Source organism: Oryza sativa, chromosome 6, assembly GCF_034140825.1.
Source record: "Oryza sativa Japonica Group chromosome 6, ASM3414082v1".
Classification (NCBI taxonomy): Eukaryota; Viridiplantae; Streptophyta; class Magnoliopsida; order Poales; family Poaceae; genus Oryza; species Oryza sativa.
In genome coordinates this window covers 17,865,149-17,925,034 of record NC_089040.1, presented here as the reverse complement: position 1 = coordinate 17,925,034, position 59,886 = coordinate 17,865,149, and the positions used below count along the sequence as shown (strand labels likewise).

Here is a 59,886-nt window from a genome sequence, read left to right as displayed (position 1 = left end):
CACCCTGGCGCCGTGCCAGGACAACTATGCGGAGCCATCGAGCACACACCAGGCCGCGTCCGTGCCGAGCTGCCGAGCCAAGGCCACCGCGCCAGCACCCTCGCGACGGACGGAACAGCTAGCCACTCATGCACCTTCTGCTGCGCCGAACTCCCCGCCGACCATTCGCCATTCATGATTCATGGCAGGCAGCATTATCAGGGAAGAGAAGAAAAGAAAAGGGAAGAGGAAGCAGAAGAAATGAGAGATAAAAAGAACAAAAAGAAGAAAAGCAAAGAAAAAACGAAATAATTAGTGATTTCTCGATACGGTCCCTAGACTTTCTATAAATTATGTACATGTCCCTTAGAATGGAGATATTGCACACACTGAACCCTAGACTTTTCGGGAATCCTTTGCGTCAGTCGACCAATGAAAAAAAAAACAATCAAGAACTCCCCCAGCCATTCGTTCTCGACTCCTTATATCTGTCTCCCTCTGTATCCATATCCATTTTCCTCCTTCCTTTTGCGCGCTCTCTCTCCCTCTCTCTTCATCCTTTCTCCTCTCTTTCTTCTCGCCTCTCCTATGAATAGCAGAGGCATGGGGAGAGGACCTAGTGGTCAAAGACCCTAGAGGCGAGGTTGGTGCTATGGAATAAGGTCGCCATCACCAGGTCAAAGGCAGCATCGCACGGGCGGAGGAAACGTCCCTTCTGTGGATGGGGGAGCTCACAGCGTGGCGGAGGAGAGAGAAATTTGGTTGGATTGTCTTGTGCTTTTGTGTGGCCTTGTGTGCTGAAATTTTTGGGGAAGGGAGGCAAGGAAGGAGGAGGAAACCAGATGAGCCCACCGTAGAGGAGTAAGAGATACTTTTTATGAGTTTTTGATGTTTCAGCCAATGTACCAGGTTGTTTCTTGGGGTTGGGTTGTAATGCTGCACTTGATACTTTTAGGATGTTTCATATTTTTTTGTTTACGACTCTTGTAATTTGTTGATGTTTCATCTGTTGAAGTTTGATGTTTCATCTGTGAGAATAATATGATTCAATCATGACTAAACTGTGTTTCACCATTTAATAGTCTAAAACATTTTTGATTTAGTAGTGATACATTTTTCGAGTAGCGATGAAATATCGTTCGATTTTCGGGGGAAAAATCATGCACCCAATTTATAGTCGCCCCGTAGACCTTTCACAGAATAGGTAGCTAACCCGTCCGCATAGGAAAATGTCAATTTCTAAGATCGGCAATAAAATTAATAGGGTGCACAGAGATCGTGACACAGACGTTTATACTAGTCTGGGTCCTCGATGTGAGGTAATACCCTAGTCCAATTATTTGTGGATTAGATCTTTGTCCAGTGTAAAGTGGAGAATGGCACTAGTGGTGGCCATCCTGCCGTTCTCGGAACCACTACCCCCTCTTATATAGGATAAGGAGGGAGGGTTACAAGGAAAGTATCTAGTTGATTGCAACTAGATCATCTCCATATTCTATCTATAAAATATATCCATGACCCCCGAGATTTATATCTTATCCCGAGAATCTCTCTTTCTTTATTTACAAGATAGCTGCGTAGACCTAGGGCTCTTGGCCCACCCTATGCCGCACGACCCAAAGGCCTTCCATGGACTACCTTGGTACCGTAACATCTACAGTAGCCCTCGAGTACTGAGCTTTATGAAGACTCTGAGGTTGATGATATCTCTCAGAAGAGGTAAGACTGGCTAAGTACTCAGTCCCAAGATTACCGAGTGGAAACATCATGTAACCGAGTGTTTATTCTGCTGATCAAGCCATAGTTGCACCCATCGAAGGGACGCAAACCCTCAATCAGTGGCGGTGAAGTAGCCGTCGTGCATGGGGGGAAGTCACCCGGCAATGGCGTAAGCAGCTGGCTCGAAGGTGTAAGCCCCTAGTCGGCGGCAATGAAGGTGGCCAGCTCGGAGGTGTAAGGTCCCTGTCGGCGGCAAAGTGGCCGTCTTGCACGGGGACAATGTAACTCGGCGACAGTGTAGGTAGCCAGCTCGGAGGTGTAAGCCCCCAGTCAGTGACGAGGTAGCCGTCCTGTACACGGAGCATGTCACCCAACGGCGGAGTAGGCGGCCGGCCTAGAGGTGCAAGCCCCTAGTAGGCGAAGAGTTAGCCGTCCTGCTCGGGGAGCATGTCACCCGGCGGCGGCGTAGGTGACCGGCTCGGAGGTGTAAGCCCCCAGTCGGCGACAAGGTAGCCGTCCTGCACGGGGAACGTGTCACTCGGAAGCGGCGTAGGCAGCCAGCCTGGAGCTGTAAGCCCTGGCACATCCTGATTTTCGTTTTAGAATTTATAAATTATTTAGTAAATTATTATTAGAATGTTCATTAATTTACAAGTGAAGTTAAATGTGGGAAATAAAATTTTCTAAATATAAAGCATGGCTGGGTTTAATTTTTATTAAACTCTCTGGAATTTCCTCAGATTTTTCGGAGCTCAATTACTAATTTGAATAATACAAGGAGCATTTAAGTAATTATTCACATATTAAATTAATCATTAAATGAACTGTATATAATTGTTTTTAAATACTTTGAGTGTCCAAGTATTTTTCAGGATTTTTCTTGAAATTATTTGAGCAATGGAAGTATTTTTAACAATTCAACGATCATTTCCGCGATTATTTTAAATTGGAAATGTAATTAAAAGTGCTCTTTTCCTTTTCTGGCCGAATTAGGAAAAGTCTTCTCTTTCTCCGCCCATTCTTTCTTTCCTTCCGGCCCTTTTCCTCTCCGAAGTCCAGCTTGCCTTCTCCTTCAATCGGGCCTAGTAAAGGAAACCACAGAGAAAGTCTACTTTAACTCGCTCTCGCAACAGTATCATCTTCAACCTCCAGACAGCCTGTTTGACCCGATACCGCCGCCTTCCCCTCAAAATCCGCTGCATCCCGTGCCCCATTTCCAAAATTTGTTGAGGGGAAATATTATCTTATCTTCCTCTTCCGTTTCCCCTAAGGAATCAGATTTTATCCCTTTGACTATCAAAATGCCATGCTTCGCTACGGTGTTTTAAAACTAAAATTATTTATTTTAACCAAAGTTATTTTTACACTGCTTTGTTATTTTTTTCGCTAGAAAAAGTCTTATATGATTGAGAGAAATATAATAGCTCATAATAAATTATTATTCAATAATGTGTTGCAACGGAAAAAACTAATGTTGTCAACTTAGTAAAGTAATAGAAAAAGAAATATCCACGTTAGCTCTTATGGTTAGAAATTCTCGTATTAATTAGAATTGGAGTAAAATATAAAAAAATAAGGAGTACTCATTGTAGATAATGACTCTTTCCTTTAGTTTTCTTTTAAAAAAAATCACGTTGTCCAATCGGATATATGCATAAAACGAATCTTCTGCCAAAAAAATACTTGAACTGGATAGATTAATCTATCTATATAAATAATACAGTCTAATATAAAGTTAAATTATAAAATAAATAATATTGGATGAGGAGTGTAGAATATTCTCCAAAAGTGCCTAGAGTGCATATAGGAATGCAATTTAGAAAAATAATCAAAATTCAAAATAAAAAATATTGAAATAAGATTTATAGTCCATATAGAAAACAAATTAGAACAATAAAAAAAATAAGAATATTGGAAGAAGAATAGAGTGCATATAGAATTAAAAAATAATTAATATTATTTAATTTTAGTCTAAATTTAAATTCTACATCATGACAAATAAATAATTACATTTTTAGTCGAAAAATAAATCCATATCATGACAAAAATCTAGCCAAATTTTTAGTTTATTCAATTTAGTTGGAACTAAATTAATATGCAGTCATAAACAATTAAAATGGTATTAATGGTATATCTGAAAATAGAAATATGCTTAAAATTACTGAGAGAGAAAACATTGATTTTAATTTGTCTATGTTTAATACTCCAAATTAGTGTCTAAATATCCGATGTGACAGGGACTAAAGTTTAATTCCTGGATTCAAACAACATCTTACTTCCCAGTTTGTTACTATAAGCCTATTTTGATCCCCTGGTAAACCCTGTCATATCAAATATTTGGACACATGCATTAAGTATTAAATATAAATAAAAAAATAACTAATTATATAGATTACTTGTAAATTGCGAGACGAATCTTTAAGCCAAATTGCTACATGATTTGGCAATGTGGTTACTCGTTAAAATATAAGAGAGAGAGAGGAGCGAGGGACAGACGGAAACAGTACTCGCGTTCGACGTCCGTCCCTAAGCATTTTCGCAAAATAACAGCTATCATTTGTTCATGTTTTGCATTTCAAAATTTGATATTATTAGTTATATATCGTCATCTGTGAACTAGCAGTGGTAGATTAACACAAACTATATGTTTTGGGTAGCGCGAGGCCAGAAATTTTGAAACCTCGACAAATATTCTTCATTTTCACTATTTATTTCTTATTTGTTATTAGTCACCTAGCTAAAAACTCTTACAATCGCATAGCCTAAACTTACACATTATGACTCCTAGGTTTTTATACACAGTATTAAGAAGGATCCTTTGGTGATTAGTCGTACAAATTAGCCTAACAACGGATCTGCTGGTTTTAAAAAGCGACTGACGACAAGAAACAGTCACTTGATGAGGACAAATGTACAGGGCCCTGATATTTCTTTTTAATGGGATGATTGTCGTATTGCACTCACCATTACTTTCATTAAATATGTTATTTAAATTTTGGGCCCACGATATATTCGGATTAGTTTCTTACTGAGTCCAAGTCTTTTTCTATTAGGTGTTTTCGTATTATCTGCTATATATATACTTTTGTAAATAGTATGGAAAAAGGTGATGTTTCTATTGTTATTCTCATAAGTAACTCCTCTATAGTGATCATAGCTGATCGGTGCCCGTATTTTTTCCCGCAAAAGTTTCCACGTAAAATTTATGTCTTTACTGTGCATCTATTTCGGTGACAACTTTAATCACACTCTGTCCTGTGCATGTGTGTTTCAATCACAAAAGTAAAGTAAAGGATATGAGTGGAAGACAGAGATATGGGATAGACGCTGGAAATTCTGCTAGTGCTTGACTGCTAATTTGGACGACCAGGCAGGGCCCATCAAAGCTTGACTATCCATTGAAAAAGTGTGCCATTTTGCAAATTGTAATGGGTGTGCAGTGTGCTATTAATTGTAGCAACTTAATTTAATTCTTAGCAACAAGCAGGGATCATCGTCACAATGAGACAAGGACTCGTGAACGCTATCCATATACTCCATTCGTTCCATAATATAAGCATTTTAGATCCTTGACCAGCAATATCTATAAAAATAAGATGTTTTAAATAAAAAGAGTTGCATAGTATGATAGTTTCTTTAATTTATTAAATCTAGTAACATTAATTTTACATGATTAATCTTTTTTTATTTTTTCTATTAATAGTTAAAGTTAAAAATATTTAATTTGTTACTTATATAAAAAATATTTATATTTTAGAACGTAAGAGTATATGTTAGGACATCAACAACCATATGGTCACTAATCATTAAGTCCGATGAAATACCTGTGGACTTGTCACAGTGTATTTCCTAATATAATTGATAATGAGCCTTAGATTTCTTTCATATCTACCATAAAAATATAATTTGGTCGCTAGGGAGAGAAGTAGAACATTAATAGACATCTAGTTGTATTTTTTTACTGAATGACGATCATATGAATTTATTTATGCATATGATCAATATATGCGAAAAGGACTGTTCTTTGTTCAGTCCTTGTTTGTGTCCATTATAGCTAGGGGTGTAAACCATTTCCATTATTAAAAAACCATATATCAAGTAATTCGGGTGTAATTTGGTATTTATTATCATCTATTTAAGGACATTTAATCTTAGTAGGTGCACACATTTGTGTGCGTGGACATGAGTGTGGTGTGTGTTCTACTTGTAGTTAGAAACAAACTATAGGATAGTTAAAACCACAAGTTTTAAATTATCCCCGACCACATAGCACTAGAAGCATCTTTATTAGGTTGACCAAAAACCACAAGTTTTAAATTATCCCCAACCACATAGCACTGCTAGAGAAACCATCTTTACTGGGTTGGCTAAAGATGATTTTTTTTTCCGTTTAAAACTCTATCGGCCCTAGATGATCTTCATCTTTAGTCCCAGTTCATTTTCTGTTCGAGGCTGTCAGGGGGTTGGGGATTTTTAGTCCCAGTTGGTGTAACCAACCGGGAATAAAAATTAATCCCGGTTGGTAGCACCAGCGGAACTAAAAATCCATATACAGTATATAATCCCTGGGACTTATCCTCCCAAACTCCTCATCTTCCTATTCCTCCTCTCCTTCATCCTTTTCTTCTCCTCTCCCTTACCATTTTCAAGCCAAACAGATCCTCTCCTTCTTTCTAGTTCCTATCGGCGAGAGCAGAGCGAGAGCGAGCGAGCGAGGCCGGCGCCGCGAGGGCAGGCGGCCGGGCGGGGGTGGGGGCGGCCGGGCGTGGCGGGCGGCGGTGTGGCTGCACGAAGGGCGACAGCTGGCCACGCGTAAGGCGGCGGCCAGTGCGGCAGCGACCTACGTGGCGTGGCAGCACGGTGGCCGGCGCAGAGGGCCTTGAGGCAGGCAGCAGCCGATCTATGATGTTTTTTTTTGAGAATTTTGTGATTTTGTATCTGAGATATATTTGATTTGTGTGTAATGTGAATATGTGATGTATTTCTGATGATTTTTTAGAACTTGTGATGTAATTTTTTTAGAATTTGTGATTTATTTGGAGATGATCGATTTAAGAATTTGGACATATTCTTTTATTTTGTGATCTATGATGATCGATTTGGGTTTTCATGATTTGAGAATGATTTGGGGATGGAGTGAAATCAATATTCAATGTTAAAAACAATAAAAAAAATAGCAATCGTACCTGGCCTGGCTCCATTTTTAGTCTCGGATGGTGTTACCAACCGGGACTAAAGATAAATTTTTAATCCCGGTTATTTCATCCGGAACTAAAGATGGACATTTTTAATCCCGGATTCGTGGTCCCGGTTGCGTAACCGGGACTAATGCCCCTTTCTCCAGCAGTGTAGATACTAATATTATTATGGCAGAATTATCCAATAAAAAACAATTTCTCAATTTTCTTTTCTTTCATTATAGAGCCCATAGTAGAACAAGTTCTTTTTTTCTTTCAAGCGAAAGAACGGAAAAAAAAAGCATGTGTGCTCAAGTGGATGCCTTTCTTTTGCTATAAATACCACACGCATCTCAAGTAGTACATATATCAAGCATACACAAGAAGGATTTATTGAAGGCCAACCATGGCGTCTCTTAGAGCCACCACACTCCTTGTGTTGATGCAAATTATTATGGTGTTTTACACCGTCATCTTAAGCTGCTCGTTTTCTGATGCCCGAACTTTCCCAGGTGAGTGTGTCAATTTTTAGCCTTTTTTTCCTTGAGCAATATATATTAGTTCCACCGTTCTATACTCACCCCACCACGGCATAAAACTTACAAGGTTGGGTTAAAATAGAAGGGCGTGGAATTTCTACATTTTTAACAAAAGAATATATATATATATATATATATATATATATATATATATATATATATATATATATATATGTAGGTTAGATATAATTGTGAGATAACCATCAACTGTTATGGGCATATATATATCCATAAATTGTTATGTTGACATATTTGCACTTCAGTAGTAACACCTCAGCTACTGTGTTTACGTACAGTGAAATTCTAGTTCTTGAACTTTCTAATGCAAAATAATTTAACTACTTTAAAATAAAGTAAACCTTCCGTAAGTATTAGCAAGGCCAGACTATCTCTATTGGCAAGGCTAAGGGTGCCTTTTTTTTTAATTATGATTTTGGTTGTTTAGCTATACGTAGAACGTGAAACATGATTATTATATGATTAGTTGAGTATTAATTATTAAAACTTACAAAATATATTTATTTAATTTTTAAAACATTTTCTATATATAGAGTTTTTCACACAACGAGACAAGGATTTAACTATGCTGTCCATAGTGTTGTGGCAAGCCACCATCGTCAATGTCGTCGTGCCATGAGCAGAGTAGTACTGTATAGTAACTTGCCACACCACCGAAATATTTATATTTAAAAATATGTTTTTATGTGGTACTCCCTCTATTTCAGGTTATAAGATATTTAAGTTTTTTTTACCAAATTTATAGAAAAAAATAGTAATATTTTCGACCCAAGATAAATTTATTATAAAAATAAATTTAATTACTAATTTAATAAAACTAATTTAGTAATGTAAATATTACAATATTTATCTATAAATTTAATTAAACTTAAAGCAGTTTAACTTTAGCTAAAGTCAAAACATCTTATAATCTGAAATGGATGGAATATATTTTAAAAACTACACGAAAAAGGTTAAGAAAAATTTACATCACCTTGGGTCCATATATAGATATCTCGCATGCTAACTGTTTGGAAAAAAAAACCCTGAAATATATATAGGCCTGGTAAATATAATGGCAAATAACGTGTTGCTAGTTCGTCTAATATAATGGCAAATAACCAATGTACAGGCGGAGAAGGTGGGTTAGACCCAAATCATCCAGTATGCGTTGGCGGCGCGTGTCCAACACCAGGTCTACCATACACTAATCCACGTGATCCTTGCATATACCGTAACAGGTGCAATCCACCAGGACGGATGGGTGATCCATAAGTAATTTTCATCATCAATATTTATCGTTGTGATCCAGTATACGTCCACATCGTCCACATGACAATAGTGTGTGTTTGTGTATGTTATACTAGTATTCACTAGCTGCTCACACTGCATGAGAGCTAGTTAATTAAGAGAATGTCTATGTATGACAAATAATGTACTGTGGTACTATATATGTATCCCCCTGTCTCGGCAATATATGGATTAATAAGACATGTGTACTCTGGATCTGATTAGTGTAATAGTGTTCATGTTTGCAAGCCAATTGCATCCACATTCGCTGAACCACAATCAATTACAGAGGGGTTCACAAAAGAAGAACAATACTCCCAACTATATGATCTGAAAATGAACAGGGAGTTTGACGAGCAGCCTGTTCAAATCGATCCTCTGTTCCAAACAGACAAGATCTTAAGAAGCACTGGTACTACTGAATACTACACTAGTTCATGTGAGCTTCATGTCGATTCTATAAATCGGCAATAATAAAAAAGATAAACGCACAAGATCTAAAGTGAATGAGCAAGGGGATAAAAGTTTAGACGAGCTCATGCCTTCTCGATTAGAAGCTCTCAAAAAAAATACTTGTTGCTCATGCAACCATGTATGAGGATATCTGTTAATTACTGTCATATAGCCCCTGGATAAAAGCACAAGTCTTCCAACACGGATCATATAAAATTTAGTGATTACAGTGACAATGCTAGTGAGAAGCTCTTCTGCCAGCACATCTAATTACTTTAATTTACTTGATCTTAGGTGAATATCTGTAATGGAAGGTACCAGCTGCATTAGTAAAATTTATAGAAAACATTAGTGGCATGTTATTGCAGAAACTATGAATATAATGCCAGTCATAAACTAATTGTTCCGGATTCATGCATTTCTACTTCTAGATCCACAAGAAGCAAAACATCCATAAAAGCTCGAAGATGCAGCACTAGGGAGCATACTATTTTGCTAAGAAAAGTTATAAGAAAAGGCAGATAAAAAATGGCACAAACTTTATAGAGCTAACTCTTCAGCTTCAGATTAAAAAAATGACAGCACCAATTGGTTGTCTAATTTCATTACAGTGGGCATAGTTGGCTAACACAAAATTGTTATATCACATGGAATTTAGCTGATGCCATGTAGTACAGACGAAAATCTACATGCATATGTAATACTATATACTGCCACAATAAGTGGTTAATATTGTCAAATTTCATCCACAAGCATATATAGTACATGACAACAATTAGCCACCTTCTTAAAACAAAGTAAGATTGTCATATCCAAAGCGTATCAGCATTCAGCAATGGACAGTTTCAGCAATATCTTTTGTAAGTTTTAAAGCTACAAACAAGGGGTTGATAATCATGAGGTGTGAGACCTGAAGAAGATTCAGACTTAAAGTTCAGAGTTAAGAGATAGCTGGAATAGATTCAACGGTCGAGATTGCGAGATACCGATTCGCGAGAAAGTTATGAAGATCGTGTGGCCCAGTTTCGCCGCGACGAGCTACAGAGGGGAAGAATTGCCGTACTGTGGACGTCATCGTCGTTGTCGTTTAGCTATGGGCGTACTCAATATAAGCCCGAGCTTTTGGCTGTAACTCTTTATCGAACTTGAACCCTAATCTAATTTCCCCTCTTGTTCTTGCGGCGCACACAAATATCTCTTTCAATTCTAGTAAATTTCAGCATTCCATTTTTCATTTCTGCTGTGTTAGGATTCCCATTAGTTAGCTACTAGCCATATTTGAATTTTCCCCAAATTTGTCTGAACCAAAATCGTTGGATCCTGACAAAAGGTATCAGAGCTCAGATCTGATGGGAGTACTCCGGATCTGATAGTCCAGGCTAGTGAGGGTTGGGAAATTCATTTTCCTGGTAAAATTCCTAAGCGAGGCCGAGGAATCAGGTCGGAGGAGCACAAATTCGGCAGAGCAGTGAGGGTTTGGGGACTAACTAGTCGTTCCCCTGTAAAATTCCCAGATCTGTGTTTGCAACCATGCCTAGAGGGCCCCGAGTGGAGGATCCAGTACTGGAGGAGGTACAGCCATGGGAGACAGCGGTGGATGAGCTTAGGCTAAGCATGATGGATTTGCAAAGGAAGGTGGAAGAAGACCACAAGCTGGTCCAGGAGCAGCTTCAGAACCAGGCGGTTCAGGCTCAGGTATACAAGGATGAGGTTATGCAAAACTTGTTGTCAATTCAACAGATGTTAGGTGGGACAACTAGTTGCATGGGGCAGGAAATCAAGGGCACACCGAAAACACCTGGCTTTGCACAATCTGTCGTAGGAGGGGGAAAAGCAGTGGACACTAATGCAGCAAGTACCAGCAGACATCCTCTTTTCGATTATAGAAACCTTAGTTGCCCAATGACCACCCAAGCCATAGAAACCACAGACCTACCACCAACTGTTTTTACTCCCAAACCTGTCTCCACCCCTCCATCTGAATGGAATACCTCGGTTTACTTCACTACACCAACAGTTCCACCACCAATTCCACCAGTACCACCACCTCCACCTAACCAAAACAATTTACCTCAAAACCAAAATTACAATCCTTACAATATGAACTACCAGTATACACCATTCTATTACCCTCCCTACCCTCCCTATAACACACCTTGGAACCTTCCACAGTACAACTACCCACCACCATCCCATACACCACCTAACCAACCGTTTCTTCCCCAAAATTGGGATCGTCGATTTGGGCCCTACCACGATCCTAATGGCCGAGAAAGAACCCAGTATGCTGAGAATGCTCATAGACGATCAAAGCATGTTGATTTCCCCATTTTCGATGGTGAATGCCCTGAATCTTGGATAAGGAAGGCTGAAAAGTATTTTGCTTTGAATCAAACTCCTGAAGAAGAAAAAGTCCTAGTGGCTGAAATCTATATCACAGGTCGTGCTGATCAGTGGATCTCGAGTTCTGATGTTCTCACTGAACAACTAACTTGGCCTGAATTTAAGTCCATGATTTGCCAACGCTTTGCTGCTAAGTCCAACATTGAAGTCATTGATACTTTTCGAAATCTGAAACAGTATGGTTCTGTTGATGTTTATATCGACAAATTTGAAGAAGTTATGGCTCTAGTGAAACGAAATAGGCCCAACCTAACTGAGCAGTACTTTTTGGATTACTTTATCTCTGGCCTTAAGGATCATATCAAAAGACCACTGAAATCTTTACACATTCAGTCCTTGGTTGATGCTTATGAACATGCAAGAAATTATGATGTGCCTCCTCGAAGCAGTCCCACTGTGGCAGTATCTCAGAGTAAGGAGATGCCTAAATTACCGGTTAAACCGGCATTGAAGGATGACAAGCCATCACCTTTTACAGCACCAAAGTCGTTTGGCAGATGCTTCAAGTGCCAAGAGCCTTGGGTACCTGGACATGGTCGAGTTTGTAAGGCCACTAAACAAATTTATTTGGTAACCTTAGATGATGATGGAGAAGAAATGCCTGATAATGCTGCGGCCCAGTTTACTACACCACCAGGTAGTCCTGCTCATGAGGCTACTACCCATACAGACTTGTCTTTGCATGCTCTCGAGGGAACCAATTCTGTTGCTACAACTTTTACTATCCATGTGTGCATTGGGAAGATGTCTGCTACTGCTTTGATTGATAGTGGCAGCACCTCAACTTTCATTTCTCCCAAATTTGTCAGTAAGGCTGGCTTGGAGATTGTTAACAATGACCCTATTCCTGTTAAGGTAGCAAATGGAGGCACTTTATATACTGGTGCTAGGTGTGTTGATGTACCTTATATGATTCAGCAGCACCAATTCATATCTACATTCAGACTTCTTAATCTGAAAGGCTATGATATCGTCCTTGGGTGCGATTGGATTTATCACCATAGTCCATTGACACTCAACCTGAAGACCAGGGAATTAACCATTCATAAAGATGGACTGCTGGAATTGACATTACCTGACATCAGTGTGTCACCATCTAATTTTATGATTTCTGCCCCTACAATGGAGAAACTCCTAACTCAAGATGTGGTGGGAGCTGTCTTGTACTGTCACTCCATTCATTGCTCTGCCTTGACTGAGATACCCACCCCTCCTCTGTTGGCTCCAGTTTTAGCATAGTTTGCTGATGTTTTTGCAGAACCAGTGGCACTCCCTCCTCAACGTGACTGTGATCACACAATTCCCTTGATACCAGGAGCTAAACCAGTAAATGTCCGACCTTATAGACTGCCATATCAGAAGAAAAATGCTCTTGAGGAGTTGGTTCAGCAGTTGCTTACCTCCCAAACCATTCAGCCCAGCATGAGTCCATATTCTTCTCCAGCTATATTGGTTAAAAAGAAAGATGGCACATGGCGTTTGTGTGTTGACTATAGACAACTTAATGCTTCCACAATTAAGAACAAATACCCCATTCCTGTCATTGAGGATCTCTTGGATGAGTTGCAGGGAGCTCAAATTTTTTCCAAAATCGATCTCAGGTCTGGGTACCACCAAATTCGCATGCATGCAGCTGATGTTCATAAAACAGCTTTTAGCACTCATTTGGGCCATTTTGAATACTTGGTGATGCCTTTTGGATTAACTAATGCGCCAGCCACATTTCAAGCACTCATGAACAAGATATTAGCACCCTATCTCCGCAAATTCGTGTTAGTTTTCTTTGATGATATTCTCATATATAGCAAGTCAGCCACCGAACATGCGCAGCATTTGAGCCTAGTACTACAGTTACTGAGACATCACCAGTTATTCGCCAAACCAAGTAAATGTGTCTTTGGGCAAGATCAAGTGGAATATTTGGGGTATATTATTAGCTCCTCAGGAGTTGCTACTGACCCTGTTAAGGTGCAAGCAGTTCAAAACTGGCCTACTCCTACTTCTATCACTGAACTAAGGGGTTTTCTAGGTTTAGCTGGCTACTACCGAAGATTCATTAAAAACTTTGGTATCATCTGCCGGCCTATGTTTGATGCTCTGAAAAAGAACAACTTCCATTGGCAAGAAGTTCAGCAACAAGCCTTCGATGCCATTAAGCTTCAGTTAGCTCAAGCACCTGTTTTGGCCATGCCAGATTTCTCCCTTCCATTTATTTTGGAAGCCGATGCTAGTGGACATGGGATCGGAGCAGTTTTAATGCAAAATGGTCGACCACTTGCTTATCTCAGCAAAGCAATAGGACCCAAAGCTGCTGCCCTCTCCACCTATGATAAGGAAGCCCTAGCTATCTTGGAAGCTCTAAAGAAATGGAAACATTACTTTTTAGGCACTTCTCTCATTATCAGAACAGATCAAGCTAGCTTGAAATACATTAATGAGCAGCGAATCACTGAAGGTGTCCAGCACAAATTACTTATCAAGTTGTTAAGCTATGACTATAAAATTGAATACAAAAAGGGCCAAGAGAACAAAGCTGCAGATGCGCTGTCCAGAATGCAGCAGCTTAATGCTTTAACTACTACTGTCATTGTTCCCCAGTGGATAACTGAAGTGGCTGCTAGTTACAGTACTGACCCAAAATGCCACGAATTGGAATCTCACCTGCACATTGCACCGCAATCTCACCCTCCTTATACTTTGAAAGGAGGCATTCTCAGATACAAAGATCATATTGTAGTTGGGGCCGGCAACACACTACGAGAGCAATTATTAGTTTCTTTTCATGACTCAGCTCTAGGAGGTCATTCTGGTGAAAGAGCAACTTATCAGAGGATGAAACAACTGTTCTATTGGCCTGGTATGAAACTTGCTGTCACTCAATTTGTCAAAGCTTGCCCTGTCTGCCAAAAGAACAAGACTGAACATAACATGCCAGCTGGGTTACTTCAACCTCTCCCTCTTCCTGAAATGGCTTGGTCTCACATTACAATGGATTTTGTCGAAGGCTTACCCAAGTCTGAAGGCAAGGATGTGATCTGGGTTATTGTTGATAGGTTCACCAAATATGCACACTTCATTCCTCTTAGCCATCCTTTCACTGCCGACCAAATTCTTACTCAATTCTTGGAGCACTTTTACAAATTACATGGCTTGCCGACAGTGATTGTGAGTGACAGAGATCGCATCTTCACTAGTTCCACCTGGAAAGAAGTTTTTGAAAAGGCTGGCGTCAAACTCCACTTCAGCAGCGCTTATCACCCGCAAACTGATGGTCAATCGGAGCGAGTTAATCAATGCTTGGAAAATTATCTTCGCTGCATGACATCGTCCAAACCCAGGAAATGGAAAGCTCTTCTACCTCATGCTGAATGGTGGTACAATACAACCTTCCATACATCTCTGGGCATGTCACCATATCAGGCCCTACATGGCATTAAACCACCCCTGTTGGCTGAATTACTCCTACCTGGTTCCTTATTGGAAGGTGAACGTAACAAACAGGAAGCCAAAGCTGCTCTGTTGGAGACAATAAAATCTCATCTTGTCAAGGCTCAAGCCCGTATGAAATACTTTGCCGATCAACATCGCCAAGAACGCACACTTGAAGTTGGCGATATGGTCTACCTTAAAATGCAACCATATCGACATAATTCACTGGGTCTTCATTCTTCCTTGAAACTTCACTCCAGGTACTATGGGCCATTCAGAGTTCTGGAGCGCATTGGTTCAGTTGCTTACAAGCTTTTGCTACCTGTTACTAGCCAAATACATCATGTCTTCCATGTCAGCCAGTTAAAGAAACATCTGGGCTCTCGTGCTGTCCCTGAACAAGGTCTTCCTTTGATTGATGCTGAGGGCAGGATTCTCTCTACCCCATTGGCAGTGCTCGATCGTCGCCTTATACCTAGAAACAATGAACCAGTGGTGCAGTGGAAAATTCATTGGGCTAACCTACCAGAATCAGCTGCAACCTGGGAGGATGCTGCGTTTATTACCAAAGTATTTCCTTCTTTCACTCCATGAGGACATGGATCTTAAGGGGGGAGAATTGTGAGACCTGAAGAAGATTCAGACTTAAAGTTCAGAGTTAAGAGATAGCTGGAATAGATTCAACGGTCGAGATTGCGAGATACCGATTCGCGAGAAAGTTATGAAGATCGTGTGGCCCAGTTTCACCGCGACGAGCTACAGAGGGGAAGAATTGCCGTACTGTGGACGTCATCGTCGTTGTCGTTTAGCTATGGGCGTACTCAATATAAGCCCGAGCTTTTGGCTGTAACTCTTTATCGAACTTGAACCCTAATCTAATTTCCCCTCTTGTTCTTGCGGCGCACACAAATATCTCTTTCAATTCTAGTAAATTTCAGCATTCCATTTTTCATTTCTGCTGTGTTAGGATTCCCATTAGTTAGCTACTAGCCATATTTGAATTTTCCCCAAATTTGTCTGAACCAAAATCGTTGGATCCTGACATGAGGTCATGGAAACACACAAGCATAGCTTCTGTTTGCACTACTGCTAAAGAACCAGCAAGTTCCAAACTTATTTCAGATATAATGAAGTAAAAGACTTAAACATAAATATCTACCGGATTATCCTTGTCATCAGCTTGTCACTGTAAACTACATGAAGCTAATCAAGCTCTTTCAAGCAAGATAAGATGACAGAGCCACCAGTCTACCACTGATCCTACATGCATATTACCACATAGGGCAAGTCTGATGGAAAGATGAAGCTGCTCCTATAGGTCTAGGGGGATCATGGACCGACTGCCATTGGAATCAATGGCCATCTTCACCTGGTGTGCATGTGTGCAACCAAAAGATGTCACACTACTTATACTGAATTTACATTGTATACACCGAGATCATAAACTCACCCTCTGAATCCCAAGGAAGCATGATGACTGAAGACAACAAAACATAACATGGGAATAAATTTCCAAGTGATTTCATAACAGTTTAATTTTAACAATATATGAACTAAAAATGTAATTGATGAACATTATTGTAAATGTTTCTTCACTAATTGATGCTACTTGTTCATAATGGGATAGAGATGAGCAAGATGTTGCTTCAATCAGGACTCGTTCAAGCAATGGCAAACTAACATGGATTCATCTGCACTTGGTTCATTCCACATTGGCCAACATCGCATTGTTGCGGTAAAAAATAAGACAATTCTACTGAAGCAGAACAGGGAAGCATACCTAGTGAAGTGTGCAGGGCGACCGTCAAGATTAAGGTGGAACATGTACATTTGGCAGCCCTAATGTGCATACTTAACAACTTGTGTTCCAAAAAAGTTGGGGATGGAACTGCACCCCGTGCATCTACGGTGGACCTGCCACTGTACTATATCGAAATTTTACATATATCATTCCCAATACGGTGATATGTATATGGAAGGGACATTAAAGACCATCCAGTCTTCTTCCACCCCTTTATCAATGTCTTCTCTCTTACCACACACACTAGATCATTTCGGTTATCAATATGTAATTCTTATACCTCACATTATTATTGAAAACATGAAGGAAATACATATAATTGCACTGCAGCTTAAGTGATCCATTGTTCCGTTATAAAAAAAAATAGTACAGCTTTCACAATAATACATCCCAAAAATATTTCAAAAACATCACATGACCACCTTCAGACAAGCAGCAACATCTATACTAATTTGATTTCACTTGATATCTATATCTGGTAGCAACATCATGGGCATTATGGAGACGTATCATTAATGCAAGTAATCAAGAAAATCTGATTGGTTTTTAGTTTGTTCCCTGCACTGTCATGTACATAGCCATGGTGTGGTTGTGCGGTAGTTTAGCTCGAGGACGACTTTGTGTTCATGTTGGAGTCGGTCTCACTGACACGAGTGGCATGGAAACAAGCAAGCGGCTGTGGAAGTGTTCATGGTCATGATGCGAACAACATGCACGATGGACATATCCATGTCCACTTGATCTATAAATATAAGGGTAAGAAAGCAGGAAATGCCGTATCACAAAGCCACCAAATCGCCTGAAGTCCTAGGAAGTAAAATGGAAGGACTTCAACTGCTATTGTACATATCTATTTCATCGCAGGAAGGACTTCCAGTACATGTGTATTGAACATATATATTTCATAGCAAATGGGATTTTCCAGTTACCACAAGTCAAGTGCAGCATGTTTGTGATGAATAGTGTAGCATTAGTGCAGAACTACAAGACAATGCATATGATGCTCATATGATTATCATTCATTCATTCACAAACAACAACTGAAAAAAGCTAACTGCAAATATCTGTTCATCTATTCTCAGCAGACCCTATGCCATTAATTCAAGAATAGTTTCATGACTGTAAAATTGCTAGTGTTGGGAAGAATCTGAATATGCAAAAATCAAAAGCAGAATGGAATGATTATATCATAGATATGTGACCATACAATCAACTTCAAGACTTCCAGCAATCTAGATTAGCACTTTGTTTAGCATCATAACATTGTTTTATACTCCCTCCATTCCAAATTGATCTACATATAGTTTTTTTGAGGTTATTCCTAAATGATCTACATATTTGTGTTCATTTATTAAGTCTATTCGTTATTTGTGCATTAGAGTAAATGGATATTGATGCATGCATCCATGCACACAAGTATTTATAACCCACATGCAATATCTTGATTTGCTATTGGCTAGGAAATAGTGGGGATGGTGTATGCATCTAATTTGTTGCTAGAGTAAATATAGTATGAGAGAGATATTAGCTTTTCTTGGTCTTGGTGTACCTATAAAATATGTAGATCAATTTAGAATGGAGGGAGTATAAAGCCATGTATATTGAACACCATAAGGAACAGTATAGTGTGAAAAAATAAAAAGGATACATATAATTGTACCAACATGACAATGAAAAATATAATCTGGTTGTCTAAATAATTGATGATGTGTCCTAACCTGGGCTGCTGTTCCTGTGGCATTTCATTCATCCATACTTTTTTTTCATATGAAAAACAATGGCTAAGCTATTTATGAGAATTGTGCATAGTTCTTTTAAGTGTAGAAAGAATCTTATAGAAGTTCAAGTCAAGCAGCCTAGCACTGAGTTCAAAATCTAACATTTTGAGCACTCATATTTTGGTTGACATTAAGGAGCTCAGTACAAGCTCGATCCACTACAGTACCCATTTTCTGAAAAGGATTACTAATGTTCCAACCCACCTTGTGCGACACAGCTTATTTCTTCTTCAGACAAAGCAATGCATGTGACCTCTGTTTTCAAGAGTGTGTATACCCTCTGTTTACTTATATATATGTATCTTCTAAACCAAAATGCCAGCACCATGCAAACATATACTACAACAAAAAGGACACATGGCAAACATATATTACCACGAAAAATGGTGCATTTGCCTGAAACATAATAAGCCTATCAAGTAAGATCATGTTTATCAAAGCAAGAATGAATTATGTACAATTAGCATCCTAAGCATCATGGTAATGAAAGGCAGGTTAATCAACATAGCTTCTAAAATTGCACAATAAAATGGATAGGGAGCAGGGAGAAAAGAACATGCCAGTTATGCCTACGCTGGCAAATTGATCCAAGCAAGAAACAATGAATTATAGAAAATTAATTTGTCACCAATAAAATGTGATGATAGATGGACCAATTAATCTCAAGGAACATTCTTAATGAAATTAGTAGTAATACAAAAGCAAGTGAAATATTAACATTACCAGGTGCATACTCATCTAGAAGTAGTTTAGGCTTTAGATAATTGCATGATAAATAACACAGCTAAATATCTTCAAAACATAAAAGTCACTCAGGCTGGCAAGTAGAGCTCTTCCCAATCCACAAAAAGTGCATAGCCAACAACCTAGTAGAGTAGTGGTACCTTGCTTGTAGATGCTGCAACAGAAAACTAATCAGCTCGGCATGAGGCGCCATCCTTGAAGCATTTTGAAACATCGAAAGGGTCCTTTGACATGTTGAATGCCCCCTGGAAGCACCATGCTGTAGCATCTATAGGAAATGGACTCTCATAGACAATCAGCTTACAGTCTTCATTGGCCAATCTTGTAGAAGCCATGAAAGTGCTCAGACTGGCACGCAGCCGATCAGCTGAAGATGAACAGGTATGTGTCAGCACAACGACAACCTTCTCCAGCACCTGCCCACGCCCGGCAATGAACTTGAGAAAATCAAGCTCGCTTCTTTGCATTCTGAATTCACGCATGATAACCTTCTTGATGTGCTTCTGGAGGCACTCAATTGGGGAGGTCTCCTGCAACAACTTGGGATTGAGCTTGCCGGTGGTGTTGCCACTAAGAGTGGTCTCTGACTGCAAATTAAATCGATTCAGAGTCAGGGCACATATATTGTCAAGCTAGCTCTGGTACTCGATCATGCAGCAACAGTGTATTCAGCTGAATTCCTGGCGAACGGATTTACCTGAATGTAGAGTGTCTCGACATTGGGAAAGCATCTGAGGAAGCTCGGCAACATCCTGACTTGATTGTTGTCAAAGAGTTTGAGCTGAATTCCCAGCATCTGAACACTCGGGACCATAGTTCTTCGGGTCGGCTTGGTCCCAGCCTGCATGAGATGACATTGTGCAATTTAATCAAAATGAGACAACTAGGATCAATCAAGATTGACGCATTGGGAGACAAGGAAACAAAGACGTTGCCACCCACCCTGATGTCGGTGTTGCCGATGCTCAGCTCGTGCATTACAGGCACCAAGAATCCCAATACGCGCAGGTTGGGTGCATGACCAATCTTGACTCTCGTGCGCATGTCGATGATGCCGCCGACGTTGTCGATGACACCGCCGGTTCCACAAGTTTCCCAGAACATGAGCCTCTCGAGGCGCGCGGCGTGCTCCACGGTGATCTCTTCCACGATGGACATGCACACCTCGACGCACCGCAGGCTGTGGCTGGCGACACGGAGGCGCAGGAGCTCGCGGTGGCAGACGATCTCGAAATTCTCCAGGACGGGGCATCTGTCGAGCAGGAAGGCGAGCTCCCGCTGACCCATGATAAGGGAGCAGAGGCCGAGCTCCCGGAGGTGGGGGAAGGAGGCAGCGCGCGGGACGGTGGCGACGGCCGGGAACCTCAAGAAGCCGATGTAGAGGCGGGTGAGGGAGCTGCACCTGAAGAGCGTGGCAGGGAAGGGCACATCGGTGTCGAACTTGGAGGCGCGGTTGACGAAGACGAGTTCCTGGACGCCCCTGGCAGCGAGGAGCTGGAGCCAGAGCGCGAGCTCGCTCCGGTGCGCGTCCATGGGGGTGCACGTGATGTGGACGCTGCGGAAGGGGCCCGGGTGCGCGGCGAGGGCGCTCGACACCATGCGCGCGACGTCGCGCATGCCGTCCATGGCGCGGAGCAGGAGGCCGCCAGTGCGGTCCAGCTCGTCGGGCCCGGGAGCGCGCCCGGTGTGCTTGAGGTGGGCGTCGGCGAGGACGAGCGGCGCCGAGCGCCAGAGGCGGCGCCAGCGCGTGGAGAGCGCGGAGGTGCGCGCGGCGTCCCTGGCGGGGAGGCGGGAGAGGATGTCGCGGAGGATGTCGACGGGGAGGGCGCTGATGCGATCGACGCCGTCGCGCGGGGGCCACGCCGCGGCGGCGAAGGCGAGGGGCGCGTGGAGGGAGACGGGCGGGTCGGGGAGCGAGGAGTAGACGTTCTTGGTGACCATCCGCATGTTGTCGTCCAGCCCCAGCACCTGCAGCGCGTTGGTCTCCATCGACTCCATGGCGGCTTCTGCGGCGGCGGCGATGTGCCGGATCGGCAGCGGCGAGGGTTTTGGTGGGTGGAGGAGAGGCGGCGCTTGTGGTTGTGGGAGACGGAGTGAGTGAGAGAAGATCAGCGAAAGGGTTTCGCTTGTGTTTTTTTGTCTGTTTCTGTCGCTGGGCCAAATGTCGGAAGCAGGTTTGTCACGGGCCCAGTAAGCAGTTGAGTTTATCTGTTTCTATATGATACCAGTATCAAGCATTTGGTTAATTTAATCATGGATTGATAGTTGATACTTATAGTCGTACTATACTACTACGATAATGCTGGTTGTAGGTAGAGGTGTCCAAACGGGCGGCACGGCCCGGCCCGGCACGGGCACGGGTCCGGCACGGCCCGTTTCGGCACGGCCCGTTAGGCACGGCTGATGAAACGGGCCGTGCCGTGCCGGCCCACGTGCCGAGCCGCCGGCCCAAGCACGGCCCGTGGATGGCCGGGCCGTGCCCGTGCCGGCACGGCACGCCTGCGGCCCACGGGCCGTTCGGGGCGAAATTTGAGATTTTTTGGAATTTTTTCGAAATTTTTATGAATTTTTTAGCCTCCCAACGGTTATTTTCAAATTTGAACGGTCAAATAGCCGTTAGTGTGCCACGTGGCGCCTTCCCATTCGACCGCCGCCCGCCCACGTGGCGCTTTCGGCCTGACGGGCCGCCGGCGAAACGGGCCGTGCCGTGCCGGGCCGTGCCGCTACAGTAGCCGTGCCGTGCCGTGCCGGCCCGCGGGCTCGGCCAGCGGCCCAAGCACGGCACGGCTACTCGGGCCGTGCCGGCACGGCCCGTTACTGTAGCAGGCCGTGCCGGGCCGTGCCTGCTACAGGTTCGGCCGTGCCCCGGGCCGCCCGTTTGGCCCGGCCCGTTTGGCCACCTCTAGTTGTAGGGCGTCCGATGGCAAGTGAGAAAAATCAGACGGTGCATAGCCTGCTATTGCATGTAAAAAAATCTTTTTTCACATGCTCACATTTCTCATTTCTTCAAATGATTTTTTCTCATAAACTATTTATCTAATCCATGATTTGATTGCACCACTAAATTCGTTACAATTAAATCTTTCCAATAAGACCACACATAATTATATTTTGATAAAAGAAATATTTTAGTTTTTTATTGATTTTTTTAATGTTGCATATGGTCTCTTTTGATGTTTCAACCAGTAGTTTCACAATGTTTCAGCTAGTGTACTTATGATGTTTAACTATGTACGGATTAAATGTTGCAGTGGATTTTGATATTATAGAACGCACCGTTGCAACAAATTACCCACATATTTTTGAAACTCTCTATTAAGAGACTTTGGTTTATTTTCTATTCCACCAAAAATGTTTCACCTAGTGTACTCATAATGTTTCATTATGTATGGATCTAATGTTGCAGTGAGCTAAAACATTCTTTTGCAATAAATCACCCACATATTTTGGAAACCCTTATTAAGGGAATTTGGTTTATTTTTTGTTCCACCGAAAAATGTTTCACCTAGTGTACTCACAATGTTTCACTATGTATAGATCAAATATTGCAGTGAACAGAAACATTTTTTCGCTATTTAATGAAACATTGTTTTTATATAAGGTGAAACAACGCCTGATTTAAATGATTGAAACATTTTCGATCTACTTAGTGAAACAATTCCGATATACCTGGTGGAACATCGTACAACATTTAAAAATAATTCAATAATAAGCTAAATTTTTTTTCATCGGAATATATTCATGTGTGGTCTTGTTTTGAAGATTTAATTGCAACAAATTTAATGGTGTAATCAGATCATGATTTGGATAAGTAATTTAAGAGAAAAATCAGTTTAAAGTAGTTTTGCACGTAAATCGAGCACTGACATCAACGCCCGATTTTAACCTCCTCCCGTCGGGCGGCCGAGCGGGAGTCACGTCCATACTAGTAGGGTATTGACTGAATTAATGTTTAGTAGTATCTGTACAGTCCCATCTCTCTTTTTTTTTCGTTGGACACATCGGATTGTTTCTATATTTCCAGGCATCTTACTATTTAGCTATACTTTTATAAATTTTATAACCTTAAATATACCAATATTTTAAAGTTTGGGTGATTTTTAAAAAAAAATTACATTGTTTGATTATATTTTAGGCTTATGACTTTTTATATCAAAAATCTGTTTAATTAGGATTGCTTTCAAATTTGGTTATGATTTTTTTATAGACCCTTCACGGCGCATAAACTCTAAAACAACCACTCAAAAAAATTATATATAGGAATGATTGTTGCAGCGTGCAACAATAGAACGGAATTCTTTCTTAATAAAAAAAATGGAATTCTTTTTCGTGACATTAATTTATTTTAGCTAATAATTAATTAATTAAATACTAATGAGTCACCTCATTTTATTTGCGTGGAGTAAGGTTTCCAACATCCACTCTCAAATGCAGGGCTATCCTTCTCTTAACGCTTCTCACAAATTTGGAAAAAGTTTGGACATCACAGTAGATCACAGTGACAACGGTCTGAATTGTGCGAGTTAGGGAATCATAAAAAAGAAGTGATGTGCTTCTGTGCTCCTCAACCAAAATAACGCACGGAGATTCAAGCACGTCACCGGCTCAGATTAAAAGTTGATTAAGATTTATCGAGGGGTATTTCTGTCCATGGGGAAGTGAATGAGAGTATCACCAACAGTTCACCTATTTGATTTCCAAAACTGATTTTGGGAGATTTTAGTAAAAAAAAAACAGCTCCAACAAATCCCCTACTCTCCTGCAAATTTTGGAGTTCCCTTCTTCCGATTCCTCGCTCGGTTTATATCGGGGTGTCGCAAATGCCGCTCCCAATCCCGCAATAGATGTGGCGCCTCCTTCCCGTGGCAGAGGTGGCGCGATCTCTCTAGGAGAGAGCTATAAATCAGGCGTCCGATGGCAGACGGTCAAATATTTCAGTTGACCGTTGGTGCAACATTATGTTATACATGCTAAAACAAAAAAAAAATCAGCCTCTGAAACATACATAGATTTTGTGAAACACAATTAGAACACATGGTGAAACATATTGCTATCACATATGAAACATTAAGCTTTTATTGTTTGAAATATATGTTTTTCTTTCATCAGAATATAGTCACGTGATATCTTATCGTAAAGATTTAATTATAACAAATTCAACGGTATGATCAAATCGCTCATCGGATAAATAGTTTAGAAGAAAAAGTATTTTTAAGATCACTAAATACATGCATGCATGGCGTGGGGAGAAAACCAATCGAATGACAGGAGAGATTAGTGACGTAAACATCTCATACTTTTCCTCAGTCATTTATGAAACATTAGGTTATATATGGTGAAACAAAAAATTCAGTTATCGAAATATTTAATTTTTTTATGAAACATAATGAAAACATGTGTTGAAACTTATTGCTACTGTGTCTGAAACATTAAATTTTAACGGATTAAAACATATGTTTTTCTTTCATCGGAATGTAATGATGTGATATCTTGTTGTAAAGATTTAATTATAACAAATATAATGGTGTGATCATATCATCGATTGGATAAGTAGTTTAGGAGAAAAAATATTTTAAAGATCATTATATTATATCATGTAATGGATGTATGAAGTAGATAGGGAGTACAAAGCGTTTCGGGATCTCTCTCGCAAGTTTTGCCGCGTGCGAGAAGTGGCGTGGAAAAAAAAATCACGTGAGAGGAGGTGGATAACTGATTTTTTAGTTGGTAGCTTTCTATGGGCCCACTTTTCTGTTTTAGGGAGTAAATTTTACAGAATCTCTTGAAAGGAGGACTTTTCTGACTTAACAAATTTAATTTAGGATTCGCAAATTCAGATTACTGGGGTTTGAATTTACATGTTCGGTTGGTGATGCTAGTGTGGTGTCATTAGCGAACTACTGGCACGAGTTTCGGACTCCCGGTGTTCATCAGCGGAGGAAGGAGCGAGCTCCGGTGTTCGTTAGCAGAGGAAGGTGGCATCGCCGCGGACAAAGGAAGAGGAGACAAGCGGCATTGCGTATCGAGGTTGGGCACGCGGTAGCGGCGAGACGGAACCGAGTGGCCGAGTGGGCCTGAGGAATCGGCGGCAGAGTGGCTAGCACTAGGAAGGGGCAGCGCTGCGCTGCTTGACGGAGGAAGGCATCGGCAGCCAAACTGCCTTCGCAAATCAATCATCGTCGACAGCTAGATGAGGCAGCTCCATAAGATGTTTGTCCACTCCATAGAATTTTTTGAAGTAATGAATAGGATTCAACGCTTTGCTGCAAAGGCCCTCGTATGAATTTTTCGTATATAATTGAAATCCTTCAAATTTCCTATATTTTCAATATAAACCAAATGGTCTCTTGCCTTCTTATGAAAAATATATATTACTAGGTGCCTATAAAATAGAAGGACTTGGTCCATTGGGTTGGCACAATAAATATGTATTTCATCCCAAATGGGATTTACTATAAGTACAGTACAATGTTGAGTAGTAGCAAAAGAGAGAGACTTCAGCCTTGGGCTCTCGCATCGCTCTCCCCTAGGGCGGCTCAGGAGGGGACGACCAGTCCGCCCTCTCTCCCACCTCCCCCCTCCGCCTCGCTGCCGCTCCTATTTTGGAAAAAGATAGCAAGAGCTTCAACCTATTAGACAATTTCTTTTTAAGTCTCTCTCATCCGATTCCTACGTTTTTCGAGCGAGCTAATAAAATGGTTATTATGGTATTTTGCAATCCTCTGTTTTGCAATTGTATGCATATGAAAATCCTATCTTTTTTCCATTCTACTTTTTTTTAGCTCTGCGTTTCAATGGAGATTTAAGTGTGGTAGAAATGTGACACTACAATAGATACAACGTTCACAGTGAAGCTTAACCAGCAAAGAAGCAATTAAATATTTGTTATATGAACGACGTGTTGCCCATCCTCACACATAGGGCGTGAAGAAAAACCAAAACACACTCGCTTGGCTCACGTCTGGTTCGGCTTGATTTGATTAGATGTGTTATTGAGCTAAGCTGATGTCTTAGTTCGTTAGATATAATGAGGCGCCACGAGGTGAGCAGCTTGTGAGCCAAATGAGCTCAAAGAAAAAGCCCATATGTCCATCTTTAAGAGACTTAACCCTAAAACCTGGTGCAGGCATGTGATAGTCGGTATAGTACTCTCCTCCCCTTAACTCCTTTTTAGTCTCTTCGTCTCATGCTCACCTTGACCAATAGCGCCACCGCCCAAGCCGACAGCACGGTTGTGGCAGTGTCATGCCAATATAGCGGCCAGCCACCAGCCCTAGCCAACCAACCCTTACATTATGCTAGGTCCTAGACGCTGCCCTAGGCCGTTGTTCACCATCCCCTCCTTTGGCCGTCGCTCTGCTCAGTTATGGGGAAGAGCCATGAGCACGAGCAAGCACATTGGAATCTATGACTCCTTGATGTAAGATCGAACACAAAAAAAACCAAGCCTGCCAGACGGAGGTGAATGGTAGAAACACCAAAACCAAAACTTTTAGTGGGAAATAAAAGTTATCCTTAATTTGATGAAGTTGCATCAGTCAAACTATTGCCTTGCGAAGGTCAAACCATCTCCAAGCCGTCGGTCAGACCGCCGTCTTTCCACTGGTCAAACCGCTCCCCTTTGGTCAAACCGTCGGGACTAAGAAAAACAAATATCGACAAAACTCTTGAAAGTAGACCAAATTTATTGCATCAATATGTATTTACAAAATGCATCTAAAAGCACTACTTTCTCAACTCACGGGCTAGGATTGAAACCTCGAAGCAAACCCTAACTTTTCTCTCCGAAAAAATCAGTACCTTCTAGCCTTAATCCCTCTTCTATTTATACCCACAACATGGTTGCCCCTAGCCACGAAACGAACTAGAACTAGGACTCCTAATTACATTGGAAACCAACCGAACCAGGGAAACAACATCCCCATACAACTCCACAATCAAATCTTTTCAAACTTGCACTTCAATTCAAATTTGACTTCTCTTTACATACGCACACAACACCATGTGTATGTCATATGAAAACCTTCACCTCCACATGCATTGTTCTCTAACCTGAGCATTCCGTATGATATCCTTAACCGTCTGGACCTCAACTTCTACCAAGCCTAGTTCCAATCCATCACTGGCTATACTCCCATGACCTCAAGCAACACCTGCACATGAACAACAAAACAATTTCATATCTGAGTACAAGTTCACACCAACTTGACTCACATCAGCACACAATAGTATCACATACAAATATAAATCATCTAGAAGTCATATCCATGAAACAATCTAGAAAATCCATGAAAACCTCCCGAAACCGACTCCAATACAGAGTCTGTCGGTCTGACTGTCAGGCTACCCGGTCAAACCGCACCAACACCTCATGTCTGACTAGCCACCCAGTCCAGTGCCAGCTGCACTGTTTACCGACCGAAAACACTATTTACCGTATTTTCAATAAACACGTACCTTTGACAATTTGTTCATCACATATTAAATCATCATGATTTCACAATTGATTTGATTGTATTTGCAGACCCTAAAACTTGTGATTTGGTTTGATTTTCTAAACTTGAACTTAGATTGCATTTGCAGATTTATGGTTTAGCTGTGTTGGCTCATGAGCTTAACGAGCCAGATTAATCTGGTAGGCGATCCAAGCTGAGCTAGCGTTCATCTCTATTCTTATACTTTCTTTATAGTTGGTACCCACTAACAATTATTATAAGCTAAAACTCAATATGCAAGCATGCCACATCATCATCCACTGGCAATTATTATTATTCTAGTCCATTTTAAATCCCATGCAAACATGCCACATCATCACCTATTAGCAAATACTATTTTGGCACATTTTAAATCCCATGCAAACATAACACATCATGTACAATATTACATTGTAGATATCAATAAAATTATCTTCCTCACGTTATTTTCCCAACATTTCAATTTTCATCACTTCTACAATATTTAACATATATCTATCCATGAATTTCACAGCAAAGTGTTGGGTATTACCTAATCCTATCTTACTATAAAATTATAACTCACTAATTCTAAAGCTCAACATGCAAACATGCCACCTCATCATCCACTAGCAATAATTACATACAAAACTTATGCAAGCAAGCAACATCATCTATAATTAATTGAATTCTACAAATCAACATCCAATTATCTTCCTTCACATTATTTTTCACAATATTTTTAACATCTATATATCCATCTTTTTATAATACTTAACATATATTCGTCCATATAATCAAAGCATGGGATATCATATTTCATCTACAATTTCATAAATTGTCCACTAAATTTATTTCTCTCTTAACATAGTTTGACAAACCAGTTTTATTTGTTATTTTTTACTTTAGCTCGATTATTAAGAAATATTAAAAGTTAATTTCCGCAGCAAAGCGCGGAGAATCATCTAGTTGTACTAATAAGCCAAGCCGAGCTAGTCAATGGTGAATCCAGGATTTGAGAAGGGAGGCGTAAAAATATATGCTAATTTTAAGGCATTCCATAGGTAATATGCCGTACCAATGTAAATTATTAATGGTTCTAACCTGGATTACTGTTCTCATAGCATCTTTTTTTCATTCGTTCATTTTTTTTCCTTCATGTGAAAAACAAATGGCTAAGGTAGTTTATGATAATTGTACACGGTTCTTTTGAGCGTAGAAAGAATCTTAAAATGGTTCAAGTAAAACATTTGAGCACTACCACCTGGATTGCTAATGTTGCTACTCACTTTGTTTGAAACAGTTTATTTTCTTCTTTAGACAGGCCAATGAAATGAACTCTTTTCATAAGAATGTGTGCAACATCTGTAAATTAGTATATAATATCTCCTTGGATTGCAAAACAAAATGCCAACCCCCATTCTGGCCAACCACTCTATATTACATGAGAAACATTTCACCGTGCAAACATACATATACTCCGACAAAAAAATCACAGCAAAAAAATATATAACCACCAAAAATGGCACATGCCTAAAACATAATAAGCATATCAGCACGATTCGGATTATCAAAGCAAACAGTGAATGATGTACAGCTAGCATCCTAAGCATCATTGTAGTAAGGCAAATTAAAAAACAAATCTTGAAAAATTGCACAGGAAAATGGATGGAAGCAAAATATTACCAATAAGATATGATGACAGATGGGCCAATCTATCTCAAGGAACATTCTCAATGAAAATAGCATAAAAGCAAGCGAAATATTAGCATTACCAGGTGCTTATTTAGCATAGCTAGTGGCTAGTGCAATGCAATATTACTGAAACTCATCAACAAGTGGTTCAGGCTTTCGCATGACAAATAACACAGCTAAATATCTTCAAAACATAAGTCACTCAGGCTAGAAGTTAGAGCTCTTTCCAATCAAAAAAGCACATTTTCAACAAACAAGCAATGCATTGCTTCTACATGCTGTGACAGAAAACTAAGCAGCTCGGCATGAGGCGCCGCTATTGGAGCACTGTGAAACGTCGAAAGGGTCCTTTGACATGTTGAATGCCCCCTGGAAGCACCATGCTGTACCATCCGAAGGAAACGGGCTCTCACACACAATCACCTTACAGTCTTCATTGGCCAATTTGACAGAAGCCATGAAAGTCCTCATGCTGGAATGCAGACGATCAGCTGAAGACGAATACGATTGTGCCAGCACAATGACAATCTTCTCCAGCACCTGCCCACGCTCAGCGATGAACTTGACGAAATCAAGCTCGCTCCTATGTACTCTGAATTCACGGATGATCACCTTCTTGATATGCTTCTGAAGGCAATCGATTGGGCCAGTCTGCTGCAAGAACTTGGGATTGAGCATGCCAGGGGGCTTGTGGATAGTGGTCTCGCACTGCAAATTAAATTGGTTCGGAGTCAGAGCACACATATTTGGCAGATGGCAGTCACACAAATTGGATCATTCATGGTGAAGCTATTTACCTGAATGTAGAGTGTCTCGACGTTGGGAAAACATCTGAGGAAGATAGGCAACATCTTGACTTCATTGTGGTTAAAAAGTTTCACCTGAATTCCCAACACCCGGACGCTGCGGACCATGTTTTTTGGGCTCACCTTAGTCCCGGCCTGCAGTTGAAAAATTGTGCAATTCAGTGAGATGAGAAATCCAAGATCAATCAAGATTCACTCATTTGGGACAAAATCAAACGAGATGAAAAATGCTGCGGCCCACACCTTGATGATGGTGTTGCCAATGTTCAGTTCATGCATTCCAGGCACCAAGAATCCAAGGAAGCGCAGGTTGGGTGCATGGCCAATCTTGATCTTGGTACACATGTTGATGGAGCAACCATCCTCGTCGATGACGCCACCGACCCCGCAAATTTCCCAGAACATGAGCCTCTCGAGGCGCGCGGCATGCTCCACGGTGATCTCTTCCACGACGGACTCGCACAACTCCACGCAGCGCAGGCTATGGCTGGCGACGCGGAGGCGCACTAGCTCCCGGTGGCCGACGATCTCGAGGTTCTCCAGGACGGGGCATCTGTCGAGCAGCAAGGCGAGGTCCCGCACACCCATGACGAGGGAGCAGAGGCCGAGCTCGCGGAGGTGGGGGAAGGCGCCGGCGCGCTGGATGGTGGCGACGTCCGGGAACCTCAGGAAGCCGATGTAGAGGCAGGTGAGGGAGCTGCACCTGAAGAGCGTGGCCGGGAGGCGCACGCCGGCGTCGAGCTTGGACGCCTGGTGGACCAAGACGAGCTCCTGGACGCCCTTGGCGGCGAGGAGCTGGAGCCAGAGCGCGAGCTCGGCGTGGTGCGCATCCATGCGGGTGCACGTGACGTGGACGCTGCGGAAGGGCCCCCGGGTGCGCGGCGAGGGCCCTGGACACGGCGGACGCGACGTCGCGCGTGCCGTCGACGGCGCGGCGCAGGACGCCGCCGAGGCCGTCCACCTGGTCGATCTCGGACACGGGAGGCGGAGGGGGCCCGGTGTGCTTGAGGTGGGCGTCGGCGAGGACGAGCGGCACCGAGCGCCAGAGGCGGCGCCAGCGCGTGGAGAGCGCGGAGGTGAGCGCGGCGTCCCTGGCGGGGAGGCGGGAGAGGATGTCGCAGAGGATCCCGACGGGGAGGGCGCCGGTGCGGTCGACGCCGTCGCGCGGCGGCCTCGCCGCGGCGGCGAAGGCGAGGGGCGCGTGGAGGGAGACGGGTGCGTCGGGGAGGGAGGAGAAGACGTTCTTGGTCACCATCTTCATGGTCTCGTCGAGGCCCATCAGATGCAGCATGTTGGTCTGCATCGAGTCCATGGCCGCAGCCCGCAGCGAGGCAGCTCCCCGGCCGGCAGCGGCGGCGACGGAGAGCGGAGAGGAGAGTGGAGTGGATGGAGGCGGCGCTTGTGGTGGGAGTGAGCAGCGCAGCGAGGGTTTCGTTTTGCTTCTCTTGTGTATTGTCTGTTTCTGTTGCTGGGCCAAATGTCGGAACCATGCATTTTTTGTCGCAGGCCCAAGAAGCAGATGAGTTTATCGGTTTCTATATTCTCAAAAATAAAACGTTTCTTGTACTATATTGTACTATATTACACTGGTGTAAACCTGTGCTTAATTTTCTAATCACATGATACTATTGTATTGCATGAAGTCCAGCTGGCTGCGATTGGCTCATGTCATATATTTTCGTCTGTTTTTCTAACGATAAATGAAGTGTTGTAAACATAGCATTTGATCTCTGCACCCACTATAAGTACACAATTTTATCGTCAAGGCTTTTTTTTTACAAACAAAATATAAATGTAAACACTCACATACATGCGCACACTCGGCCCCGTGAATGCACATATGCTCACGTCACCCCCAATGAGCTCTTTCGTGATACTGGACCGATGTATTTTCGGATTGACGAAATCACCACAATCATCTATTGTGAATAGTTATATTTCCTACTATTGAAAAAAAGTTAAAATTTGCTATGAGAAACTTCAAGTAAAAATTTGCTACGAGAAACTTCAAGTTTGCAGTATTTGTTGTATGACACCCAAAGAACACGTATTAGCTGCAAGACATTACGAAAACATGGTGATTAGCTGCTGGACATCGCACGTATTATTTTATTATATCTGGCGCAAGCAGAGAAAGAAACCTAGGTACTATTTTGCCCATGTGTCTATCGACTTGTAAGGTCAATAGGTTTGGTTCAAACCAAACCCAAACCATTATCACTCTCCCGATCCGGTCCATTCTCAATTTCATGGTCCGGACCCGGTTGGGTTAAAAAGAAACTTGTCGTATGGGCAAACTCGTAATTTTGGAAAGTGTCTCTCTCTATTTATACTAAATGTAATAAATAATCCGTTCGGTATCCAGCAACTAATTACCATGTTTTCGCAGTGTCCTATACTAAATACCACAAACTTTGAGTATCATGTAGCAAATTTACCAAAAAAACCATGCGAGTTCGAGTAGTCGGCGGTGGCGACAAAGGCAGAGCGCGTCGTCCCTCCAGATCCGCGCGGCCTTCACCCTCGTCCGGTCTCGGGGAGGATGGAACGGAGAGGCGCAATGCTGCCATCCGGTCCGTCGTCACCTCAATCCGCCTACTCCTGTCGCCGGCTGTCGTAGGCTCTCCGAACCTTCCATTATAATTGAGAGATTCAATGAATAATTCAAGTCATCAAACAAGCATAATGAAACATCCGACGCCTCCAGAGAGGAATATTGGAGACATTGCTGGGCCTTTAGCCTGTCAGTCAACTTCAGCCTGAGATGTGCCCGTCAAACCACTCGAAGGCGGCGACTAGATGTGTTACACATTCAGGAGACTTGACAAAAATGGCTAAAGATCTACAACATCTCAAAAATTCTTAACTCATATTCATGTGAATCTAGTTTCCAGGATATGCACTAGATTCACACTTTCATCTTAAGCATGAATATACATAGCAAGATACATCTAAAGCAAATAAAATTCAGATTACATCTATTTAATAGATAGATAGGCCGATCGGCAAAATATAAATATTAGAACAGCGGAAGCTTGACTACGTAATCCTCAAGCACACCGACTAGGGGTTTATCCCATTAAGTTCAAATCCTTGAAGAGGCAGTCGAAACCCGCATCACTCAAATCTAACTAAGTCTATTCCTGCAAAACATAAATTAAACAACATATGGCAAGGCTCAGTACATTAATCAAATTAATGTACTAGCAAGAGCACTATCAAACCTACATACATGAAAGCTCTAAGTCAAAGGAAGACTATATGTGGTTTCAATTTTCAGCATAAAGTAAAATTCACAAACCATTTGCAACGTAATTTAAGCAAAGCATTTAAGCAATGTGTAAAGCATATTAATTATGGAATGATATCAACATAAATAGATAGACATCATTCCCTTACAACACAACGGAAAGTAAGTCAATCATATCACATACTAGATGAATACCCCGCGCGTTGCTGTGGGATTTTGTAAAAATAATTTGGATGAAATTCGTATGGATGATGTTTTAAGAGAAGATAATATGCTACATGTAAAATAAACTAATTCCATAGGTAGAGAGAAAAAGAGAGAATCGATATAGCAAACTTAAATACTCTCGCTACCAAATGTTTCAACAGTACGTACACACTCGTAATCTATAACAACAATTAAATATCTCTGCTTAATAAAGGGAAATGTTAAACCCTTGTGCATATTTTGTTCACTCGCTTATTGCTTACTATTCCTCTCTCCTGCTTCAGGTTAGGTTGGAGTCTACTGCACGCCTCCTCAAATTCAGTGTTTGATTTGGGGTAAGTGAAATTCCGATCTTTTAATTCAGTGAAACCTAACAGTCCCTAAAACATGTATCTTGTTGTCAAAGGATCAAGAAAAAAATTGGACAACAACAAAAAGATACAAACTCATATACACACTCACACACTTATCCCTATAAAGGCACATATGCACACTCTAACTCTATGAGGCACCTTCGAGAGATAGGGCCAGCATATTTTTAACATTTAGTTGGTCACCGAAGGACATTTTGTTCTTTGACAGATACATCACCTTCAACTGAAAAACAATTAGCCATTCATGCTCTTACATGTTTTTTTGTTAGGACACAATTAGAGTAAAGCACGTAATAACAAATTACACTTAGTTACTGAAATGTGCGCCAAGGAATTTGATCAGACCAAACAACTCTAAGTCCTATAAAATCATGCCCACAGAAAAGTACAAACAATTTTGAAGGACAAATTCCGGACACATCTTAGACCCCTAGAAATTGGTTTTGTCATATCGTTCATGAAATGCTAATATGATTGTTTGATGAATTTTTGTGCTAAAAATTCATAGAAGAAATAATAAATTATTGGGCATTAATTTTATATGAGAATATTATTCGCAGCCCAATTTTACTGAATACATGTGAGGCGTGTCTATATGATGTATGGGTCCAGAAAAATTCAAATATCGCACGACATCCAAATATAATCAATATTGGACTCGTTTTGTTCTATATTTTGAGTAGAGACCATAAGTACAAACGGATTTTGAATAGGATATATCATATGAAAAGTATGAGCTATCAAAGATTATATGGGGGAGAAAATTGACTAGTGCTAGCCATATGGTTGGTTGGTTGCTTTTGATAATCACGTCAGATTAATGACGATTATATCTAGATTATCGGCAAGCACAGCCAAGGCATGCAAATGATGTCCAGGGCCACTGTCATCAGCGCATTATTTGCTTGCTAATTAAGTACCATGTTTGTTAAGCATGTCCATTATCCGGAGGAGATCAAATATTTAAGCGTGATTAGCCCAAGATTTGCGGACGCGGTTGAGAGTCTCAGCCTGATCCATCCATCGTTAGCTCTGCCTATAAAAGGCACCGACTCCGTCCCTCGTGAAGGAGAAGGAGAGGAACACAGGGCGCAAGCGCTGCGCCATTAAGCAGCAATATGCCCTAGAGGTACACACCCGCACCCACATATATTCACAGAGAGATTAGAAAGAAGATGCATGCGCATGACACAGGGTGCGTGATCGCGGATCAGCAACCTGTAATCGCTGGCGCTGATGGCATCTCTATCGGCGAGTCTTCAGCAACAAGCTGATCTCGTTCTCCATCAAGCTGCTTATCCAAGATAACACAACAACGCCGTAGTGCTGTGCAGATATTATGCATAGCCCGGCATCATCTCCTAGAGGGAGCAAATATACACCGTAGCGTTGTGCAGTTGCACGGTCGAGACGGTAAAACAGTAAAGTGGAGTACTGATGAATATGTCGTGCATGCACACGCACACGTCATCTTTGTCAAGCGATTAACATGAGCTGCAAATAAATACAAGGCGAGCCTGACCCTCATGAGGGTTGGACCGTCTAAATTATCAATATCAAATATTGGATATGGATATTTATTTATATAAACTTGGGATGAGTTTGAGCCTTAATTATTGGCATCGGACCAACCATGATTTATACATATTTATATTCATGCCGAAAGAGTTATAGATTTGCCTCGTGCATGTCATGTACGAGAGCAATTTCTTCTCTCTCTAAATTCTATCAGATGGATGGGGGTGACTCTCAAAATTCTTGAAGACAACAAAAACAATGCTAGCCAGGAGGGCGGGGCATGCAGATTTAAAACACACGTCGACATCATGGCCGAATGTTGACGAGATGAAATGGCCGATTTATCATTATTTATGCTATGTCCGAGACCGATGAGGCCGGACGACATATTGGCCAAAGCTAACAAAGCTATAGCCATTCACTCATTTCATTTGTCTATGACCGATGAGGCTAGACGAAACCATGGCTGAGTGCCGACAAGGTCAGGTCACTACATTATTAACACGTCTAAAATGGACGGGAACCGGATACACCGTTGCTTGGCACCGACGAGGCAAAGCAACCACAAAATCCATGTTTGATGAAGGTCGGGGTACATGACTGGGCACCGACGAGGCAAAGGTCACCCCTTCACCAAATTCCCTCCGCACACCGACGTGATGGTAGTATACTGTGACCGGGTTTTGGCGAAACAAAGCCACCCGTTCCACATTCACTATATTCAACATTAAGTCTACACCAACCTCAACCTTCGGCGAGCAAACAACTTTGAAGATGACGATCATAAAGCGCAGCTTAATCGGAGGTGTTCCATAGGCTCGCTCCTGTGGATGTAATTAACCGGTAGTCTCATTACTAGGCGCCGGGAATCAGCGGACTACACACAATCTCTAGTCAGCATACATTTCCATTAAGCATTCCTCGCGAAGGCAAAAGGCGAACTCCTGCGGGAGCCCTCATGTATTTGTAAACATTCATGTTAACATGAATCATGATTAATAAAATACAGGGTTTCCCTATTTTCTGTGTGTTCGTTGTTTTGTTTTCATCAAACAATGATTTTAGAAAAAGGCTCACCTTTATCATGTTTGTTCCACCATAAACTTTAATTTCTCAGAGCTGTTTCAGTGACTTGCACACATGAAACAGGAAGCACCAAAAACATAAGATTTATTTGACTCAATATGATTCAAAACAAAGAGATGAGCATGTATATGTTATCTTACCATGTAAAACTTAAAGATTAGTGTGAAAATTCAGCAACCAACAACTTTACTTGGCCATTAGTTATAAACAAAACTTCAAACTGAAATTAGCATTGCCTGACAGCAATTGCAATATGCACTAAGCAATCCAAACTTGTGAATAGGGGGTCAACAAACCTAGAGCAGCTTGTTTAGAAACAAAAATAGTGATTCAGATTTCACCATGCTCCTAAGTCGTAACCATCAAATCTCTGAAACTATCATATACATACCTGAATTCATTCCCTTCGCACATAGCCCAAATACATATCCATAAACCATTAACCATTATTGGATCAATAAAAATTGGGGGTTAACTATTTTCAGCAATATAATATATATGTATGTAAGCAAAAAGGTGATGCAGAAGTAACGGAAGAAACACAGTGGGAGTGGACCAACCTTGATAGTGAAGAAGAAGCAATGTGCAGGATATGGTATGGTAACCCAAATTCCCAATGTGAACGCTGCATCAAGAAGAAGAAAATTATCATAGCAGCCTCAACATATGCAACTGCGAAGAATAAACAACAAGACATTCTCACACTCGCATGATCCTAATATCTGTTTATGGTTCTGAGAGCCAGATTTAACTTGCCTGTTGTGAATATGAGAGGAGAGGAATTCAAAGAGAGACCATGACGGATGTAGAACTGGAGAGGCCGGCCGTTTTATACAGGGCCATGAGTAGGCGATACGACGATCTTGAGTAAAATTGTTGCAGGGAGTAGAGCACATGACTTGTATTAACCACTGCGCCTCCTCACCCAATTAATTTGGCGGTTTTTATTGTAAATGCGGGTGATTAAGGGAGGAAGTGAATATTGTCTCTAATGCTAAAGAGGATGAGGGAGGGGGCGTTTGAAGCCGACATGGTGCTAGGGCTCTTCAAACGCGCGATACCTGCAGCCGTGCCAGGCTAGGGCTACAGGGGCGTAGCGCTGCGGTGTGGCTGGCGCGTGGGGGACGGCGGAGGCAATGCGACACGGGGAGGAGAAGCGAGCAAGCCGGCTGGTGGGCCCGCACGTGCTGGGGAAGCAGCCGCCGGGGGAGGGGAATCGACCACACCGCATCTCGCGCGCACGCACGGGGCGGAGGAGAAGCGAGCGCGGTGGGCGAGGGGAATCCGCATCTGCGGCGGGCCCACAGTGCAGCTCGCGTGGGCGCATGCGGGGCGGAGAAGGAGCGCGCATCTGGCGGCGGCTGAGAAAGGAGAAGATCGAGCGCCCAGATTAGATCGCAGATTAGATTGAATAGCTGAGATTTTACAGGTGACGTGGCTTAACCACAAATCAGCTTTGGGTCTTAACTATATAGAAAGAAGGGATACCAATCTCATCATCATCTCAAAACATTTAGTTCCAAAAGCATTTAGAAATCACAAGATTATACCCATAGCACATCATCACTACAAAAGATCTTATGATAGATGACGATTCATTTACGTCACAAACATTGAAATTTTCGTCACGTTTCGTAATCTGTGACGCTCGCATGACAAAAATTCATTCGTCACCTATCATGCGTCTCTAATGGCATTGTATGATGAAACCTTATTTTTTTCGTCATTAATCTAGTGACGATCCTTCTATCGTCATAACTTTGTGACGCTCATATTCGTCATTATCTAGCCTAAAAAACATCATAAAATATCTGATGGCCCATTAAAATCCATGTATTGAGCACCCTATTTATGGGCTTAGCCCAATGGCAAGCCTGACAAGATTTTAGCCTGGCCCATCTATGATATAGCATATTTTCAGCCCAATTCTATTATATCCATTTGCTTTAATATCAAATAATAAATAGGCCAAGTCCATTGCAAAAGCCCATATAAGCCTAAACATTATACAACACCATTTTCAGCCCGTCATATTATATTCATTTATATTAGTATCAATTAATAAGTGGGCTAAGCCCATATAGGCCCAACAATCAAACACAATAACAACCCATATAGCACAAATGTTACAGCCCAATTAGCATCCAACACAACCCAACAAACATCCAATACAACACAAAATTTACAACCCAGTTAACAGCCAAATCCAGCCAAATTCATCTACTGGTGGGAGGACAAGGTTGTTGCCTCTTCTTCTCATTTACTTCTTGCATATCTTTTGCCAAGAAACAGACCTGCATAGATGATCACATAAGCTCATTAATTATCAACGGTCAAGTAGCCAGCTGTTTCTTAAAAATAAATAGTTCAACAAGTTACTGAGATAAGACTATATAAAATGGAAACTGTCTTGCTTGCTACCTATAGCATATCTTCTGTAAGCAAGGTGAAAACCAGCAAATCAGTAAAGTACAGTATTGCTATGGATAGACAATATAGAATAGTGACCTTTCAGCTTGTACGGTGGGAGAGGGAGACTAAGTATTTGCAGGCCTTTTTGCTCCTAGAGCCAATCTCTTTGTTCACCAGGTCCTGGAGGCCTGATATCCATGGCCCTGCAGCCTGCAGGCCAAAATGAACTGATGTATAGCGATCGAGGCAAGCTTTGCAATGTGTTATAATCATTTTAGTTTATTGAGGATGAACTTTTACTAATTTGACACAAAACGCTCTACAATACATTTTCAGAAACATAAATATCCAACACATATTGTATAAACCACTACTTACAACATGATCCATTTTAACCCTAGATGTTCATTGTTCATTGCCGCAGAGTACAGGCAATACATACTAAATCACTTCAAGGATGAGGGCATACATGGTCAAGCTGATTTTGACCACAAATATTATCAAATTCCACCATAATATAGTAAACTGGTAGCAACAAATATGACCACTATGCCAACTGCCAGAGCTGCAATTTAGCCCCAATATGTGTCCTGACTTTACATGCGATGCTAGAAACTCAAGAAAGTAAGGAGTAAAATTCTTCCTCTTCTGTGGCCTGAGTCAACTGTTTTGCACTGTTATAGGCAAGTATTCCATACTCTCATTTTGTGCATAGCAGAAACCATAAACGGTAATACAGTATAGCCATCAAATAACTAGTGATAAAAGTGTTTATGCTTGTCAGTAAGTAATATATAGATATAAACCAGTACAACTAATGGTAGTTTCCAGATTGGGTTCTCAAACCAGAAAAGGGTAATCAGTCGATAAATCATTAAAGAAACATATCTTACTACTAATACATAGGAGTACATGAAGCTACTATGTTGTACAGAAATTAACATTAGCCAACACAAATTTCATCAGCAAATACGAGGAAGATTTCACAAGGCTTTTTCTATCATTATCGACCAAACACATATTGACTTCTATCATTCGGTTAGTCTATAAGCTCTAGAATAGATGAAATTGTGCCGCGGACACCCAACCCAATCAACACGAGAGGACTGAACATAAATCATGACATGATGTCGTACCAAAGCAATTTCCAGCAAGAGAGAGGAGTACCGAAGTTGTGGCCGACAATGCAGTGCCAGGTAGGGCCGTGGTTCTTGTCGAACTCCTTAATGTACTCCACGATGTCCTTCTCCATGGTGTGCTTCTCGAACGCCTACTGAACAAAGAAAAACAAAAAACCATTTCAAATCGCAACCCCCCCAAACCGTGAGCAATCCGAATCAGGAAGAATGGAATTGAGAGGAGGGAGGTGGGGGGAATCGAGTCGTTACGACGCGGTCGATGTCGAAGGCCTCCTGGCGCATCTCCTCCTTCATGTTGGCGCTCTTGATCTGGATCTTGTGCCCTGCAAGCGGCGGCGGCGGCGCTAGGAGGCGGGGAGCCCGCGGAGGCCGGCTTGCGGTCGCCGTCGGAGGAGGCCCTCTCCACCCGCCCACCGTCACCGCGCCCGCGCTAGCCGTCGCCACCCGCACCCGCACCACCAGCAGCGCCAAGAGGGAGGAGGGAGCCATCTCCGCCGTGCCCATGCAAAGAGCACCTCGTAGACCGCCTCTGGAGGTCGGCGGTGGAGAGGGGGAGGGGAGGCCGTCGCCACCGGTGGTGAACGACGCGATGGCGGCGGATGAGCCATGGCGATGTGGAGGCACATCATGTCGCTCATGACCGTGACAACGGCTAATCGATTAGTTTTTAGAAATCTGCAGAGTTTGTACAGCTTTACCCACAAGATGTGAATCGCTCTAGTTTGTCTGATACCCGTCGGTACTACCACACTCTACACATTGAGTGGGTCTAGAGGTGACAACGAAGCCTTTACACTACTTAGAATCTAGCCTTGCACTAGCACGATACGTGTTCCTCCATCCTAGGCATACTTGAAAATATGTCTAGAACCGTTAAGTGGTGAGCCCACGCCTTAAACTTAACGCCGTGGTGGCGGACACGACGGAACCCACCATGTGGGACAATACCGTTGTATTGGACACGGTTAGTCACCTAAACTACCACGTAGGGGTAAATAGGAAGCTCCTCTGAATCATCGACTAATCCCTCGGAATTATCGACTAACTCATACACACCGGCCTACCAAAATGCAAGGTTAGTCCTAAATAGATTACTCAGCTAAGGCCCCCCATAAGAGCACATGTGGATGTACAGTAAACATAATAGGTGATATGATGTTCGGTTCTTAATCGACTCAGGCGAACACTCCCCCTATCGGTATGCAACTACTACCATATGCATACCATTTGCCACTCAAGTCTAAAATCACATTTTATCTCATTTTATTTCACAAATAATCAGAGAATCACCTCTGAACATAATGTTCAAAAAGTGTGTTGCAAAATGTATAGGAAGTGAACCATAGCCATATTTTTTTTGTTTATCACTAAGCAAGGCTAAGCATTTGCACTTTATAAAAGCACAGTATAGTCATATGAGCACAATCAAAGTACTCTAATAATCCTAAGGTTCAAAACAGTAAGGAAGTGATTTTCAAAAGGGGAGTTATGCATCTTTTTAGGGGACAACTACAATTTATAGTTTGGAAGTACCGATAGTTAGAAAATACGCATGCAAATTTACAATCAAAATATTTAGCCCGAAAACATGGGATTCAATGTGTTCAAAGGAAAGGCAACACTTGCCTTGGTTGATATATGACCTCACTGAAATTAGATATAATCCATCTCTATTACCGGTATCGATTTCGCCATCTAAAATAAATAACAGTAACGATAAATGCCAAAACATGTAAAAATCCAAAATGATCTAAAATGCATGAGTTTACTAGTGTGGTTAGGTACTGGTCCAAGATGAATTTAGGTGAAATAATTTATATTTTATTACTTTGCATTTGAGAGTTATTAATTTTCAAAGTTTAATACTAGCTCTAGATTAATTAACCTCTAATAGTCCTTTGGTGCATTTTAGGTCTAAGTTTTGTGAAATGTTGGTTTGCTGCAGTGAAGGGGATGCTCACAGCAGTTCAACAAAGTTGGTTTCACAATTTTTAAAGTTAGCATGATTTTATTATGAATTTTACAAGCTAGATCATATGCTATAGTCTTTATTAGTTATTTCGAATTTTAGATATGTTTTGGGTACTGTATGTGCCATATTTTATTTCATAAAAACTAAGTGCATGATTTTTGCCAATCTAACAGAACTGGAATCACCTCATTTGGAGTTGTAATAAATCACCTATGGGTTTTATACTTTCTAGTTTACACTACACTAGTTATTTTACCAATTAAATAGTTGGTGATGATTTTAATACAGAAAGTATAAGTTTTAGTTCATGTAAATCAAGTGTATGATTTTTTTAGCACACTGGAATTTGGTTCACTCCAAATTAAGTTAAGATAAATTTTATATGAATTTTCTAAGTTGGAGATTGCTCTAAGTTCATTATTTCTTATGTGAATTATTAGAGCTATTTCTTCTACTGCAAGTGCCAAGTTTTATGTTTCCATATTAAGGTTCATACTTGGTGATTCTACAGAAATTTAGTTCATCCAGATTGGAGCTAAAATGAATTTTATATGCAATTTACAAGTTAACCTAATTTTCTGTTGATTAGATATTCACCAAGGCATTTTTCTTATATTGTCCAGATTTTAAACACATAGGGCCCACTGGTCAGTGAGAGATATTTTGCAGAAAGGTCCCTAGTGGTTCTAGGAATAGGTCCCGAGGTCCCTAGCACGTTTTAATTGAATCTTCATTAAGACTGCTCAAAGTTTTATGTATTTATAATTAGGTTCAGGTCCCACATGTCATGCTCTAGTTATTTACAAATAGAACCCCATATGCTTTGATCTATTTCTAAACACAGTCCTTAATGCTTAATGAAGTGGGGACCACCTGTCATAGGCTCGGCAGAGGAGGAAACAGCAGCTGCAGCATAGCTTTGTTGGATAGTATAGGAAGAGGAATACTGCGAATATTAGACACACTTGTATTGAGCCTCAGGGGGCCGGTATATATATGAGTACATGGGGAGGAGATAAGGAAGAATTACAGATATGGAAGGAGTCCACACAAATCAATCCTATCCCAATATAACTCTAACTACCATATATTCTATTATCCTCCTGCAGTCCAAGCGTGAGCAGCGTGGACACTTGGACGGGAGAAAAAAACCGACAAGAGTGCTCAATACGAATGATAGCCCTTTGTGCCGTAGTCGACGTAGCCAAAGCGAAGGAGCCAAGAGAGCCGTGGTCGATGAAGCCGTGCGTAGAGTAGCCGTGGTTGATGAAGCCGTGCGTAGAGTAGCCGTGGTCGATGTAGCCGAAGTCAAGAAGCTGATGTCGAGATAGTTGAGCCGCAGGGAGCGCATGAGGTGCCGTAGAGTGGTCGTGGACGCACAGGAGGGCGTCGTGAACCAATGGTGCGTGAAGACGCGCTAGAGACGAAGACGGTGACACAATCGCGGCGATCGTGGAGGAAGATGACGCCGAAGAGCTGATGTAGTCGAACCATGAAGGACGAGACGTCTCGCCGGGTTTGCCAGACTCGGGGACAACTCGGGACGAACGCGCGCAACGGTGTTGCCAATACCGCGCGGGCGAGGTAGGGGACCACCATTAATCATACACCAATGTCGGAGAAGACTAGCAGAGAAGGCCTCCGGGACGGTCACGGCGCGAGAACGGCGTAGAGGAAGAATTGCCGGAGCAGCACGTAGTTGTCGGAGAAGAGCGAAGCGTAGTCGAGGAAGATACGGCGACGCTGGCGATGAATCATGTTAGACGAAGTAGAAGTAGCGGGACCAACGGCCTGGACGGCGACGTCAGTAGCCATGTATATGTAGCTGGACCACTGGCCTAGAGCAGCGACAGTGGCAACTTGGAGATGCGGCGGCGATGCTCGAAGTAGACGAAGAAGACCCTCAGCGGCTGACGATGACCAGTGCGGACGACGAGGTTGTCAATACGCGAACGGCGATGAAGACGACGAAAGCGGCGAGGCTGTGGTCCGAGAGGACAACACAGGTGCAACTCCATGTCGATGCAGCGGCGGGAACTCCACCGATGTAAGGCCACGCTGAGAAGGGCGCCTCTCAGCATTGCAACAGCCAGTGGATAGGGACCATGGGCAACGGCACTGCGGCCCAAGGGGGCGACGCAACGGCGACCCAGAGCTTGATGGCGTAGACGCGTGCTCGATGAAGATTGGTTGCAGAAGTCGTTGTAGCCGGGCGCTTGAACGGGTGATCAAGCCGAAGATGCGCGAGGCGGAACGATGAAGTCGAAGCAGAGTCGATACCGATGTTGGAGACGCGCATATGTCGACGAGGCAGTGGGCGATGCAAACCCGTTCAACGGGAAAAAAATACAAGCAGACGCCGATGGACAACAGCAACAGTAACACATTGGCAGTCCAAAACGTGTCACCTCATGGTCCATGGACCAAGTCCACAGACCAACTCCACCTCGCACCCCTTTTTCCTTCCCTGACAGAAAGAAGCAGCACAGTCCACAGAGAGAGAGACGGGAGTTGGAGGCTGGCGACGGCGAGGGAGCCCGGCCGATGGCTTGGCGCAGCAGGTGGCGAGCTGGTGCCGACGACCGGCGTAGGTTAACGGGCGGCGACCAGCGTAGGTCAACATGCGGCGACCGGCCAGTGGAGGGTGCGGGGCGCCGAGGCCGGCAGGAGGCAGGGCCCCGTCGGCCAGATCAGTGGGCGCCCATCATCGTGGAGCCGGTCTCCAAAACCGGGCAGGGGTGGCGGCGGTGGAGAGGCGGTCGGTGAAGACGGTGCGGCGGAGGGATCCAGGCGGAGGCGCGGTGGTCGGCCGGCGACGAGGAAGACGAGCGGCGACGGGGAAGACGAGTGGCGACGAGGACGGAACCAGTCCGGGCGGCAGGAGACGGGGGTAGAGGACGACGAGGAACGGCGCGACCAGATCAGCGGCGAGTGCTAACTGCTGCTGCTTGACTCGTGTCGATAACAACGACACGACAAAGAACGCGGCCGCCGAGGAGATCGAGATCGATCCGTCTCGGCGACAAACGACGATGCAGACGAACGACATGTCGTCCAAGAAGATCGAGATCGATCCTCTCATGACAACGACGATGAACGCCCGGAGATTGATCTCTCCAGGACGACACAACAGCGACCAATCTGGGAACTGAACCAGATCGATCTGACGCGAAGACGAAAAAAAAACGGGTGGCCGCCCCCGGGAGATCGTTACTTCCGGGGGCAGCGGCGGCGGAAGCGTGAGAGGGGCGGCTCTAGGTCGCCCGCTCTGATCTCTGATACCATGTTGGATAGTATAGGAAGAGGAATACTGTGAATATTAACACACTTATATTGAGCTTTAGGGGACCGGTATATATAGGAGTACATGGGAATGAGATAAGAAAGGATTACATATATGGAAGGAGTTCACACAAATCAATCCTATCCTAATATATCCCTGACTACCATATACTCTAACAAGCTTCACCGGCCGGCGGGCTTGACGTCGACATCGGCGGCGAACGGCGGCGAGTCCGACGTCGCACCCAAAAGGAGAAAAGTGCGCCAGGCTCTTGCGCACCCGACGATGTTCGTCTTGTCGCCGGAGATGGCCGGAGGCAGCGCGAGCGGCGGTGACCACTAGTCTGCGTTTGCATGACAATTTCTAGTGAGGATTTGTGCGTTAAGGTGCATGCATGTGTGATTACGATGCTCCTGGAGACTTACGGAATATCGCCTGTGGGTCGGTGATGGATGGACGGTGATGGCGACCTTAGAAGTACTCCGGTGGCGGCAAAGAATGGCAGAGCGACGGCGACGACCACTCCCCATGCTTCGGCCTGCCAAGAAGAGTAGTGGAACGGCTCAAAGACAACCTAAGGATGCTACACGAGCGAGGAAATGCGCCGAAACTCACTCGGATGCAAGGATTCGACGACGATATCCGGCGGCCGGACTTGTGGAAGAAGAGTTCGATCTCCTCAACGGCGGTGTATTGGCTTCGATCTTCCTGGGCGTCTTTCTCCCTGGACCTAGGCGACGTCGTTGGCGCAGTGGCTCGGCCAGAGATCCACCGGATGGACGGGAACGGCGATGCGACGCAAGGCGGCGCTCTGGACGTCGGGAGCGACGACGAGCTCGACGCAGGGTGTTCGACCTGTGCGAAATGAGATTTCAAAGACACGGATGTATCAGGCAGAGGTAGTAGATCACGTTCTCATGGATGAAATGCGGCGAAGCTCACTAGAGAAATCAAGGAATGGATCAAACATGTCCGGGTTAAAAATTGAGAAGCAGGGGCGGATCAAGCAACAAAAAATTTGGGGGCTCAATTACACAGTTTCTTTAACCTCCAGCCATCTAGAGACTTTTAGTTTATCATTTATAGTGAAAAAAAATAAAGGGGGTGCTTCGGGGGTATCCATGGGTCTTGTGGGTGTAGGGGGATTCGAGTCCCCCTACACCCACGTTGGATCCGCCCCTGTTGAGAAGGGTGTTCTGGGTTTCTCCGAGGAAGTTCTTGGTGTTTTGCCTAGTGGAACACGATGAGGGATAGATAAAAATCACTGTGGTGAAGTGGCACTCTAAGGATGTGTTTGGTTGGAGGGATATCCCTGGATGGGAGATGGCGATTCAGTTTTTGAGTGTATTTGGTTGGTGGGCAAGGGTGGATAGGGCGGTCCGGAGAGGGAATATTCCACGAAGATGCTGGATGAGTGTATCCGGCCAAATTGGCCGGATGAGGATATCCACCTTTGCTAATCTTGATCATTAGTTCTTGATTAGCAATAATTAAAGTATATTATTGTTAATTAGTAATTAACTTGTCAAAATTAGTGTTGATTAGATATAGTTACTCTATTTTATTATTAATTAGTATAAATTATGGCTATATTAATGATAATTAACATATTTTATTATTAATTAATATGTTGTTGTTTTCATTCAATCCATTCTCATCCACCCAACCAAACAAGGAAATGGATGGCCATATCCACCTAACCAAACAAAAAACTGGACCACCATATCCCTTAAAACATGGATGGCCATATCCTATCCTATCTTGACCATGAACCAAACACACCCTAAGTGATGGATGTTGAGTTGGAAGGGAGGGGTTAGGTGGCAAGCTTAGACATAGACACGATTTTGGGTGTGAGGGCTGTGTTTAGTGCTAAATTTCAGTTTGTACTTTATCTATGCTAGAATGAGAGGGTGCCAAGGGGTCCCATTAGTGACTTCCTAGGAGAATGGAGAGGTATGGTTAGGTTCTAGGGTGAAAATTGATTTATACTCCCTCTCTCTTTCTTTGTCTTTGATTTAAACAAAGGATTGATCATTGGAGTGTTTTTAACTAAGGTGCATAGATGATGTGAATGATAAGTGGGCCCATGTAGATGCTTCCTAGAAGTAGTGAGGTAGGGTATGAATTATGGTGAAAAGTGGTTTACAAAGCACTCTCTCTCTCTCTCTTTGTTTCCTCTTTTAACAAATCAAAACTAATTATTTTAGTGCTTGCTTAGAGTAGAATTGGCTGTGGTGCGAATGACACATGGGTCCCACCAGGCTAGGTCCCACTTGTAAGAGAGATGTAGATGGAGAGGCCTAGAAGCTTTAAATTTTCTAAGTGTTGAATTTATTCTAACAAGTGGTTTTAATCCCTCTTCTCTCTTCCATTTAATTTAGAATTTTGGTGAGACAAGGTTGCTGCAAGGTGGACAAGGATTTGATGGTTCAATGTGCCAAGTTACAAGATTTAATTACTTTTTGAGTTACTATGGTAATTTAGTAAAGATGCCTAAGTTACCATGTTGACTGCAGTCTAAATATTGCTTAAGCAACTTGTGGCTCTCATTTCATATGGTTACATTTCGAATTTAATTAAGCCATTACACCAGGTGGTAGAGTACACTATAGTTAACATTCTGACCAAGTGGTTTAGCTAGAAAAATTATGATTAAAGTTTGGTGAAGGTGCAAAGTAGGCTAAATGATATGCTGTTTTCAGATTTCTAGCTGAGTTAAAGGATTTATTTGAGGTACCATTTGATGTGATAAATTCAAACTAAAATTACTGTAGACTTAGGATGCTGTTTAGTATTTACGAGAATTTTGGTGCTATTTGTTGTTGCTTGATTTATTTTTAGGAATTTTCTTTAGACATGACATGCATGTGAAACCTATTATGAGATGCACCAAGAATATCGAAAAACAAACCTAAAATAATAAAAATGCACATACAACCAAGTATATTTATTTCCATTTTAAATTTTGCTTATTTTAAATATTATATCTCCATTTGTTTTCATTTAGCTCAAATATTTTGCTCAGGTTGAAATGCAAAACCAAAATAATTAAATTCCTATTTTATGGTTAAATCAACTTACTTGAATTGAGATTTGCTAACTCAATATTTTATAAAATCTAGATTTTGGATTAGCTCTAATATTTTTCCAACAAAACTTCGTGTTATCTTATTTACAGGATTTTTAGTCTAAGATCAACTATTATGCTCTCAAATGCTTTAGCTTTCAAAAAGTTTTTAAATTTTCCTCAAAATTTTTCCTAGGTGAAATTCCTGGTATGTTACATTTTTTCTCTCCTTTGCCTCTTTCTCGGTGAGCAAAGGAGAGAGACGCCTCTCCCAGGCCGGGCCCGCTTATATCTGGCAGCTTTTATAGGTCATAGACTGCCCTCACAGACCAACACAAATCTTTTCTGCACATTTTGTCCTCACTCGTGTGCATCTGGGAAGAATTTCTCGAGGCCAAGCATGCTTAACCTCAGAGTTCTTTCGAGATCGACTTCCGGAAAAGAAGTTGCGACGGTCACCTATCTCGAAATTTCTCGAGGTCAAACACGCTTAACCTCAGAGTTATTTCGAGATCGGCTTCCAGAAAAGAAGTTGCAATTTGTTGATATGAGTATTTTATTAATCCTATTAAGCCCTAGACCGGGATGTCACATCCTCACCCTCTAAAGAGATATCGACGTCCTCGTCGATCAACCCCAGGCCAGGTTCGTCCTCTCTTGGCTACGTCCGTGTGTCCAGTGCCAGCGCATGTGCCATGCTGTGTGACCACTCCGTCGATCAACCCCAGGCCAGGAACGTCCTCTCTTGGCCACGTCCGTGTGTCCAGTGCCAGCGCATGTGTCATGCTGTGTGACCACTCCGGGTCTACACCAGCCATGCACACCATGCCTGCGCAACTGCGACGCACGCGCCCGTGAAACCGCGAGAGTCAGCTCTGATACCATTTTGACGTCCCACCTCTCCCAGGCCGGGCCCGCTTACATCTGGCAGCTTTTATAGGTCATAGACTGCCCTCACAGACCAACACAAGTATCCAATCAACCTCGCTCTTTAATTTCCCTTTTTTTCTTTAAGTGACTTGTCCTCACTCTCTTTTTTTCTTCCCTCCACCTCATCATTTATTTAGCTTAGATGATATCTAGACATTTGTGCTTAGATGCATAGTATATTACATGCCTTACTCCACTTGCTAGAGTAAGTTCAGAGTTAAAAACTCCCTATTCTTTCACCTTTTCAGGCTGCAGCCTGCATGCAGGTCGAGATGCTCTTGCACATTTAATTTTAGATTAGCAAGTCCACAAATGCCAACGTTAATTAATCATGCATGCTTTTCTATGTTGGTTAACAGGAAACAATTCTCTTGTGCGTCACCTTGATCGATCCGTGGAATTGTTTTTCGAAAGCAGTGTAAATTTCAGAACTCAGACAAAGCTTCCAACTGGTGTCTTCACTATGTCAGAACTGACATCTGTAACACTATTTGTAACACATTTGGAGATATGTTACTGGGGAAGGCTATAGCAACGAAACCTTATGTTTTGCAAGACATATTGTAACACATTTTAAATATGTTACAGTAGGTATCTCTTATATTACCTTATAATTCACCAACTCATTCTTACGCCTACATTACTCATCATTCGTCAAATCCAACGCCCCACGTTCATCTACATCCGATCGAACGATCCTGGTCGACTCCACCTCCCTTCTCGGCTTCTCGCGTTCCCCCGTAGTCCCGTACGCTCGCGACCTCCTAATCCCGTCGCGCCTGCGACCTTGTGGTTTGCATTGCAGGGTGGCAGCGGCAGCGGTGGCCAACAGCAGCTAGATGCAGTGATGAGCCACCAGATCAGTGAATGCCATGTAATCTTCCTAGTTTTTAATTGCTCCAATCTCAGGTCCTCTTTCTCTATACTATATTTGATTGAGAACTGAAATGTGAAATCAATGAGTTGAAATATTGAAGGCATGTTTTTGTGATTTGTAGGATTACATCAAACTGAACCAATCAAATATGAAGAGGAAATGAGCGTTCTTTTTTTTTTATGTAGCACAACACCAAATAATTCTGGTTCTACGTTATCTAGCCATGTTGAGGGCTTCAGAATTTCTGATAGTAGTGATGGGAAACTTGAACGCGTCGTTGATTTCTACTTCAGTTCATTGTTGTGGAACTGCCATTATTTCCTCTGTTTATTCCTACGGAATTGTTGTTATGCCTGATCCAGTTTATAGCGGCAGAATTATTGTTGTTAGCCCAAAATGCAAAATGAAAAATGGTTTGATTCTCGTCTCTTCATCTGAATAGCCAATGTGCAGCTTATTTAGATGTCATGCTACTGGTTAGATTCTCATCTCTTCATGTGAACAACAAATTTGCAGTTTGTATATTGATGTCATGCTTCCTGTTCTGAACAAGTACCTGTTCAAGTTTATATAGTACCTCAGTTCTGCTTCTGCAGAATTAATGCACAATGATTTAAACATTGCTCCTTTGATTCAATATATTAGCATCCAGACTGAGCCCTGGGGCTCCTCTTCAGATGCTGCACTGCATAGGATTGATGTTACCATACTTACCAGAGGTATTAATTTAACTCCCCTCACTTATATATATTTCTTTCTTAGTGATTATCATCCGTACTAAAAAAAATCTCATCTCATCCAGAAGAACCTTTCTTGGTGTCAATAATTGGCTAGGTTTATGCAAAAGAATGCATTAATCTGCTGCAACCAAGACTGAAAACCATGTGTACCATGTGTGAGATAAAAAAAAAGGTTAGTAATTAGGGTAGTCACAGCCAAAATCTTGAATTTTTTCACTTTTCTATTTTTGGCAATATGGTGATAAAATGCTTATCCTAGCATGAACTATTAAATCTGAGTATGTTTCTGTGAATTTGTTGTTTAATAGTTGTAGATGCAGAAACCTCCTTCCTTGGATTTGTTATTACACTTTCAGTGGAAACTAATTTAGATTTAACAATTTTTTGTCTGAATCATCTGTGTCAATCCACTTAATCAATATAAGGACATGCTTCCCTGATTTAATTCCAGCAGGGGCTCTAGCAGTTTGCAGCTCGATCTCTGCAGCCCATCAGGTTCTAATTCATGAGTTTTAGATTTGTTTAGTGGAGTATAAAACTTCATTTCTTCTGGCAAATTATCAAAATAACCGCATTGTCTTGCTGGTGTACTTATATAGTTAGATGCACTTCCTGGAACTCTGTAAAAGTTCACAACTATTTAAAGAAGGTTGGTGGATTTTCTTCCGTATTTCTTGGTGAAATGAGAACTTTAACCTAGCTGTCTAAAAATATCTCCTCATTGCTTGAGTCAAAATAATGGCATTACAGTTCAACCATTTTGGATGCAAACTTTAATTACATGATAACAGAAATATTCCTGCTCAGGATAACTAAAATGTCATATAGTGATAACGATGCTGAAATTTCTTATATCAACGGAGTAAGTAGCATGCCTGTTGTTTGTCTGTTTTTGCCTTACTTTCCTGAAAAATACTCATGCAAAACAACAGGTAATTCTGATATTGCTCTATAATCATAATACGTCTGCTCTACCATTCTAAGTTCCTCGGAAAATCCACGGTTCAAATTTATTTTCTTTTGGTCCGCCACTACATTGAGTTTTGGAATAAAATTTGATTGTGGTTTTAGATGAATAAATTGAGTTTAGGTTTTGTTTTGCAACCTTGTATCTTGCATGAGTGGGGTTTTTTATTAACAAGATATCCTGGATCCTTTTTATGCACGAGAAGAGATACAACAACCATATGATTTTCAACTACTCTTATATGGGACTGCTGCTCTTATGAACGAAACATAATATGCTCTTATGCACACCTTGTATATTACTTCCTCCGTTTTACAATGTAAGTCATTTTAGCATTTCTCACATTCATAGGTATATATGTCTAGATTCATTAGCATCAATATGAGTGTGGAAAATGTTAGAACGACTTATATGGTGAAACAGAGGGAGTATATATTTACCTCCAGCATAGTGACTGACCCAATTTTTATCTTGAATGGTGCTTTAAGCACCGTATATGTTTGTTTTTTTTGGCCCTTATTTTTTTAATCTTCCTTCCTTTTTTCTTTGTGTAAAAATATAAGATGCTGCTCGAAATGTTCGGCGGTGCCATCTCGATGGCTTGCATGTATACGAGATTGCGGTGTTGGATTTCTTTGACCTTTACAGAACATTATTTTTCAACAAAAAGGAATATTACTGTTTTTTTGTCATCTTTCCTTGTATTGCAGGCTCTGTATTATGTAACTCGTCGTGTTTGGTGTCAACGTTTGGAATATATCTTACTAATTTACATTAGGGGCTAAGCAGGTTCAATTTTTCATTTCATTCCTACCTATAAAGATAGGTACTGTGGCATGGAAGATACATGTTTCTGTGCAAGCTAAATCACATTTATGCATAAATGTGATTGATTGCCAAAACTTGATGGTATCAAGAGAAGTCTCAAGGGATTAATACATGATTATGCTTTTCAGTGCTTTTAAAAAATGTTGGCCTTTAGTAAAACATGCTGGATGATGCGCTGAGAACAAACTGAAGGTGCTGAGATATATGCATTACCTGTTTTTATCTGATCCATGTACTATACTTGTGAGAGATGATGGCACATCTGAATAATGAAAATCGATGTTATTATTTCCTTTCTGAGGTAGTATTGAATTGTGTTTTATTTATACATTTTATTTGGGGTCAAATATCAACGGTGGCGGGCGGATCCGCCTCGGCCAGCCTCGCAACGGCCGGGCGGCTTGGTCGACGGTAAAGGCAGCGGCTCCCTCGTCCTTCCCCGCGAAGCTCCGGCGGTGGCCTCGAGCGACGACGGCGACGAGGAGGCGGCCGGGAGTGGCACCGCCGGCCCCACGCGCACACTAGCCGGATTCGTGCCGCCCCGGCCGATAACGATGATGATGAGGAGGAGGCGGCCATGAGTGACACCGCCGGCCACGCGCGCACACACGCTAGCCGGATCCATGCCGCCCCCGCCGACGACGACGAGGCGGCGGCGTCGTCGCCGCTGACTCCACGCGCACGCGCTGGCTGGCCGGATTCTAGGGTTTTCTTTTTTTGATTTTTGATTTTTTTTCGGAATTTTGGTTTCGTTTTTTTGATTTTTTATTTTTTCGGAATTTTATTTTTCCGTGCGGGTGACAAAACCCGACCGCACACGAAAATACGATTATCCCGTGCGGTCCACCTAACCCGACCGCACAGGAAGATGGATAATTCCGTGTGGTTGGGCCGCCCGCACACGAAAATATTTATTTTCGCGGATACTTGGGTGCAGACAGGCAAGACCTCTGCACGGAAAATTCCTTTTTTAGTAGTGTGAGAATTGGAAGTCACAAGAACCAAGGTATTTGCATGGAATATTTTTGTCTTACATCATGAACTTAGAAAAAAATGGAAGAATAATCATTTCGGCAATATGAAAGAATAATCATGTGAGTAATATGGTAAAAAACAAGACGCTAGAGAGATCACATAACCCAGACATGATTACAGGACTTATCAATATAGCAGTAGAAAAAGAAAAGCTCACACGAACAAATTTAAAATAATCTATACAAAGAGACTAGACTGGGAATTATTATTGACTACTGAGACTGGCCTAAACTCATGTTGCTTGGAGTAGAACTGCCATATGTTGCTTAGTGACAGCTGCCATGTGCTAAGTTTGGTTGAAATTGGAACGATGTGATGAAAAAGTTGGAAGTTTGTGTGTGTAGGAAAATTTTGATGTGATGAAAAAGTTGGATGTTTGAAGAAAAAGTTTGTAACTAAACTCGGCCTAAAACAACTTTCATTATGTTTGGAATAAATCTCTGCATTGTTCTCATCACTGCCGGGCATACGGAACATGCTGCTCTGACGTAAAGTCAGAGGTACGTCGTCACTGACGTATGGTAAAGGTGGGCCTCACCTGTCAGCGACCCATGTCCCTCTGACTTTACGTCAGTGGAGCTCCGTCTCGGGCATACCGTGCCAGAGAAAATGGAGAAAATGGACATTTGGCCAGCTTCAAAACTGGGTTTCGCTATTATGCCATCTTCAAAACGTGATTCGATAAAATGCCAACCTCAAGCCTACGCTACTCGCCGGATTGCCATCTTCTTATTTTCTCTTATTTCCAAAATATTTTTGCCTCTTTCTCATGGTAATCAGACGAAAATACCCTCCGCCTCCCCTTCTCTTCACCACGTGCACACCATGGCACTCTGCCCACTCACCGACACCCACCGTGCTCTCCCTTCGCTGCCACCACCGTGCTCTCCCTCCGCTGCCACCACCGTCGCTCCCCTTCTTCCCACCCCTCCTCCGTTCCTCTCTAGCCTCTCCTCCGCGTGCATCTGTGCCCTCCTGGACGCCACCAACGGGAGTGACGGCAGGAGCAACGCTGATATAGGAGCAGATGCATCATCATCGTCTTCCTCTCTAGGCGGTGGGACGTCGCGGGAATATGTGGTGAAGACTGCTCCGCCGGCGACGCAAGGGACTGCGGCGGATACTCGAGGAGGAGGATGTGTCAGTGGCCATGTTGACGAGGCACTCGGAGCCGATGCGTTGGCGGATTGACCCGACGAGCTCCTCGGCGTGGTCGCAGGCGACACGGAAGAGCTCCCAGCACTGCTTGAATGCCTCTAGCCGTTGAGCACTGCGTCCATGGTCGTCGTCTTCTCTCCACGGATTGCCCGCACCCCTCCACCACCACCGTCGTCACCGCCCCGAACTCTTGGTACGCCTCGCACAATCGTCCACCGTCGCCTCCATCTCCTCTCACCACCGGCTTCTCCCCAACACGCTTCGCCGCCTCCACCGACTTGATTCCCCCCAACTTGACCTCCGCCAATGGCCCCAGGGGTATTTTCGTCTGATCACCATGAGGAATAGGCAAAAAAAAAATTCGGAAGTAAGAGAAAATGAGAAAATGGCAATCCGGTAAGTAGCATAGGCTTGAGGTTGGCATTTTGAAGATGGCATAATAGCGAATCCCAGTTTCGAAGATGGCCAAATGTCCATTTTCTCGAGGAAAAGATAGGGAAGAAGATAAGTCGGACATATGGGTTCTTCTTATCAGAGGGTTGGGGTATTTTCATCCATATGAAAAAATATGGTATGACAAAACCTGATCCAGCTGTGTCCAAGATAGAAATAGTGGCATGGTTCAAATTTTACAAAATATCAACAGCAAACGACCGATATCACGAATAGCAGTGGTACTTTTTAAATTTGGTAAAGTTGAATGGCATGTATACAATTAACATTTCACTTAAATAGTACCTAAAATTTATAAAGTTCCTGTTAGATGTTGATTAGGATGCGACATGCACACGTGAGGTGGGCATGAGACATGTTATCTTCATAAACTTGATTTGTACTTTTTATTCTTTGTTCTTCCCATTACATTATTTTTCGGTTTTTATGTCTTTATCCACTTAATTTGCTAGGTCTTATTAAACATTTTTACTGAACAAATATATTTATACATGACTTTTTTTCTCTATGTGTTTATGTAACATTTTAATTAACACATAAATTAGCAACATTAGACTTATTTTATTTTTTGGCCTTAGTTCACACGTAACTAACAAGTTTGTATAATAAAATAAATGTATTACAAGTCTATATACTATATTACACCCATCTGATAAGTTTTTCACCGTCAATACAATTTACTCTTAAAAAAGATAATGTTCAGTGCCACCTAAACAATTTTACCTATGAACGGAGTGTGTACTCCATCCAGCTCATCAATTCCCGTTGTCCACATCATTGACTGTAGATAAAAGACCCTCGTGCTGCACGGACCAATTCCCTCCTCTCCTCTTTGCTTTTGTTCCGACCCGACTCCCCTGGACCCCGTGCTGATCCCTTCTCGCCGGTGCCACCCGAATCAATCGCCCTGGAGGAGGAGAATTGTCTGCCTCCTCGCTTTGTCTTTTTTTTTTTTAGAAAATAGATTAAAATCTGACTTCTGCATCCACAATGGATGTACAGCCCTCCTCCCTTTGTCTAGTACGCATGCCACGACGGCGCTATGTGCTCTTCGAGCAAGTACAATAGCAGGCTATAAGCCAGCTGTAAATATATTTTAAGAAGATAAATAAGAAGAGAGAAGAGCAACGGGCTACAGATTTATAGCCAGCTGTAGCACGGACTTTAAGAAGCATTATGTGTATGACAGGTGGGACCAGGTATTAATAGTGTAGTATGTAACTATTGTATGGATGATCTATTAGATTGGCTATAGATGAATTGGAGCTAGTAGTTGACTATACTATTAAACTTGCTCTTCTGTTTTGAATTCGGTGTGGGGGAGTTGGATCTAGTGCTAGTGTATGACGGTTAAGTCTCCCAAATCTTTAAGCTTTCTAAGCTTCTAGGTTTTTTTTTCTGGATTTCCTCCATCGATCTTGTCCTTCCGTTTGAGCGCGACAGGGCGGATGTTCCGCGAGGCTCTGGTGTTTGTTAGTTTGGTTGCTCGCTCGCTTGGATGCTTTAGTAGTACAAAGTTGTTGTGGATGGGAAATGAGTGATGTTTTAAATTCGGTTGGTGTTTTGTAGTGGCGATATAGGGTTTTATAAATAGGGTGAATAGCCAATTTAGTCCCTCAAGTTTCACCGAAGGCTCAATTTGGTCCTTCAGGTTTTATTTTGTCCACATAAGTCCTCTAAGTATTTGTTTTGGTTTAAAATCATCCTTGGGCTCACTTAATATCCTATATGGCTATTTCTAGTCAATTTTTCTGTTAGAAAATGTCCATTTTGCTCATAATTTATATACAACTATACACTAGAAAAGAGAAAATCAAGATGAATAAACAACATTATAGAAGTACTTCCCATTATTTCAACATGTGCGCATAAAACTTAAGTAATGGCTATCATATACACTTGCATGTACATAATTTATTTTCGTTTTACATAAATTACTATGCATTATCTATTAAAAAAAGTCATCTCATGCAATTTTTTTTCTCTTATATATGTGAATGCGGGGGCAAAAGTGTCATTTATCAAGAGAGTTGGTGGTTATGTTTAACCATGTGGCTTCTAAGTGGGTTCAAGGATATGTTTGAACTAAAATGGATAGATTGAAACATCAATGACTAAACTGAGCCTTAGATGATACTTGAAAAACCACTTTGGCTATTCACCCTAATAAATATGGGTTCGATAAACTGACCTACTTATAAACCAATAAATTATTTAATTATTATAAAATATTATAAAAATACAAAAATTTATTGAATATATATACTAGAAAAGATGCCAGTACGTTGCAACAGGTAGAACCAATTTAATTTGTACATATGTGTCTGTGGGTAAATAATCACAACCCATTGTTTCGTTTACTCACGTGCTTATCCGAATCACTTATTACCAAATAAAAGACTATTTATGTGCAAATATTTCATATACATGTTCTTAGCGACACAAAAGTAAATGCTATAAAATAAAGACTAAAATACGATAAAAAAAACCCAAAGTCGAATTCAAAATTAAGTTCTAAAATTTAAAATTTGTCTTATAGGAATATGTATAAGCAAGTGCAAAATACACGAGCTCGATTTGTTGTCTAGCTTTATCTCAAGTCGGGCAGAAATTGATGATGGATGAAATCAGCAACTTCGATCATCCTTTACTTCAGTTGCCAGATGATTATCCCTGCTAGTACGTACGAGCATATGTGTGGCTAATACATGTCAAAGGAACGCTATTTGTGGTTTCAATTTTCAGCATAAAGCATGTTTTACTTCACAGACCATTTGCAACGTAATTTAAGCAAAACTTTTAAGCAATGTGTAAAGCATATTAATTATGGCATGATATCAACATAAATAGATAGACATCATTCCCTTACAACACAACGGGAAGTAAGGCAATCACATCACATATATCAATCTTATCATCATCTCAAATCATTTAGTTTCAAAAACATTTAGAAATCTCAAGATTATACCCATAGCACGTCATCATGTCACTCATAACCGTGAGCACGGCTAATCGATTAGTTTTCAGAACTCTGCAGAGTTTGTACAACTTTACCCACATGTTATGAATCACTCTAGTTTGTTCGGTACCCGTCGGTACCACCATACTCTATACATTGAGTACGGTCTAGAGGTCACAACGAGGCTTTTACATTAAGTATTGTCTAACCTTGCATGAGCACGATACATGTTCCCCCATCCTAGACCATACTCGATATATGACCTATAACCGTTAAGTGGCGGTCCCACGCCTTAAACTTAACGCCGTGGTGACGAACACAACGGAAACCCACCACGTGGCACAATATCGTTGTATTGGATAGACTTAGACGCCCATGCCGTAAGGTGGAACGATACACTCGTCCCCTCACGGAAATCACACACGTAGGGAATTTATCATCCTACGATCATACACACACATGGGTAGTTCCTCTAGGTAGCCCACAGTACACTCGTGGCCCCTACCTATACTACAACGGCCTCCCGAATGCAAGGTTAGACAAGTGCTTAACTTAATAGACCAAGATCCCCCCATAAAGACGTATGTGGATGTACGGTAAACATAATGGATGATATGAAGTTCGGTCCTTTAGTTCATGAAAATTGAGAGTATGATTTTGTGAACATGCTGGAACTTGATTCACTTCAAAAAGAGTTAAGGTAAATTTTCTATAAATTTTATAAATTGGAGGTTGCTCTATGTTCATTGTTTCTTATATGAATTTTTAGAGCTATTTCTTCCACTGTAAGCACCAAGTTTTATGTTTCTAAATTAAAGTTCATAATTTGATGAGTTCACAGAAATTTGATTCATCCAGATTGGAGCTAAAATGGATTTTATATGCATTTTAGAATTTTGGGCAAGTTTTCAATTGTAAAATATCTTCTCTAGTCATTTTCCTCATATTTTTCCAGATTTTAAACACATAGGGCGCACTGGTCAGTGAGAGCAAGTATGCAGAAAAGTCCCTGAGGTTTCTAGAAAATCAACCCGCAGTCTTATGACTGTTCTATGAGAGTGATAATTCTTGCAGCTAGTTCCCTATACTTGTTTTGATTTACAAATGAGGTCCATATAGCTTGCACAAAGCAGCTCAACATGGCCGACGGCCATGTTTAGCCTCGTCGGCGGCGAACTAAGCAGCAGATTAGGGTTCGGCCAAAAGAAGAAATGTATATAATGTCGAGGCTAACACATACATGCATGCCGAATGTTGATCCGAGTCAGCACCGGCGGTGATGTGAACGACGGGTGTTTTCGGAAGGATGTATGCATGTTGCTCTACAGGCTCGATTTAGCTAGGGCAGTGCATGAATGTGGTTCT

General features: G+C 42.1%; 4 protein-coding genes, 1 long non-coding RNA gene and 1 pseudogene across 10 annotated transcripts; 1 reads left to right on the top strand and 5 right to left on the bottom strand.

Annotated features, from left to right (window-relative positions):
* Nucleotides 1–10,684: 10,684 nt before the first annotated feature.
* LOC4341087 (transposon Tf2-1 polyprotein) lies at nucleotides 10,685–15,580 on the top strand. The gene is made up of 2 exons (XM_066311734.1): nucleotides 10,685–12,641; nucleotides 12,816–15,580. The coding sequence occupies exons 1-2, from the start codon at nucleotides 10,685–10,687 to the stop codon at nucleotides 15,578–15,580; spliced, it is 4,722 nt and encodes a 1,573-aa protein (XP_066167831.1).
* A 1,538-nt stretch (nucleotides 15,581–17,118) lies between these two features.
* LOC4341085 (F-box/FBD/LRR-repeat protein At1g13570) lies at nucleotides 17,119–21,419 on the bottom strand. Of its 4 annotated transcripts, none has more exons than XM_015788791.3 (4): nucleotides 20,252–21,419; nucleotides 20,007–20,150; nucleotides 19,450–19,896; nucleotides 17,119–17,594 (listed from the first exon to the last, which is right to left on the bottom strand). In XM_015788791.3, the coding sequence occupies exons 1-3, from the start codon at nucleotides 21,305–21,307 to the stop codon at nucleotides 19,477–19,479; spliced, it is 1,620 nt and encodes a 539-aa protein (XP_015644277.1). In that variant the 5' UTR covers nucleotides 21,308–21,419; the 3' UTR covers nucleotides 17,119–17,594; nucleotides 19,450–19,476. The 4 variants fall into 4 exon arrangements, with proteins under 4 accessions (XP_015644277.1, XP_015644278.1, XP_066167495.1 ...); XM_015788792.3 differs by having other exon boundaries at nucleotides 17,119–17,529; XM_015788793.3 differs by having other exon boundaries at nucleotides 17,332–17,463.
* An 8,063-nt stretch (nucleotides 21,420–29,482) lies between these two features.
* LOC9269596 (F-box/FBD/LRR-repeat protein At1g13570) lies at nucleotides 29,483–31,684 on the bottom strand. The gene is given in 4 exon segments (XM_015786623.3): nucleotides 29,483–30,165; nucleotides 30,255–30,398; nucleotides 30,507–31,133; nucleotides 31,135–31,684. Coding segments are annotated over 4 exon segments (1,629 nt in total). The 5' UTR covers nucleotides 31,576–31,684; the 3' UTR covers nucleotides 29,483–29,748.
* A 7,006-nt stretch (nucleotides 31,685–38,690) lies between these two features.
* Nucleotides 38,691–40,907, bottom strand: LOC9267530 (uncharacterized). 3 transcript variants are annotated; one of them, XR_001546561.3, is made up of 4 exons: nucleotides 40,499–40,907; nucleotides 40,278–40,383; nucleotides 39,207–39,320; nucleotides 38,691–38,992 (listed from the first exon to the last, which is right to left on the bottom strand). XR_001546561.3 is itself a non-coding variant. In XM_066311235.1 (4 exons), exons 1-3 carry the CDS (start codon nucleotides 40,751–40,753, stop codon nucleotides 39,281–39,283), a joined length of 429 nt encoding a protein of 142 aa, XP_066167332.1. In that variant the 5' UTR covers nucleotides 40,754–40,907; the 3' UTR covers nucleotides 38,691–38,992; nucleotides 39,207–39,280. The 3 variants fall into 3 exon arrangements, 2 of the variants coding, with proteins under 2 accessions (XP_066167332.1, XP_015642127.1); XM_066311235.1 differs by having other exon boundaries at nucleotides 40,247–40,380; XM_015786641.3 differs by having other exon boundaries at nucleotides 40,278–40,380.
* A 2,595-nt stretch (nucleotides 40,908–43,502) lies between these two features.
* LOC136356808 (uncharacterized) lies at nucleotides 43,503–44,646 on the bottom strand (annotated as a pseudogene).
* Nucleotides 44,647–45,529: 883 nt separating this feature from the next.
* Nucleotides 45,530–46,456, bottom strand: LOC9272588 (uncharacterized). The gene is made up of 3 exons (XR_001546637.3): nucleotides 46,120–46,456; nucleotides 45,930–46,042; nucleotides 45,530–45,847 (listed from the first exon to the last, which is right to left on the bottom strand). It is a non-coding gene; the product is annotated as an uncharacterized lncRNA (long non-coding RNA).
* Between the last annotated feature and the right edge of the window lie 13,430 nt (nucleotides 46,457–59,886).

Bases quoted from the DNA above. Each gene is read 5' to 3' on its own strand.
- LOC9267530 (XM_066311235.1), bottom strand. From the start codon at position 40,753: ATGGGCACGGCGGAGATGGCTCCCTCCTCCCTCTTGGCGCTGCTGGTG. The intron at 40,381-40,498 runs GTAACGACTCGA...TTTGTTCAGTAG, and splicing joins CCTTCGACATCGACCGCGTC to GCGTTCGAGAAGCACACCAT. The intron at 39,321-40,246 runs GTACGACATCAT...TTTGGCCTGCAG, and splicing joins TCTTGCTGGAAATTGCTTTG to GCTGCAGGGCCATGGATATC.
- LOC4341087 (XM_066311734.1), top strand. From the start codon at position 10,685: ATGCCTAGAGGGCCCCGAGTGGAGGATCCAGTACTGGAGGAGGTACAG. The intron at 12,642-12,815 runs GTGTGTCACCAT...ATGTTTTTGCAG, and splicing joins ATTGACATTACCTGACATCA to AACCAGTGGCACTCCCTCCT.
- LOC4341085 (XM_066311398.1), bottom strand. From the start codon at position 21,307: ATGGAGTCGATGGAGACCAACGCGCTGCAGGTGCTGGGGCTGGACGAC. The intron at 20,151-20,251 runs GTGGGTGGCAAC...CATCTCATGCAG, and splicing joins TCGGCAACACCGACATCAGG to GCTGGGACCAAGCCGACCCG. The intron at 19,897-20,006 runs GTAAATCCGTTC...TTTAATTTGCAG, and splicing joins TCGAGACACTCTACATTCAG to TCAGAGACCACTCTTAGTGG.